The sequence below is a fragment of the Mus caroli genome, unplaced genomic scaffold, assembly GCF_978045245.1.
Source record: "Mus caroli unplaced genomic scaffold, Mus_caroli_1 scaffold_3, whole genome shotgun sequence".
In the NCBI taxonomy this organism is placed as follows: Eukaryota; Metazoa; Chordata; class Mammalia; order Rodentia; family Muridae; genus Mus; species Mus caroli.
In genome coordinates this window covers 25,848,973-25,921,061 of record NW_028227258.1, presented here as the reverse complement: position 1 = coordinate 25,921,061, position 72,089 = coordinate 25,848,973, and the positions used below count along the sequence as shown (strand labels likewise).

General features: G+C 39.0%; 1 protein-coding gene across 2 annotated transcripts; it reads left to right on the top strand.

Annotated features, from left to right (window-relative positions):
- Positions 1 to 42,571: 42,571 nt before the first annotated feature.
- On the top strand, positions 42,572 to 64,976 carry Cxxc4 (CXXC finger protein 4). Of its 2 annotated transcripts, XM_021158837.3 has the most exons (2): positions 42,572 to 43,630; positions 60,933 to 64,976. In XM_021158837.3, exons 1-2 carry the CDS (start codon positions 42,572 to 42,574, stop codon positions 60,975 to 60,977), a joined length of 1,104 nt encoding a protein of 367 aa, XP_021014496.1. In that variant the 3' UTR covers positions 60,978 to 64,976. The 2 variants fall into 2 exon arrangements, with proteins under 2 accessions (XP_021014496.1, XP_085691633.1); XM_085835507.1 differs by lacking the exon at positions 60,933 to 64,976 and having other exon boundaries at positions 42,572 to 47,421.
- The last annotated feature ends 7,113 nt before the right edge of the window (positions 64,977 to 72,089 follow it).

Sequence of the window (72,089 nt, the reverse complement as noted above, 5' to 3'; positions counted from 1 at the left end):
ATTTGTTGCAATGTGCTGTGTTCTACTATTTTAGGAATTTGAAAGTTAAAAAAAAAAGTTTGCTATGTATAGAAACATGCTCTAAATTTTATATTGCTATAAAATATTTAAGAGAAAAAATATGCTGGGATTTATATTTTAGATACATATAAGGATTATCAGACTGAGAATATATTTAAATGATAGCAAGCCTTCTCAGTTTTAAGTGACAATTCACTGGATATTAGTATTAGTACATTATCAAGGTAATTCTGCATTTGAGTAGAGGCAATACTGGATACCTAATGAAATAAAGCAGGTTTCCCTTTCCTTTTCAGAGAACACTGCTTCCTTTATTTTTTTATTTTTTTTTTAATTTGTCAGTGTACATTACTCACAGTAGTTCTTGTTATTTTCCTCCATGTGCATGTATTAATTAATGCTCAAGGAGTGAAAATGAGCTCTGACTTTTGCTAGAAAGTTTGTATTTGAAATGAATCTTATGCAGAAATAGGGAGCTGGTGAGATTTATCTAACCCCAGGATACAGGGGTTAAGGTAAGCAGAATGTTTCTCAGTGCATATTGGGCTCAAAGCCTGCCTTACCTTGGCTCCCAGGAACTGCTTGTCTGTTCTCAGCCTCTTAATTACATAAATTATATCAAAATTTCAACATAATGGGTGCTGCAAATCATATCTGGCATCGAAAACTCAATTAGTGGTTAAATTTGGGAGAGTCACTGAGTTGCTCTGAGACGTGTATCTTATGCATAAAATACACAATAACCTAGCATCGCCCCACACTTGGGATGAGGCTCAAATTAAATGGTGTGCATGAATGTGCTTATAAATCATTGTTATGTACAAATATATCATAACTTGGAATCATAAAGTGGGCACATTTATAAGTCTTGAAACAAAATTGAATAATGTATCTTAGTACTTTTGCCAAAGTCTTTCTAAATTTATGTTGCTTCATGAGTCTGAAGACTGCTTACCAGAATCTACACATTTACTGTTATGTGAGGGTCAGCCAGTTTTACATCGAGAAAATGCAGTTTTATGACTTTGGAAGATGATGTCAAAGCCTGTGTTCTCTATACTGCTGGCCCTTGATGAATTTGCTCTAGCAAAGTTAATTTTGGACAGTCAGTCCTAGTCATAGGCCAATAAAGTTGTTAGTTCATAGGCGAAGAAGAAAGAAATGAAATCTATAAAAACTAAAATATAACTTCATAGTTTTGCTTCATAATAGAAAATTTCAAAAACATAGGCTAAAGTGTGGAGGTCTCATAAGACAAAGAGGTGACCTAGGAATTCTAGGCCAAACCATGTGTTTGTGAAGAAAACAGGAATATATTCCTCAGCATGCAAGGTCTCAGGAGACCTGCTATTTTATCTTTAACAGGTTAGGAGGCTGAAAGCTAGCTAAATGGTAGAGCCCTTGCCTGGCATATACAAAGACCTGGGAAACGATGATGATAATTAGGCCAATCCATGTAAATGTATTAAAATTGAAATTCTGACTTTGCATTTAAAGTAAAAACTTAAACATGAAAGCAAGTAATAGAAAAGGCAGACTAATCACAGACTAGCACAAATTCAGATAATAGGATTCAATACAAAAAAACAAATATATATTCACTAATGGCACTGGGTACAGTAAATTATATTTATGATACATATATAGAGAGGCATTTTGTACATCAAAACCCAACAGGGTTATCCTTTCATTTCTATTTGATACATGAAACATGGAATGTCAGGGGAGGTATCAGTCTGATGAGAGTCAGGGTTAACCACTAGGTGGAATGAACATGATTTTTAATTTGGAATTGCTTTCAAGGCAATGTCTAATTTCTGGTTTTAGACAATGCTATGTTTTGCTTTTATAATAAAATTAAAGAAGGAGACAAAAGAGAGCCATTGACGAACTTTGCATGCAAATCACAGGCAGAGCAGGCCTGCACGAGAGAGGAGGAATAAGCACCCAGAGATGGAGGAGCAGAGATGGAGGAGCAGACATGGAGGAGCAGAGATGGAGGAGCAGACATGGAGGAGCAGACATGGAGGAGCAGACATGGAGGAGCAGACATGGAGGAGCAGACATGGAGGAGCAGACATGGAGGAGCAGACATGGGGGAGCAGACATGGAGGAGCAGAGATGGAGGAGCAGACATGGAGGAGCAGACATGGAGGAGCAGACATGGAGGAGCAGACACGGAGGAGCAGAGATGGAGGAGCAGACATGGAGGAGCAGACATGGAGGAGCAGACATGGAGGAGCAGACACGGAGGAGCAGACATGGAGGAGCAGACATGGAGGAGCAGACACGGAGGAGCAGAGATGGAGGAGCAGACATGGAGGAGCAGAGATGGAGGAGCAGACATGGAGGAGCAGACATGGAGGAGCAGACACGGAGGAGCAGACATGGAGGAGCAGACACGGAGGAGCAGACATGGAGGAGCAGACACGGAGGAGCAGACATGGAGGAGCAGACACGGAGGAGCAGACATGGAGGAGCAGACACGGAGGAGCAGAGATGGAGGAGCAGGCTGAAGGAGGAAGCTGCCTAGGTGCATGGTGATGTCACCAGGGGAAGCTGGAAGAAGGATGAGGCGTACCCATCTCAGTTCCAGACATGGTCCAGAGATGTCTGCTTAGCAGTGGCTTCTGGGGTTGAGTGAAGGGTGAGGCTTCCCCATCTCAGTTCTAGATATGGTCCAGAGGTGTCTGCCTAACAGTGGACTCCTGGGGTTGAATGAATGATGACATCAATATATTCTTTTGAGAAATTTGGATTTAAAGAGATGTTGGTTTCTGTGTAAAATAATGGATATTTTAAGGTATATGTTTTTTTATATTGTTGCTGTCTATCTTGTTTTTACCCTTGTCCTTTGTTTTAAAATCTAAATCTCATAATGTTACCACAGTGGTAAAGTAAGGGCTTGGTCCAATAATTCATCCTCTGAACTTAGATTTTTGTTTGTTTGTTTGTATGTTTGTTTTTTGGAGAGTCTAGCATAGCTGAGAACATACAGTCCATTCAAGCCTGTCCACTGTTGCTGGAATGGGCTGGTCAGTTCACCTGGTTTTAGATTTCAACCCTTATTTAGTCCTTTTCTTTTTCAGTACATTACATGCACAGTTTGTCCTTTAACATTTCCTGTTGTGAATTCATTAAGGCAGAGCTAAATTCTAAAGGCCCCAGAGAGCAAGACTGTCTCGATCTTTTGCAGGTCCTTTATTTTTCTACACAGAATTCAACCACAATTTATGATTCAACTTGATCAAGACTTTTCAAAGCATTCGGTTTAATTTTTACATAAATATTCTTTTTTGGTTTGTTTCTCCACACATAGTTTGTAGTAGATTTATTTAAATTTAAAATGACAACCATTGAAATGGAATAAACGATTTCGAAGACAACCCCAGCTGACTTCTAGTAAATCTACAACTCAAAGGGTCACAGTATAGGAGCAGTTGAACAGCTGAGAACAAACTCTATAGAGTTTTACAGAGAAGCAAACTGTTGACTGAACAGAGGCAAGTATGGAGAGTCTACTGCAAGATTCACATTTTCACTAAAGAGAATAACAAATAGACCAAAGTCCTATATCCAAAAACAGAACCAAGAACAAACACACAAAAAGTCAAACCTGAAACACATCTATACACCAAACTCCATACACCAGACCGTGATATACTTCTTCAAAGAGTCTGACAGCACAGTAGAATATATGCATACACCTGGGTAGAGAATATGACACTTCTTGAAGTTTAAGAAGATAAAACAAGACAAAATAGGAAGAGCCTTAGAATGTCACTAATCAGAGATTAAACTATCATTTATGATAAAGATGTATTTCACAAGAACTAGAAATTAGAGAGTGTTTTCTTTGGCTAACAAACAGTTGAGGAGACACAATTTCAGTAAAATTTAAAGATATTGGTTGAGAGTTTGCTTCCTTGGTGGTCCCTCCTCCCAATTTCATTCAATTCTCCTTTGAAAAGTTTCAGGAAGCTAAACTATGCAATAGAAATCAAGTGGTATCGTTTTCTTTCTTTCTTTTTTATTTATTTTATTTTTTTATTTTATTTTATTTGGTTTTTTTCGAGACAGAGTTTCTCTATGTAGCCCTGGCTGTCCTGGCACTCACTTTGTAGACCAGGCTGTCCTCCAACTCAGAAATCTGCCTGCCTCTGCCTCCCAAGTGCTGGGATTAAAGGCATGTGCCACCACCACCTGGCTAAGTGGTATCATTTTAAACAGCAGCTGAAGTCAAGACCAGTTTCTTAAAATTGGCCAATAGTTCCATGATTCCTGTGTAAGTCCTAATGGCTAGTTACTGTCACATGCACACAAAGTAGGTCTTTTATCTAAAACTACAAAATCAGTTCCTTGAATCATTTCAGAAGCCAGCAGAGGCCAAAATGAAGCCATCATCTATGGGATGGAGAGGATAGAGCCAGAAAAAGACGATTGGGTTGCTTTATACCAAAGGGAGAAATCTAGAGCAAGTAGCAGATTGCTGAGACAAGAGGAGATCAGGAGGAGACATGGGCCAGGGAGCAAGGGCCAGTTCCAGTTTCAGGAGCCTTTAGCATTGTCACTGTTTCTGCCTTCTGGCTTCCTTCTTCCTTCCCCATCGGTGGGGTTTGCTGTTATCCTATCTGAGATCTATTCACCCTCTTGGTCCTGGCCTCAGCTGCTCCCTAGGATAGATATTCTTTTTCCTAGTTGAAGTTTATCTTCTGGTTTGTTTTAATTTCAATGAGTCACACTGCTCTTGTATAGACCATTTTAGCATTCATGAACTTGACTGACTCTCGATCCCAGGCTAGAACTGGGGAACCCCAGCAATGGCCAGTTTCAAAGGGGCATCCACCCTCAATAGTGCCAGCATCCTTGAGTGCCACTCGCTACGGTCCTATGGAAAACTCTGAGTCCTGTTTCCTCTGCTCACTCCTATAAGTCCTTCTCTGCTAACTTTTCAATCCTCCCCCTGCCTCATGGGTGGTTCCTAGCATCCCTCCCTTTTCCTTTGGCCATTCTGCATATTTCCCTCTGTTGGTTACTCCTCAGGAGCACCAGAATTACCCCTTTGTGAACACACATGACCTCACTCCCTGCCACCCTCTGGCTTCATTGAATTTCATCGAGGAAAAAAAGAATACAAACAGGTTTGGAGAGATGACTCTGGTTAAGAGCACTGACTGCTCTTCCAGAGGTCCTGAGTTCAATTCCCAACAACCAAATGGTGGCTCACAGCCATCTGTAATGGGATTCGATACCCTCATCTAGTGTGTCTGAGGACAGCTACACTGTACTCACATATATAAAATAAATAAACAAGTCTTTAAAAAAAAAAGAATGCAAACATGAGTAAATCCAGGTTGACTTTATACTTAGATCCCTGCTGCAGAGTGTGACTCAAAAAAATGCACAATTATTGTAGCATGTAGATTAAAGCCATTATTTATTAAAGAAATTAATGGGAGTAGAAAGGGTACCCTAGTTCTTATGTCTCACACTATATAATAGCTTTTAATCAAAAATTGAAAACTGTAAAACAGCAGAACAGGATGAAGACTGGGGAGATAGCTCAGTTGATAAATTGCTTGCCACAGAAGGTGGAGGACCAGCATGGCCTTCTCCATCCCTAGCATAAATGTCACATAGACATTGTTGCTGTCCATAATCCCTGTGTTTAGGAAATAGAAACAGGAATCCTGTCTAGCAGGAATATCATATAGAACAGTTCTGGGTAAAATTGGTAGACTCTTCCTTAATGAATATTGGAGAGTGACCCAGTAATATTCTTGACTGATGTCAACTTCAGGCTTCAATATACATTATCACACATGTTCTCACTCATGTGCACCCACACACATGTGAACACACACACACACACACTATGCACATACATGTGGACAAAAGTCAGTAATATTTAAAAAAAACAAAAAAAATTGAAAAGCATATGTCCTATTCTGAGTCTCTGTGTTTTTCCAAAGTTAAAATTTTTAATTGAAAAGCAAATGAAAAATAGTTCCAAGGAAACCTAGAAGTATCAAATAAAAACTTTAAACTTCTAAATGTCCTGACTTTATAAATGCAATGTAAAAATAATCACACAGAAAGGATGATATATTAATTAAAAGTAAAATTTTAAGAAATTAATTCTCGTGACATATTGATAGACAAGTGCACAGAGAGAACACAGAGACACAAAAGCTTGTGCACTCAGAAAACTTGCTAAACTATATTAACTTAAGACATAGAAATGTACCCATTTTATCTATTTTAAAATTAGCAGAGTAAGCCAATAAAAATAATTTTAATGTCAAATGTAATTAAATCTAATAATTACATAAATCAGACACTAAGAATAGTTAATAAATCTAACTTAATTTTAGAATAAGAATAATTCAAAAATATGGGCTGCAATAAACTGGAAACATTTCCCCTTCAAAACAATTTTCTTTAGGGTTTTTAAAATTTGTTCTTATTCTTTGAACATTTCATAGATATATCTTAATATTTTTACCTTCACTCCATCCCATCAAGGCCCTCTGCTTTCTAGCTTCAAGGCCTGTTTGCTTTTGATAACCCTCAGAGTCTAAACAGTGTTATGGACACATGCATAGCTGTGGAGTTTTCCACTGAGGAGAGGCATTTGGCAGTGGGCACCCCAACAAAAAAAAAGCAACTCCCATATCAGCCATCAACTGTCAAGAACTTGGACACCTAGGATTGAGCCTTGAAGTGACTGCGGGAATTTTTAACTGCGTTGATCTTTCACAGGTGACCACACTTGCTGTAAGTGCCTGTAAAAAATTATACAAAAAGCTTCTCAAGTACTGTCCTTTGACTCAAAATTTTCACTTTGGACAATCACTTGTAGACCAAAAGAGAGTAACACGTTACAACTATATAGGTACCTTTGTGTATATAGTGACTTCAAAAGCTGTATCTTTTCTCAAAACAAAAATTAATGAAAGTCCAACTTTACAAAAGAATTTAAAAAAAGTTTAGTTTATCCACGGCATAGTAAATCATGTGTTCAATAGAAATATCACATTAAAATATTTAGCATTTATTTCTAAAGTTGCAGATAATAATAATAATAACAATAATAGTAATGACACGAAGGCTAGACTTTTCAAAGAACGTCTACAGATGAATTGCTGCTCATAGCAGAAGTTGTGGCACTTCATACTGAATTTTATTCTTTTTGGGGGGATAGTGTTGTTTCTTTTGTTTGTGTTTTGTTTTTTTCAAGACAGGCTTTCTCTGTGTAGCCCTGGCTGTCCTGGAACTCACTCTGTAGACCAGGCTGGCCTCGAACTCAGAGATCCACCTACCTCTGCCTCCCAAGTGCTGGGTCTAAAGGCGTGCGCCACCACCGCCCAGCCTGAATTTTACTCTTTCACTACTGAATATCTGTCTATGCAATTACCAACCACTAAAAGCAAAATCTCTGGAATAGATTTAGAACCTTCACATCCTCTTCCATAATTTGTGTCCATTGCCTGCATTCACTCTTCCTGGTCCCCTAATTCTTTCTAGTTCCCACTGTACCCACATTGCTTTTAAGCTGTTTTAATAACAGGAGAAATAGTATTAAATAGCCGTCATAAATTCTTCATGGGAAAGTTAATTCTATAAATAGAAAGTTTTCAAATCAGAAAAAAAAAATGTATAGAAAGCCTGAGGAATTACACAGTCGTTACCATGGAATGTGGCAGTGCATCCTAAGGTTGAGTTTTTTCAATGGTGTTCACCACGTGTTTTCTACCTTTCTCTAGTAAGCTTACATTACAGTTACAACCAAAAAGATGTTTTCTTTTCAACTCAAGAAAATAATATAAAAGCATAATTAGTAGAATGCTGGAAGCAAATCACAGTATGTTATTCATAGACAGAGTTCACACAGAGTTGAATCTATGTCTGTGTGTGTGTGTGTGTGTGTGTGTGTTCTCTTTCAGCTCGGGTCAATTAACTCAGGTGGCCCATATTTATTAAATATATTACTGACCCTTTTCCAAGATATCATTGTTCGTTCCTTCTAGTCACTCCATTTCCACTTCTAGACCCAATCTGACAATTTGCTTGCTTTCTCTGGCTACCTTCATCGTGAACGACACGGGATGTTTGAAGAAGCCTTCTGGCAGCCAGTTCGTTTTCTCTTCTCTCTAATCTGCTTCCTTCCTGAGTTAGCTCTCTCGCCCGCGGCTTATCAACTTCCTGTGTTGCATGATCCAGGTTTCTGTCTCTTTATGCTTCCATATCATGGAAGCAAAAGAGCCTATTTCGGAGAGGGAGACTGGCAAGTTGGGGCAGTGTGTCCCCACCTCTCTCCTGCTTGGTGCTCAGCGCTCTCCCTGGCTACCACTTCAGGCCTGTAATGATGTTTGTTTCTAGTCACTTTATGGCTGTGCTGCTGCAATTTTAGGGCCTTTTGAGCTGAATGGCAGGATAGCTTCCTCAGTCCTGGTGAGTAGAATTCCCTACCCACTCAATATTCTCCCTGGATACTTGCCTCTTCCTTCTCCTTCATCTCCCCGACTCGGACTGCTGCTTCCCTCTTATCTTTAGGGGATCTATTTGCCATTTGTTACCACCAGCCTGCCTGGACAATGTACTGCCTGCATTTCTCATCAGGCATCTCTCTTCTTAGGTACTCCCTCATCTCTGGGAATTGTTCCTTCACAGTAACATTTACATGGATCACAAAAACATTAGCATTTAATTACTGCTCAATTCCCCTGCTTTCCCTCAGACCAGAGGATGGCAGAAGGATTTGAGGAAGCGAGTATTTAGCTAGGCAGCATTTATTTCTACATTAACAGTGCATTTGTATGTGAGTATGAAATCAATCATAATTGAGTGTTTTAAGATGATGAGGAAAAAAGTGATGCTAATATCTCTTTTGTTGTTATATTTTAATCTCAGGCATGTGTTCATCTTTCTATGTTCTCTAGTAAGTTGTGTTAATCAAAAGCATGATCACTGTCTATCCCTGAGAAGAATATCATGTTTGTGTGAACATAAATGCCAGTGTCTAAAATTGTGAATTGGCGGGAAGTCAGCCCACCAGCAGTGTAAGTGAAGTAGCTTTCTTTGAAACTTTCCATTTGCTTTGCTCCTCCTGGAATCCTGCAAGTTTGTGTTCTATATGCATGTTCTTAGGGTATTTCTGATTAATGACAAAGCATCACTAAGTTCTACCACTTCGCTGAGCTTAGACAAGAGAAAGATTACAGATACATTGGTAATCTGACGACTTGGTCTCAGAATTCTGCGCATGTATCTTATAGCTCCTGTTTCACTAAGTTTACAGCTAAGCCAAACTTACATATATTTTTATGCCAGCTCAATCAATCTCAGAAATATAAAAAAAATTTCACTAGTGTATCTTTTTAAAACAAAAGCAACTGTAGATTCTATTGTCCAATGACAGCTTTTAATGGCTGATACATACTTTACTGAATTCAGCTGAATCTGTTATTATTCTTAACCGAACAATGTATTTTAAGCATCTAGAACATCTGGACAATAAGGACTCTTATATCGTCCACAATATGGGAACAAGATGGAGAGACATCAGGGACATGGCTAAGGGCCAGCTAGGCTGTGGAAACACAAGCCGAAACAAGAAAAATTAATGCAGCAGAAGGAGATGCAACATAGGCAGAAAGTAGTGACTGCCAGTGTCCTGTCATTTAATAGAAGAAGAAAAAATAAGGTCAGTGGCTGTAGAATAAAGTAATTATTGGGGCAAGTTCAATGTGCTCTTAGAATAGTTCATTTTGCACTGGATAAATGCATATGTGCCTGTATGTGCTTGTGTGCTTCATAATTATTAACCCTTATTCTTTAGGAAGCCAGATGTAGAATGCTACAGTGTCCAGTTCACTTTGTTTTTAGAATACAGTAGAAAGCTGAGCTTGTATGATTACTTAGGTTAGTTCATTTCCTCAAGCCCTTCGCTTCAGTTGCACTATTTAACCACATCAAGCACAGCTTCGTGGTCTGTATTTCACCCCATTTTCAAGCTCTTCAGTACGATCAGAGTCCATTCCCCAGTCCCCTTGGTAGCTTGTTACTTTGATTTTGTTTGTTGGTTGGTTTTGGCATTATTCTGCCTCTGAGACTAGGGTTTTTACTCTCCTGGTTGCTGGGAGCCAGTGGTAGATGTAACTGTGAGTCAAAAATGTTGCTAGTCTTGCACCAGGTCTCAAGTCTGCTTGGTGGATAAATAGCCACTCATTCATTAGTCTGGAGGAATTAAACCCAGCATCAACTGCCATAAATCATTGTACTGTGGTGTATGAAACCTTGTCAAATCCTTTTTGGAACAAGATGGAAATATTCTTATTTAGGATACGGTATCCAAGGTAACACTTGATACTTACAGGTGTTGGGTGAGAAGCTCTCTGTGAAATGCGGGCTCCTTCTTAGTCCCACTTACAGCATAGAACAAATCTTTCCAGATGGCACCACAGCGTTACTTTCCTATCACCACAGTTTCTAATAAGGCTTCATAAGCTAGACGAGATTCAGGGAATTTTCCTAATAAGAACTGTCTAGGGCTTTAACTCCTACTGAAATAACCACGGTGTGATAGCTTTGAGACAGCCTTTACCATTGATCTGAACCATGTTACCCTCCTCGGTAATTTCTCAGTAGCAAAATTACAGATACAGATATAGATTTCCATATTCCCGAAAGCAAAGAACTAACAGAAAGAAGGTGTTCTAGGTTAAGTATAGTTTGTGTTTACAAAACAACCACAGCAGTTGACAAAGCAGCCTAACCTACTGTCACTGTGCACCATGAAGCCAGATGAGCCATTCTTACCTGTTATTTATACAGTGAACTCCGCCTTTAGATGGAGATTGCTATTCAAACAGCAGAAGTATATTCATATGAGAGTAGTTAAAAAAGAAAAAAGAAAAAAAAAACAGAGCTCATTAGAGGGCCAAAGTCCAAGATGCTTGGTTTGTCAGCATTTGGAAAGGGAGACCAGGTTTTTAAGTCATTCCTCCCTCCCTGCAACCCTATGGTGTGCAGTTCCTTCAAACAGCCCCCCCCCCCTTACTCCTCTGCATTCAGACTTCCCTGGCTACCTCCGCCTGGTGCTGACAATCATCTTTGAAAGCCCCCTCCATCTACTTTTTCTCTCTGCTAAATCTCTGCCTGTCTTTCAAGTTCTATTTTATGAGTTTTGTTCCGGAGTACTCACTGTTTACCCAAAGAAAGAGCTAAGACCCACAGTGATCAGAAAAGGACAAGTGACAAAAGGAAGGGCATTGCTTAGCCTGGAAAAGGAAAGCTTTAGTAAATGAATGGAAAAGGGATGCTGAGAAATCAAGTGTAATAGGAATTCTGGGAGAGACGCAGAAAGGGGCAGGCAGAGGGTGAGAGGGAAGGAGATACCGTTCTTGGCATTGTCATATACACACAAGCTAGAATGACAAAAATACAAATTGCCTTATGTGGCTTTTTTTTTTCACTTTAAGGTTACATTTATATATTTGTTTATATATCAACCACTTGGATGTACATGTAACTTTTATTCATCAGGTATAATTTTCATCTCATTTTTTGTTGTTGTTTCTGAAAATGGCTGGCTAGTTCAACTCAGCTGTTCTGGCTCAAAGTCTTCTCCCAGTTGACTGATTCAAATGGGCTTCTTTCACCTTCTTACTGAATTGCTCTGTTTGGCAAAACTGCTTCGGAACTCCAGAAACTGAACTGCACTGACTGTGGGGAACTGAACTGAGCTCCACTCAACTGGGCTGATTTGCAGTCAATTTAACTCAATGGAACCCACTGTTCTCTCTCTCTCTGTGCTGCTCCTTTAAATCACCTCCCTTTCTGTCTCTTCTCCTGAGAGCTGGGCATATCTGACCCATTCTGTCAAATCCTTCTCTGATTCATCACTGGTCTGCCTCTCAATTAGACATCAATTTGGAACATAACTGCTTCCTTCTACAAACTAACTTCACCTTTATTATTGGGATTAAAGGTGTGTCCTAAGGGTGTGTCTGTATTCCAGCCAGAGGGACTATAGGTGTGTAATTACAGCTGGATCACACAAACCTAGAAGGTATTTGGATATGATCCCTTGTCAGGGCAATCAAGTTGCTGTATTAAAATTCCTCTACATTTGGATTTTCCAATGTGCTGAATTTTGAAATACTACAAACAATGTCAACTTGAAAAGAATCTGAGGGAAATCCTGTTTTAAAAGCTGTCAATAGGTGTTTCATCCAGATAACTTTCTCAAAGCTCATCCTTGCCTGAGGATTTTGTTTTTTTTTTTTTCTTACTTCATATTCAGATTAATTTTGGCAAACTAATTTAATTGTATTGGACTCATGAAGTTATTCATGTTGATCTGTAATTGAATAACCTTACAGCCGTAATTATGTGTAACTGAAGACTAATAAGACAAGAGAATCTGACAGATTAAAGCAGAAGGACTAGGTCTGACATGCTTTATGGGTAAGCCACAGATACAAGGCCCTAGACAGAGGAACAAGGTGACACCCCACTCACTCCAAAACATGTTCTATCAAAATGAGGCAATGTCTTATCATGTCCACAGTGATTAGAAAATCTGTTCCAGCACTGAGAGACTGCATTCAGCACCACACTGAGACCTCCAGAGTGCTGGGCACAGATTGTGCTGAGTACTTTGGAACTTCTCTGGAAACAAGCTTTCTTCACATTCACAGATATGCAGAGTTCAGTGCAAAATTCTTGCAATTAAAAAAAAAATTCTTGCTCCACTAGAGAGCACTAATGGCCAAACTCTGATTGCTGAGGTTTTGGTAGATAATGTTACTATTTGAAAATCTCTTTAGTACTACATCCTAACCATCTCAAAAGGCTTTGTCTGAAGAGACAAAAGTCCTCCTGTGACACATGATGATGAGTACAGCACCTATAAATGAAAAGGGCTTCTAAGCTTTAACCACAATGCTATCTGAACAATAACAACAACAAACAGAAGTAGATGGCCACATCATTACAGGACCTCCCCCACTTTTTTTTATTTTAAATTTCATCATAGCTCCAAAGGGCTTGGGTGAGGAGAACTGATAAGTATGATGGAGAGAGGGACATAGTTCTACCACTCTCTTGTGACTGTGTATCAGTCAGAATGGTGTTTTGGTTTCTCATTAACCAAATAGCAATCATGTGTTCCCCAAGGCTCACAGTCTACTCAAAACACTCAGCTAGACATTGGGTGCTAACAAAATTCCGAGAATGATGCCGGATTGATATGTCACTATGATTATGGAACCATGAATCTGCTCGGTGAGAACCATCCTGGTGAGCACTGAATACATAAACACTTCTACAACAAACAAAAACAGATCAACAACTGAAAAATTTGTTCAACTAAAATGAAAGAGGACTTTGTCTTGCCGTGGGAGGCATAGACTGCTGAGAAGTGTATATATATATATATATATATATATATTTGACTGCCAGCTCCATCTAAGTCAACACCAACAAACAGTGAAGAACTAAAACTTCCTGCAGATCAAATGTGTTGGATGTCACATGTTTGGGATTTGGTTGTACCATATACTGACTCACCGTCTCCTTGGCTGTATCTTCTCCCTCCTCCACAGCTCACACATACATGATAGTTGGCTCTACACTTCCTCCTCAAATCTGTTCTGTCTCCCATGTTTTCATTGAGATACATCAATCCATTGAACACACGGAGTACATTCAGTTAGAAAACTATGCATATCATTTTTTTCTCTCAACCAATTAGCTGAGTCTAGTGATTACGCTTTGTACCTCTCAGTCCTTCCCTTTGAGTTCTAGGTTGCCAATGAAATTTTATATCAGCCCTTACTTCTTCCACTTGGACTAGAAGTTATAGAGTATTTCTATTTCCAATCTCTCCTAAGAAAAAAGTATTTCTTTTCTCTTAAAAGTCTAAGCACCATGCCATTCTCTACTTAAGCATATCTATTGACTTTTTGTTGTCTTTAAACATGCTTAATATTTTTTAATATAGGGTCTTTTGGTAAATGCTAACACAGACATTTGCAACATATGGCTGCTTTTTAAAGGTAGATATGGTCAAACCTAATCTGTTATGCTGCAAAAGTATTTCTGTCTGCCTTGTTGATTATAGGAAAGAGACACTCCAAGGACAAGAGTAGACAAGTAGATGTTTAATTAACTGAGACTGGAGCACAGGCTTGGGGAACACAAAATCATGACTTTAAATTTCTTCTCTACCATGAACAGGATACAAGTGTCCAGCTAAGTAACTATGCATCTTAAAGACCAAGTTTAACCTATAAAATGGAGGTGACAGTTTCTGTGCCGTTAAGAAAATTGACCTTATGCTTTTAATACACAGGACTCACTGTAAAGACGGTATCATAGATGTTAATAGATGTCATTGAAATTTAGCTATACAAGAGAATGACTTCCTGTCAGAATCTATTTCAAGCAGGCCAAAGCACCACCTCTCTAGAGATAGAAAGAAAGTCGTGACCTGCCAATAGAAGGTCCTATGTATCCTTTATCTGACATTCTCTGGACATCTCTTTAAGTCAGTGATACTCAGCCTATGGAGATATATATATATATATATATATATATATATATATATATATATGTGTGTGTGTGTGTGTGCATATATATATATGTGTGTGTGTATATATATATACATATATATATATATATATATATATATGTATATATATATACATATTCCTTCCTTTAGAGGGATGCTGAATGTGGTTGTGTGACTTGCTTGGTTAAATACAATGTGAGTAGTATGCCAGCTCTAGACTTTGTCATTGCATGATGACTCTTCCACCTTCCACACTGGAAGCTTCATCACCAGAAGTTCTCACTGGGAAATTCATACGCTTCAAAATTGAAGCCCAAACAATAGAATAGAGCACAGAACCCCCTATAACCCTGTTGATGGGTAGAAGAAAAAAGCAGAAGAGCCTAGCCACCCTACCATCACGTGAGATAATAAATATATTTTAAGCAGTTGTTTTCAGGATTATTTATTATGTAGTATCTTTGTAGCCATAGCCAACTGGAATGACACCAAAATAAGATCATTTGGATTTTTCCCATTTGATTTTCCATGAAATGGAAAATTGATACTGATTGACAGATAGATTCATGAATTCACAGATCTGGAATTTTGATGAAATTTAAAGCTACTAAAGTCTAAGAGGTCAGTTAGATAAGAACTGCTGTGTACCCTACCAGAACCCAAAAGGTCTAGAGCCAAACTTTGGACGGATGAAGAGGAAGCAACATAGGAAACCAGCCTGGATACTAGTGACCAGGGTACCTCCATGCCAACAGATATGGAAGTTTCAGAAGTCTACAGTGAATGGACAGAAAATGATTATTATAAAACTTTGAAAAAAGTTATTAGACTCCAGATAGCCTATAGAATTGACAGTGGCATATTCTGTGGCCTGTGGTTAGCAACAGGATTGCAGCAAGATAAAAAGTAACCAAGTAGAGAAAAATAGTCAATGGAGTCAGCCAGGTCATTCTTGCAAGATGTTTGGGACAATCAAGGGTAATATGATCAATTTTCATCTGCTTCGAATGTCGGTGAATCTGCAGATGAATATGTTTTTAGGACATGGGGATAATGCTGCAAAGATTTGAGTAAACCAAGATGAGACGAGAAGTATACAGGGTCACGTGGATCAAATGAGGCACATGTGATTCAGAGAATCTAGTGCAATGTTTGTCAGGTTTTGGAAATAGCTACATTGGATCTTTGTAATTAGCAAGACAGAATATAGGAACAAGAGGAGATAGATTTATGAGTTTGATGCAGTGATGTTGGGAAGAGATTTTGACTACTTTCATTTCTTCGATGGAAAGTAGGGAAGCATAATTGTCAAGCAGAGGCTGAGTGGAGATGAAAGGATAGCTGTCGAAGGAGTCAAAATGAAGTGACAAAGTGGAAGAACTTCATCATATGAAATTGGAGTAAGAAAAGGAAACAGTGAGCTGCCCAGGACTGCTACCTGGTGTGGCTCTTCATACATTGACTAGGTATTTGAGATATGAACTTAGGCTTTGGTATATGACATGTGGTTATCTACTTGTTTTTTAAATGGGAGTCATGATTTTCATCTGAAATTTGCGAGTTTTTAATATACCTGAGTATTTGGTTCCCTTATTTCTAGAAATATTTTTCCCTATTGGAGACCATCTTGTACTTTAGTTCATAAGTTCTGGCATAGGGAATATTTCTCTCTCTCCCTCTTTTTTAAGGTCATGAAATCGATCTTTCTCTTCCTTTATTTTATTTTTCTATGTTTCCATTGTACTTCTAAAATTAAGTCTAGGAAAATACAGGACTTGGATTCTAAAGCTCATTTTTATCTAACAAATTTCACTGAGCCCTTGAGAGGTTAGAAGACTCAGTAAGGCAGTGGTATAGCTACAAAGGAAGAAGACCTGGCACACTTCCAGGAAACTTGTGACATCAACAGTTCCAGTCCTGTCATTTCTGAAAATATGTAATATTCCAAAGTTATGGAATCATGAACTTATAACATGTATTAACTTTTGCATAGATAAGAAGCAAACAGGGAGTCCTTTGTGCTATACATTATCTAGAGTATCAGAACATTGAAACAATTCCTTATGGTACCAGACAACATATTTGAGGCCAGCATGGACTATGTAATTAATTCATGGCCAGCATGAGCAGTGGCAAGATTCTGCTCCTAAATTAAAAGAAAGAAAGAAAGAAAGAAAGAAAGAAAGAAAGAAAGAAAGAAAGGTAGAAAGAAAGGAAGAAAGGAGAAAAAGAATGCTAAAGGGAGCTGTATTTAATAATTACAGAAATCAAAACAGGCACTTTCTAGAGCTATGAATTTCAAAATAAAATGAGAAATAATCAGATATTAGGAATATATCCTAAATAATTAATCACTTGGAAACAAAATATTTAGATGACCAAAAAATATGATACCTCAAACAAGAATCACATTCCTTCAAAGATGCATGTCACCAAAAAAGAAGTAACCTTTGAACTCCTGTCCCAGAAGTCCATGAAATAGTACTCATAAGGGATCCATTGCTGTCAAGTGCTTACACCATCAGCTTCCATCTTCAAGTCGTGATGAGTCTAAATCTCTGCAACACTCACAAAAGAATAAGAATATTTTTTCCAAACACCTGAAAACATTTTCAAATGGAAAAAAAAAAAAAAAGTTTCTGCCAGGGTAGTGAACATTGCTGTTCCTGGACATCCCCTGCACTGATGACCATGCACCTCTCAGATATCTGTGTCTGAATTTGATGACAGCCCATGCTATTGCAATAAATCATCATTTACTTATTTATTAAAATTCTCTGCAGAGAAATTTTTGATAAACATAGTCTGTTTGGGTGTTTGGCAATTTGCAGAGCAACTTGTGTATGAACATATGCTTATGTTTATAAGCAGAGATGTATCTCTGTCTTCCTAGAAACCTTTGGGCTCAGAGACTGTCTCTGAATTAGGGAAGTCTGGTTTGTATGTGTGCTCATGTGCGTGCATGTGCATGTGTGCTTGTGTGTGCATGTGCATTTGTGTGTGTATATGTGTGTGTGCTTGTGTATGTTTATGAAATCAAGATCCTTTAGCTGACGAGGAAATGGAAAATAGCTGACTCAGCTGGGCATTATTTACTTTATGACTTTGTATACTAAAGAACTATTTTGACCTTTCCCCTTGACATTGAATAGACAGCTTTGAAACATACAGAATTTATTTACACAGCCAAAGGTGGAGGTGGTAGAGCTGCAGCAACTGCTGTGTTTGCTAAAGGTTACTCATAATCAGTAATATGTAAAATAGGAGGTTGCCACTGGCTGATGATCTGTCTCCATCTACGCTGCTATATTTCTCAGAGTCTTGGTAGTAATCTGTATAAACTTATTCTTTATTGGGCTAGATTTCTAGGAATATTCAAAGTGTACATCTTTGATCACTGCCATCATTACACAAGGGACATCTGTTCATCCCTTTAATGATAAAAATGTCCCTGAGTATTTTAAATGCTCCATTGTGGGATAATACCATCCTAGGTCATGATCCATCAAATGAAAGTAAGGATATTTTTGAATGGTATGTTTAATATAAAATTGCTAAGTGAATACCCATCCAAATATTACTTGTTAGATTGCCTAATGTGTGTTACATCTTTTGCTCAGGACTGTTCTACAAAGTACTGAATCACTAAACCACAGCTGGCTTCCTCCTGCCTTCGTCTTCTGCTGCCTGGAAGACAGGGAGAAGATTTTCAGCAAACTTCTCTCAGAATTTTCCACCTCCTTCCTGTTTTCTGTCAGAGGTTTTCTGTTACTTCCAATCCATTCACTGTTCCCCAACTTACAGTCACTCTTCCAGGGGAAACAGATTCTACTTTACCTTGTATCTACTTTTACTTGAAGAGGAGATGAAGCATGATGGGGGGCAGATTTCTATAAATCTGGGTCAGCAGACTGGCAAGACAGGGTGGGAGAAGTAATCCAAGACGAAAGCTCCAAACCCAAGGTCCAATGCTGTCAAACAGAGTGCATGTAAAACAGAGGAGAAAAAAAATGAAGGATTGAAACTATGTAACAGATCTGAGTGTCACTTATGAGTCAAGCCAGCATCACCTGAAAACAATCAGCAACAAAACAAAACAACACCTTATGTTTCTACTACATTGTGAAGGAAGGCTCATGGGCTCCAACAGCTGAGAAACTTGATTTCTGGACAAAGGAAAGATGAGGAAAAATAGCACCAATTAACTCTACATCAAGACAAGAGCCCTGTTTTAGATATGAACTGATTCTTGGAAACTGTATGGCTATATTGTGTGAATATTTGCTTCTGTTTTGTTTTTTTCTACAGCTTAAAGTTTGATTTAAATCAGAGGTTTTTATCCCTGTCCACTTCTTCAGTTTAGGTGTAGAACTGTTTTCTGGTGACCAATGTAATGGGAATGTCTTAAGAAGGTAAATACCTTTCGTTAGGTATCATGAAGCCTGTGTATATTTCAACTCTACTTGCACAAAGAATGGTTAAGGTGAATTTCTCTCAAAATTAACAACTTTGGGAGGGGAATATGTCTCTCTCTCTCATTCACACACACACACACACACACACACACACCACCTGAAGGAAAGTCCAAACATATGAAAAGATACTAATAGTGATTTATGGACCATCTTCTCTGTGTAAAATCCTCTGCCAAAACAATGGGCTTACAAAATCTTTTCTTCTCACTCAATCCAAAGGCATAATTATTTTACAGACTAAGAAACTCAAGTCACACCGAGTTTCTTGTATATTAGCTATATGATCCTTTTTTATATTCTGAATTCTAATCTATTCTTTATTATTTCAAATTTTATAACTTAAAATGCTTTCCAGGACATGTGGACTAAACTTGTTGAAGAGTAAATTAACCTTATTATGCTTTATTCCAGATAAAGAAGAATACTGATAGCATAGTTTCTTACATTTCTCAAAATCAGGGAAAAATGACAGAAACAAAATATATAGAAGTTTAATTCTGTATGGACTAGGCACAAATTTCTCAAGGTATTGAACTGTGTTGGTAGTAGTGAAAAAGAGAGCATAAGAAGAAATAAATTAACTTGTGGGGATTTCAACAATAAAGTAAAGATTTCACTAATAAAACTGTAATGGGATCTTTGGAAGTATTTTGTTCTTAAATTGGTCTGTGATGGGAGTGTTAGTTTGTTTCAGAACCTTTGCTCTAAACTTTTGGAGGCTCTTAGAAGAAAGTTTGTCACCCAAACATGAGGACCTAAAGTCAAGGTCAGAATTCTCATGAAAACATCAGGTGTGCTGAAGCATGCTTGTGCTCCCAAGGCTGAAGGGGCAGACACAACCAGACCCCTGGGACCCACTGGCCCAGCCTTCCCTAGTAAGCAATTCTCAGGCCAATAAGAGACACTGCCTCAAAGAACTTGGTGGATGATGTCATCCAAGGAAGAATGACTCCATAGGTTGTTCTCTGACCACTCTGTGTTCAATCACATGTGCATTTGCACTGAAGCAAGAACATGAACGCATATATGAAAGCTGAAAGAAATACACTTAGAACCACTGGAGCGAACAAATTAGTTCAAGCAAACCTTAGAAAAATGGTCATTGAAAAGAATGTATCAGATCTATGCCCATAGCTTGGCACTATATAGTCAGTTAATATAGTAAGATGTAGAGATGAAAATAAAATATGAACTCTTACACAGTGTGGAGTCTTTTGGAAGCAAAATATGAGGTGGAGTTTATTTAGTCTTTGTGTACTTCTTAGAATATAGCTTGGAAAACAAGACTTGCAAGAATGTCAAATTCAGTGATAAAATGAGAATATACCCAAAAGATGTCCCACAATGCCACAGGGGCACATGTTTGACTATGTTCATAGTGGCCTTATTTGTGATAGCCAGAAGCTGGAAACAACCTAGTCAACCTGCAACAGAAAAATGGATACAGAAAATGTGGTTCATTTACACAATGGAATACTACTCGGCTATTAAGAATGAGGACATCTTGAGTTTTGCAGGCAAATGGATGGAACTAGAAAATATCATCCTGAGTGAGACCCAAAAGAACATGCACGGTATGTACTCACTAATAAGTGGATACTAGACACACAAAAAAAGTACAAAATACCCAAGATACAGTCCACAGAACTTCAAAAGATCAACAAGATGAAGTGCCTGAGTGAGGAATCCTCAGTCCCACTTGGGAGACAGAAGAAAGCCATCACAAGTAGGGAGGGAGGGAGAGACCTGGGAGAGAAAGTGAACAGGGGGGAGGTGGATGGAGAGGAAAGAGGAAACCTGATCTGATATTGGGTGAGGGAAAATGACTGAAGCCCTGAGGGCCAGCAGGAAGAATGGGAACAGGCAACCTGGAGAAATAGGACATTGGGGGACCTTCCAGAAAGCACCAGAGACCTGGGAGGTGAAAGACTCTCAGAACTCAACGGGCCTAAGATGAGACATTAGGGAGAGGTAACTTAGAGAGCCCACCTCCAGCAGGAAGACAGGACATCAAATGAGGGAGAGGGGAGCCATCCCACAGTCACAACTCTGACCCATAATTGTTCCTGCCTGAAAGAATTACAGGGATGGAAATAGAGAGGAGCCTGAGGAAAAGAAGGTCCAGAGCCAGGCCTAAAGTGGGATGCAGCTCAAGGGGAGGTCCCAAGGCCTGACACTATTACTGAGGCTATGGAGCACTCACAAAAAGGGATCTATCATGACTGCCCTCCTAAAGACCCAACAAGCAGCTAAAAGAGTCAGATGCAGTTATTTGCACCCAACCAATGGACAGAAGCAGTTGATCCCTGTTGTTGAATTAGGGAAGGCTGAAAGAAGTTGAGAAAAATGGTGACCCTGTAGGAGGACCAGCAGTCTCAATTAATCTGGACCCTCAAAATCTCTCAAACCCTGGACCACCAAACAGGCAGCATACACCAGCTGATATGAGGCCACCAACACACATACAGTAGAGGACTGCTGGGTCTGTGTTCATTCAGTGATGATGCACCTAACCCTCAAGAGACTGGAGGCCCCAGGGAGTTTAGAGGTCAGGTGGGGTGGGGTGGGGTGGGGGACATCCACGTGGAGACAGGGGGTAGGGAGGAGGTATAGGATGTAGAACAGTCAGGGTGAGAGGGGAAGGGAGCATAAAAAACTAAATTAATTAATTAAAAAAAAAGAATTTTAGCTGAAATGGTCATCATAGTGTTCTTACATTGGGCAAAAGAATAAAAAGTCATTTTATGTCAGTGGGTGCTTGGGTAATTGGGTAACCAGTGGGGAAATAGCTCCTGGCAAATAACAGAATCACTCACCCAGAGTTTATGGCAACTGCACTCCCAGCTTCTGAGTTGAGAAGACATCCGGGTGATGTGCCTGCCCGTGACAATAACTAAAACAAGTTATGTCCAATGCCAAAAGGGGTAAACGTGTATATACATAATTAAAGATATATAAAGAAAAACACAGAATCTCTAGGTCATGAGGTAAATGGTTAGTGCAGAAGTAGTGAAATAATATAGGGTAATCAACAGAAACACAAATTTAAAACTAGCAAACACAAGAAAAACTCACATCATGTTGAGGTGAGCTTTAAAATGTGCTGGTGCAATGCTAAGAATCATTTTAAACTGATCATGGATAGTATTCATCTGTGTTGTGACATTGTCTTCCTATTATTCTTCCCTTTTGAAGTAAAAGAATTGGATCATGTGGCATATAATTTAAGAAATTACAAAACTTTAAAAAGGAACAGCAGTTCTTGAGAAGAAGACCTATAGTTTCAAGGGTAGATTTGAGTCACCTGGAAGATGGTGTGGAAGGAAAGTAGTTTTAGAGGCACCATAGTGTTATGAAACCAGTTGTAATTTCCAAAGTATGAAGTCTTGGTATGCATCATGAATTTATTTAAATATTTCTTTAGTGTTTTTAATAAATTGGGGTCTGCCCTAGGATTTGAAGCGGGGTACATCGAGAAAGGAAGAAAACAAAATTTCTACTCCCAAGATTCTCCTGTTATACAAGTAAGAAAGAACAATAAAGCCTCAGAATGAGAAATGAGTTACTACTGTGTTAAGTGAACATTGGTGAAGGCTTGTTCCCAGGAAGCAAGGTTTCATACTATAATTTCCTTCCTTCCTTCCTTCCTTCCTTCTTTCTTTCTTTCTTTCTTTCTTTCTTTCTTTCTTTCTTTCTTTCTTTCTCTCTTTCTCTCTTTTTATCTTTCTTTCTTTCTCTCTTTTTCTTTCTTTCTTTCTTTCTTTCTTTCTTTCTTTCTTTCTTTTCTCTCTCTCTCTCTCTCTCTCTCTCTCTCTCTCTCTCTCTCTTTCTAATTTTATTACTTATTTTTATTTCATGTGTATTGCTGTCTTGCCTGCATGCATGTCTGGGTAAGAGTATTGGATCCCCTGGAACTGAAGTTACAGACCACTGTGAGATGCCACTTGGGTGTGGGGAATTAAACCCAGGTCCTCTGGAAGAGCAGCCGGCGCACTTTACCCCTGACCCATCTCAGGCTGAGTAGTGGAATTTTCATTTATGATTATTTTGAAGGATTCTGGGAAGAACAACAAAGGAAGACCATATAAGTATTAGCACAGACATGAACTCTTGACACCCGGTTTAAATACTAAGAGATGCTCACGGAACCCTATAGAAAGTACTCTCCCCATTGGAGACATAACCCATTTGACCACAGAATTTATACCCTAAATTCCTTCAACCTTAATTCATGGCAGAACAGTTTAGTACTAACCGAAGACTGCCAAAATATACTTTGACAGTCCTTTAATTGTCATTTAAAGGGAATATAAAAGTTTTTTTGCAGTAATTTTTGAAAAAGTATAAAATAACACTTAGTCAAATAAGTTACTACATTTGTTTGACATGAACTATTGCTAACTGATCCTAGCAAAACACATATATGTCAGATTTTCTTTCTTTGTTGAGTTTTCTGTAAATTATAAACCTAGGATAGTTCTGGATTTTTTTAAGGAGCTGACTAAGGAATTAAGTGAAAATACAACGTGGATAAATGATCTTGAATCTACAATGCCTTTCAGGGTGGCAATAGTCTTTGCCTATTCTGCTTTGGTCTCAGGGTCAGCAGTTCTAATATCTACCACCATAATAAGTGGCCAGGGAAGAAACATTGCTTGTGCCTTTGTCGGGATAAGGCAGGGCTAGGAGCCTAGAGTCCAGAGATCTATGACAGGGCATTTCACAAGATAAATTGTATTTACTTCAGTTGTGCATTCTTTTATCAAACAAGCCCATAAACTCATTGGATTTTTATAAAATTCCACTGCTGGAATTTGACAGGTATACTCTACTCAAAACAGGATGGCAATAATGATGTTTAGCACTCTAAGTTATGTGAACTTGGATTCTGCACATAACAAATCTTTTGAAACTTTTTTTTCACTCTTATGTATAACTACACTAGCCAATGTCAAGGTCTGGTTGAAAGAGACTATGGAATCATTGCTTTGTCTTTGAGGTGTTTTTGCTTTTATTCTTCTTGGGGAAAAGACTTTCTTCAGTCAGCCATCCCCAGGTGCAAAAACAGATTTAAGCATGGGATGTGGGTAAGGGATGGGAACTTCTTTATCTGAGTAACCTCTCTCAGCTTCCACCTTCCTTCCTTTTTGCTTCATTCACTGTAACTAGTTCAGATACACACACATCTTGCTCTTACATATGTTCAATTCTGTTCTCTACCTCTACAGCTCTCCATAGGCATCTGCCTGCCTGACATTCTCATGGTACTACTTATTATAATAATTGTACCAACTGGAGTTTGACAGTTCAACATTGCCACCTTCTCTCCATTAATTAGGGCCCCTCTGAGTCCCACTGCTATCAACGAGGCTGGTTATTATCGGGGCCGCTAAAACATTCATTTTCCCTTTGGTACATGGAATTTTCCCTCAGAGATCATAGTGGTCTTTTGGGTTCTCTGACTCAGTCAATGCCCACTTATGCGAGACTTTGATGTCTTACAACGGTAGCTTTGAAACAGTTCTAACACTTCCACCTCACAGAGGAGAGCCCCGCAATTTTTCCAGGCATCTAGAAGATCCTTACTCTAGCACCTTACTTATCTTACCTTCCAGACACTTTGCACTAATTTCAAACCTTATAACCAGGGCGGGGGCACTATCCTATGGATAAACAATTAATCAACATTCTCACATTTGAGTACCATGTACTCTGTCCTGGATCCTCATGACATAAATTGACTAGTTTTCCTTTAGGTACAACTCCTTTCCTAATTTAGTATATTACTATATGGTGACTTAACTCTGGTTACTGGCTTAGTGTCAGGCAGAAACAGAAGACATGACTGGGGATAGCCCAGGATAGGAATGGTTGCTTATCCTACAGAAAGCATATTTAATCTCACAAAGAAAAGACCAGAAACAAATGTAGACTAGTCTTCAAGTTAAGAAGGAGAATCTTTAGGATTTGAGAAAATCTGAAGGTTTGAAGTTCAGGGATACTTCAACTTAGATATTTATGTCATAGGTCTTTGGACTGTCACTTCCTCCCATTCTAGAGCTTGAGAGTCTTTTAGTATTGGGAATCCCAGGTTTCCTGCACTCAGCTCCTATTTAAGCAAAACATTACTTCAGCCTTTCTGTGCACTGGCCAAAGAAGACCCTCTTTGTATTAGTGATTGGTCATACTTGGGTTTCCCTCACCATTCCCTAATATGGCTCCCAGAAATTGTCACCCTATTCAAAACTCCTTAAAATGACCATTACCACAACTTCTCAAACTCTTGAAGTGGTGCGCCTGCCACTGAATCAGTTTTAATATCTACTCTCCATTTTATGTCACTGAACACTTTAATAATTTCATTGCAAATACCAAGGGACTGGTGGTATTCCTTCTGTACCTTCTGAAGAGGTTTTTATTACCATCATCTAGCACCATAGACTCTGCTTTCTATGATAACTCCAGTACAAAGACCACAGGTCACACAGTTCATGAGACTTTAGGCTATTGGGCAGTAACTCCTCTGAGGACCAATTGAGCAGTATGAGAAGAGAGCTAAATGCTTTTTCAAAAGAATGAATTGTGGCGAAGTCACAACAGGAGATGACTTGGTGGATCTTGTAGTGCATGCTACAGTTTGTTTGCGCTCATAGTAATTCGAAGTTGAAAGATTGGGAGATAAGCCATTCATCCTCTTCAATGGACCATTGTGTGTAGGAAGCCCAGCAGAAGGAGAAATAATCTTGAAAATTGCCTCTCAGTGCAGGGCAAGGGCTAAGAAGAGCTTAGCCAAGTTGAGATCTTCTTGGAGGAGTAAATGGTTTCTTCATGGGAATGTGAGAGAAAACATGAGGCACTGTAGCAAATTTTACTAGGACTGTTAATACATTCTATGGAGAAAAATAGATCAATTATGTGTGGAAAATCACAGTGACTGGAATTAGATGGGACAAGGAAGGGTCAATTCAGTGTTGTTAGGTTATCAAAGCAGAATATAAACAAATAATTTTCTTAATATTATTTTAGAAAAAAACATAAGATTTTTCAGATTAGTTTTATATATATAATAAAAGATTGTATAAATCAGGATTCTGTGAAGAAAATAGAACCAAAAAGAGAAACATAATATGGGAGATTGGCTGACATGATTTTGGAGACAGAGAAGTCCTATAATATAGTATGTTCAAGCTGAAAGCTCACAAAACCTGGGCCAAAGTATAAGTCACAGCCTGAGTCCAAAGTGCCAAGACTGCAGTGACAAATGATAGCAAGTGCTAATGGATGTTCCAGACTATCTTAGTTAGGGTTATACTGCTGAAAAGACACCATGACCAAGGCAACTCTTATAAGGACAACATTTAATTGGGGCTGACTTACAGGTTCAGAGGTCCCATCCATTATCATTAAGGCAGGAACATGGCTACATCCATGGAAGGCATGGTGCAGGAGGATACGAGAGTTCTATATCTTCATCTGAAGGCTGCTAGCATGATAATGACTTCCAGGCACCTAGGATAAGAGTCTCATAGCCCACACCTAGTGACACACCTACTACAACAGGGCCACACCTTCTAATAGTGCCACTCCCTGGCCCAAGCATATACAAACCACCACACAGACCAAGGTGAAAGAAGTATATTTCCCTTCTTCTATACTTTCCTTTTCTTCATGTTGCATGATGTCCACCAGCATTGACAGGAAAGATCTTCACACATTCAAATGTTGAGATTTCCCAAGAACACCCTTGCAGTTACACCAATTTCATGATATTTTGCCAGGTGGATACCCCTTTGTTCAGTTGAGTAGACACAGAAAATGAACCATCATAGACATAAAGGGGAATGGAGAATGACTACGAGATTTCTGATTCAAAAAATGATGCAATTGAATCCATTAGTTAAGCATTCAGTTTGGGGGTGTGTTGAGGGAGAAAGGTGCCCAACTTTAGATAATTTATGCAGAAACTTAATAAGTTAGATATAGAAGTCCAGAATGGAGAAGTGCTTTCTGGAGTCCATAGCATATGAATGAAATGAAGATACTAGATTGGATAAAATGAGAAAAGGGATGACTAGAGACAAGTAAGAAGAAGCCTACCTGAGTCTAACCCTGAACCAGTTTATCACTAAGAAAAGAATCCCAAGAGTGGTTTTTTAAAAAGCAATGGTAAGAAAATGTCAGATGCCACGTATGGGCAAGAGAAGGAGCAGACTGAATTATATTTGAATCTAGCAAAGGGTAGGCATTGGAAATCTTTTACCTGGGACTAGCTGAACCTGGCTCAATACTCAAAGCTGAAAAGAAAACATCGCTTTGCATATTTCTTTGGGAAACATTTACTGCCAAATGAGTGCATGGAGCCATAGTTGGAGGGAACAAGTGGGGTTCGCCATAAAGACAAAGCACATGTGTTTGTGTGGTGATGGTAACTAAATAATTTGTGTTGGGAAGTGGGCCTTTCTATAGTGAAGTTCTTAATAAAATTTAAAGCAGACTCGGCATACTGAAAATCTCGTGGGTTTGAACATTAACTAGGAACAGCCAGTGTTCCTTCTCATAAAAGGAAAAAAAAAAAGAATGTTGACCACAGATAATAAATGGAGAGTATAATGTGATAGAGGAGGCTTGTGCAGTTTTTCTTCCTGTGGTTTTTATGAACTAACTCAGTGAGCTAGAACCTGGAATAAAGATAAGGGAGGTGATTTTATAGGGTTGATGAGGGGAAACTTAAAACAGAGAGGGTGGGGGTGTGGTAATGCTGTATCATTAAAAAAGCCTACCTGAATAACTGTAACAGAAATTCAAGTGAGATGGAGATTCATATAGTATTTTTTTTTTCAGTCTTAGATACAGGAGTGAAGGAGACCATCGAGCTCTGTGCAATCAGGGTAAAGGATTTTTCTCTAATTCAGTTAGGCAGGAGATAGTCAAGGCATAAAAAGTCAAGTGTATAAAAATAGGTCATTCAAATTTATTAATAATGGAAATTTGAGAATGCTTGCAAGTGATTTTTTATAATGACGACACAAGGAAACAAAGGTTTGAAGTGATGGTGAGAAGGGGGTGGTCAATGACTTGTACATTCCGGGATGCAGATTATGGAGTAGCTGAGAACCAGAGATGCAGGGAAATGACCTAGAAAGGCAACCTAGCAATGATTAGTCTAGAGCGTGGCCACAGAACTTTGCAAGAATGGAAGATGATCATTGCAATAGAAGAATTACACACGCAAGAACTGAAAACCTCCAGAACCTGACAAAGGATGGTGGTAGAGCCAGCAAAGAGCTGAAGGTGGGTGTCTGAGGAGGTGAAGAGGAGCCCCGCATTCTCTAGATGACTGACGTGAAGTAAAGATGGTGGTAGTGCGTCATAATGACATCATACTAAAGCAAGGGAGGAAAAAGAGTACAGAGAATAGATAATTCTGAAGTGGTAATGAGGAACAAGGACACAAGTTTCCTGTTGACCTCTTAAGAGAGCAAGAGGGCATGTAATGTCCAAGAATGAAGAGCATCTCAGCCAGTGCAAGAAGATGAAGGGGTCCTCCATAGACCCTGAGGAGGAAAGAATTGATTTTGATAATAATGGCTATCTACTCTCAGGAACTAGAGGCACATGGGAGATGGCTATTAGGTGGCATGTATATAGAGCCACATGAAAGCTAGAATGTGGAAATAAATGAGGTCCTGAGAGTCCAGAGTTTCTGGTTGTCACTTACAAGAATGGTGAAACAGTGTGGTCAGTGACTCATCAGTCGTCCTGGTCATTAGGGCAGGAGGTGAGTGTGGCAGTGAATACACAAGTCTTAGAATTCTGGCCTGTTCTTGTCATCTTGACTACTGGAGAACCAATGAGATGTTATTGATTACAGAACTCTAAATGGAACAACAATGACTTTGAAACCCTTCTTATGGGGGCAAAAATCTTCAATTCTTGGCTTCTAAATGGGTAAGTTGAAATATGAGGGAAGGGCCTTTAGTTTATAATCTTTTACATAAAATAGATAATTTCCTATAAAAATTACAAAACAATCATATTTGGGGTACTTAATGAAAAGACATAGATTATGGAGTCACACTCAGAATAATAGGGATTTACCAAAGTAGACTTGCTGAGAATTACACAAGGGTTGAGCCCATGGCAGCTTCTTTGAGAAAGTGGCATGACTGTCTCTGTGAACCACTTATCAATGCAGGAATATCTTTCTTTGGGGGAATTTTCTGACACCATGTCCCTTGCTAATGACTTTTCTGAATCAGCTTCCTTGTGTCAAGAGGCCCTTGTGTCCCTTAAACCAACTACAGACTGTGTTGCCTCTGTAGTCTCCTTTGTCTTTCAGAACTTCAGACATCCACTGCGTTGCCTCTTCAGACTGCTTTGTCTTTCAGAGAATCTAAAATGTCCTTAAGGAACAGGGTGTCCCTTCCCTCCAAGTCATCTTGTCCAAAATCAATCAGCAGGATCCTTCCAGAGCAAACCACACATGGCTGACAGCAGAGATCACGAACATTTTTAAACCCCCTTTCTTATGTAACTGTTTAAAAGTATGTATACAATGGAATTCTGTTCTTCTGGTACCTCACTCACTGTCACTCTCTTTGTTTCATAGAGGCTCTCACCCTGTGGCCATATCCAACACTGCAAATGTTGTGTCTGTTCAGCTTTTGATTTCAGTTTCCTTTGCAGGATATGTCTTTTTCCTTCCACTTGTGTTTTCCTTCTACTTCCTTCTACTTAAGGACGCTGCTCATGAGGTCATCGTCAGAAAGTTATGCCTGAATGTTTCCAGAGTGTTTTCTTGTCAGATTCGAATTATATAAAAACTTCCACCACTTCCCTTTACAAAAAAGAGAGGTAATTGTTGTTAGGAGTGTGTGTGTGTGTGTGTGTGTGTGTGTGTGTGTGTGTGTGTGTGTGCATGCTAATGTTACCGGGTATTCTCTTTTAAGCCATGAGCAACTCTCAGCACTTGACATTATTTCATCTATCTAGTAAATGCTCAAGAAATATTATTCGAAGAGACTGCACTAAAAAGTAATTCAGGCTGGAGAGGGAAAGCAAATGGCTATTAGCCGAGTGAAGAGACAACAGTCAATTAAAAATTTCACTGGCATAGAGTTTTTAACTTATGACATCTTTTCAGTATATGGTAAAATTTTATTGAATGAAAAAGATTAAAATAGAATAATTGCACTTACACTTAACACTCAATCTCAGGAGACATTCGGGTGTTATACGTGTGGTGAGATTTCTTACAATTCCAATCCCAATCCACTTTTGGAAAAACAACAGTAAAAACAGTGGTGATTTTCTCACAGTCATCCTCAAAAAATAAAAAAAAAAAATCTGAATAGACAAATGTTTTCCAAAGTACAATATTATCCAAAAGCCATTTTCCCCTTATTAAACTACTTAATTTTTTAAATGCTCATGTTAGTGAATTCTGTTCAGTTTTTAAAAATCAATCACTCTCATGCTGACTATTTTTAAGTGAATCTGACACTTTACAGGATCCCATAAATAAACAAAACGTGCACAGCTTTGTTTATGTCGGGAGCCTTCTGTTACGTGTTGCTTCTATTTATTTACTTTTAAATTATGCCAGATTTTTGCAAATTTGAGTCAGTCTGGGGATGAACGCAAACAGCTAAAGACTGGCTATTTACTTCGCTTATGATACTTTGCAATTACGTCAGGGCACGAGACTTGAGGGCTGGCAGAAGGCATTGTGGGAAAATGTTCAAAACGGACCAAAACATTGAACTAAATGTGCTATGCTACCCTGCTAAGATTTCGTGATTTCTCTTAACCTAATTTCCTTCAATTTTTTTCTATTCTTTTTGCTTTTTCTTCACATTCAGAGGACTTTAGCTCACTGCCCCTTATACTTCAGACACTCAGCTAGTTAGTCCACGATTTGCATTGCACAGTATAAAAGGTCTTGTGAAATAGGACTCAATAAAGGTTAATAGAGAAATCAAAACTTCCCAGAAAGCCAGGCATTTCAAAATTAGGCCCTATGTATAGGAATTAATAAGTGATATTATAATTTACTAATTTTCTCAAAGAAAGAACTGAATCCTACTAGTAACACAAAGTGACTTCCTCTTCTACAGACTTTGACATGATTCATGAGGCTCAGGCCTGGGGAACTCTTTCTAAGGTTGTGGAAATCAAGTTATAGTTGAGCTACAGAAGGCAGCAAACAATATTTGTCTAACCAACAGCAATGCATCTCCTAGAGCTTCCTTGGACCTTCATAGAAACATGGCTCCTCTCCTCCATGCTGCCTGGTTCTTTGGGAGAACCTCACCTTTAGTCCCATAAATGACACTTGTTTAGAAGACAATGTCAGTCTCACTGTCATTGAGAGTGGTTGGCTTATGTGTGCCCATGTGATCTTATTTTAACTCCGAGGAGTCAGCAATCGTGTATCTGGGCAGGTTTTTTCCACACTAACTATTCAGACACATAATAAAGCCTTTCTCTTTCCCTGAATACAGTTTATGTCTGAATATGATGCCTGAACCTAGTGCCAGTGGTGCCTGTGAGGGAAACATTCTGTTAGAGGAGCCAAGGTTATGGGGTGACTCAGTAAGACACAGGAAGAATCATATCTTCCACGACACTGGAAAGCCATGGCTATTCCTCGCCCGAATCCAGTTCTACTCTGAACTCATAATTTCACCCAGCTAGAGTAACTGTCTTGGCCATGGATTCAGAATCATTCTGATAGCTTTCTGTCTGAGGTTTAAGAACAAATTTACTAAAGGACTTTCACATGTAGACTTCTCCAAGGAGCATAGTGGAAAATAAGACATAAAGATACAGTTCTTGTTGGGCACTATCTAATTTTTGGACTCCTGAAACTTGGTATAAGAAAAGGTGGGTAAATTGTATCTTGGGTATTCTAAGTTTCTGGGTTAATATCCACTTATCAGTGAGTGCATATCACGTGACTTCTTTTGTGATTGGGTTACCTCACTCAGGATGATATCCTCCAGATACATCCATTTGCCCAAGAATTTCATAAATTCATTGTTTTTAATAGCTGAGGAAGACCAACATGTGGATACTTCATTCCTCCTTAGAATAGGAAACAAAATACCCATGGAGGAGTTAGAGAGACAAAGTTTGGAGCTAAGACAAAAGAAAGGATGGACCATCTAGAGACTGCCCTACCCTGGGATCCATCCCATAATCAGCCATCAAATGCAAACACTATTGCACATGCCAGCAAGATTTTGCTGAAAGGACCCTGATAAAGCTGTCTCTTGTGAGACTATGCCAGTGCCTGGCAAATACAGAAGTGGATCCTCACAGTCATCTATAGGATGGAAAACAGGGCCCCCAATGAAGGATCTAGAGAAAGTACCCAAGGAGCTGAAGGGTTCTGCAATCCTATAGGTGGAACAACATTATGAACTAACCAGTACCTGCAGAGCTCGTGTCTCTAGCTGCATATGTATCAGAAGATGATCTAGTCGGCCATCATTAGGAAAAGAAACCCCTTGGTCTTGCCAACTTTATATGCCCCATTACAGGGGAACACCAGGGCCAAGAAGTGGGAGTAGGTGGGTAGGGGAGCAGGGCAGGGGGAGGGAATAGGGGACTTTCGGGACAGTATTTGAAATGTAAATGAAGAAATTATCTAATGAAAAATTTAAAAAGAAAGAAAAGAAAAGGTGGGTAAATCAATCTTTGCTAACACAGGAGACCAGAGTTGTTTGCTTTTCTTTGTTTTTTTTTTTTTTTTTTTGGAGACAGGGTTTCTCTGTGTAGCCCTGGCTGTCCTGGAACTCACTCTGTAGACCAGGCTGGCCTCGAACTCAGAAATCCACCTGTCTCTGCCTCCCAAGTGCTGGGATTAAAGGCATGCGCCACCACTGCCCAGCTTTGCTTTTCATTAGTATAGGAGTTCTGTAAAGACAGAAACATTCCAAAAGGAAAGCCATCTTGTCATCATAAAACTCAAATAAGGCAAGATACAAACAGGCACAAATAGCTATACCTCAAGCAAAGACACCATTACAAAATTTTAGCAATGATAGAGAGACTAGGCTGTGACCAGTGGGTTCTCTTTCAAAGAATAATTACTCCAGTGAAAAATTACATTGCTATGACCATTCAATCTGTTTCTGTTTTACTTACTATTTTTCATATTTCAAATTACAAATAAACCCTACCTTAGCAGCAATAAATTAATACATTCAGCTTTTTTTTAATACATTGAGAATTTTATACCATTAACATTCTACTTGAAATTGGGATTCATGGTGGAGTGTGTCTTAGGCAAAATGGGCAAAGATTTACTAGTGTATAATTTTAATCCTACTCTGGATGTATTCTTGTAGGATGCAATTTCAAAGATGAGATGCTATTTTTTAATTCCAGTAAGTGTGTGGATGGTTGTTTTTACACTCATAAGTTACTAGCCAAGTCATTTCCAATGTTCACCAATGTCTTTGGAAATTAGACTCACAAGAACATGGCATTTTTAAAAATATTTTTATCACGTATTTTCCTCAATTATATTTCCAATGCTATCCCAAAAGTCCTCCCCCCACTTTCCTACCCACCCCTTCCCATTTTTTTTGGCCCTGGCGTTTCCCTGTACTGGGGCATATAAAGTTTGTGTGTCCAATGGGCCTCTCTTTCCAGTGATGGCCGACTAGGCCATCTTTCGATAAACATGCAGCTAGAATCAAGAGCTCTGGGGTACTGGTTAGTTCATAATGTTGTTCCACCTATAGGGTTGCAGATCCCTTTAGCTCCTTGGGTACTTTCTCTAGCTCCTCCATTGGGAGCCCTGTGATCCATCCACTAGCTGACTGTGAGCATCCACTTCTGGAACATGGCATTTTTAACAGAACAAAGGTCTGGATGTCAGCTTCCAATGCTCTACCTGGCTAGGCATTGCTGTGTGGTAAGCAGGCAGTACAAATGGACACAGACCTTGAGTTGCAGATTCTAGTGCTTTCTAAGGACAGATGTCAGATAGTAAAGTGTAAAGTATACAAAAATACTGGTAAACTTGAGGCTCCACCTCCAGAAGTGGCACCAACTCCACCACCAGAATGGAGTACACCAATCTCTCGATGTCTGAAAGAAAATTAATGTTTCACTCAGTTTGTCTAACTTCTTGGACCCAAATAAAAGATGTATTGGGGACTACATTCAAATTGTCAACTGGCAATTTGCAATTCTGCATAGAGGAATGTGACAGATAGGACTCTTGCCAGATAGGACCTCTTTGCCAGATAGGTCTCTTATTTCCAAGCCTGTCTGACTCAGGAATGTTTTCATCCAAGGTAGATTTCAAGAAGAAAAGGCCACAATGTGGAAGGGAAAGCTTTAAAAAGGGAGCAAATGCAATGTTCATTCGGAAGCAACAAAGAAAATCAGTGTAAAATTAACAACTCTGGAAGGTGGGAGGTTGTATTTTCAGGTAGTTTGCTTCTATAGTACTGTTCTACTAAATAGCTTTAACACTTTGCTAACATTAATTAAACCTCACAAACCCTGTGAGATAGGTAATTACTATAATTAAAGTGATATTTCAGACTGGTAAAATGAGACTTAAAATACCCCAAGGTCAGAGTAAAACTGTAAGGCCTAGTTTCACAGCTCAGTTATACATTCTTATGTCAGATGACTATCCTAGAAAGGGCTTTGCCTGTTTTATGTCTTGTTCTCTCTGCAGGCTTAGATTAAGATATAATGACAAGTAAACTGAGACATTCGACTGCAAGTTGTTTAAGGAAGGTTGAAGATGAGATGAAAGAACATCTAATAGGATGGCCTATATTCCATAATACTATATATACCATGGCAAATTCAGTGCACATAAACGACTCTCCATACTCCACAACAACATATAAGGGGCTGCCATTACGTTAGAAAGAGAACTGGGCAGAGGGACAGAAGGAAGTCTTCTTGTTGCTATAACTACAGAATAGCAAAGGTCAGCACAGGGAGGGGGCGGGGATCCTGTCTGTATTGAATTTTAACAATTCAGTGATATTATCTAGAATTCTTCCTCTCAAGGAAGGAAAATGGAAGTGTGCTTTTTTTTTTTAATGGTTAATTGAAAATAAACACTGGGAACCTTTGTTTTTAGAAAAGCACAGAGAATTGTTTTATTAGAAGTAAAGTTTTAATACTAAACTATATACAAACTTGGATATCTGCAAATACTTTTATGAAAAATTATTGGACTTAAATATATCGAGGCCAGGGTAAGAGGTTTACCCACGTGAACCAATTATTTCCATTAACCTCAACTGCCACTGTTTTCTGTCTTGACTCTGGTCATCCACACTATAGAAGAATCTACCTGGTCACTAGAAAAGCATGGCGGGAGAATGAAGACAGCTGAACAGGTAGCTTATAACTCAAGATGCCTGTGTTAGCAGCAAAATGTACCAGAATATGAAGTTTAATGTGGTGATGCTGCGGTTGCTGATGTTGATGCTGATGCCGATGCCTCCATAGTAATTGAAGTGAAAGACAATGACAGGTGTATAGACTTTTAATTTTTAAGATCTAGTATAATCACATCACAACTGTGGATTCATAGCAGCAAGTAAATCTTGAAGGGTTTTCTTAGCATGAACCATTAAGGAATGCGAAATGTTATATGAGCACTAGAGGCATAGGTCTCTAGGATAAGTAGCAGTATTTGGATCATAGTTGTTAATTTTTCTGTCTGATAATAGCAAGTTAAACTATGCTGCATCTGAGGAAGTGGGCTTGCATAGAATTCTTAGAGGGATTAACAGAAGCTGGCCTCACCTAAAGTTTATCTCTAAGCCATTTAATTCAGGTTTATGACATTTCCTGTAACTGTATTTCTGCTTTCTTTGTTGTTGAGTAAATCTTTATTTGAACAACCTAGCTCTGTCTAACCTGTCTTTAGATAGTTAAGGAATCAACCGTTCCTAGATGCCAAACTTCCCATTAAATCATGAAGAAACTGCGTCTTATGGTGGTAATCTCAAAGGGCAATAATTGGTAAAATAGCCCCCAGGAGGGAAAGGAATCTCGAGGTGAGATTCAGAGCTTTGTAGTCTGCACTGTTACCCAACAGGTTATTCTTCAAGTGTTACTGTGGGTGGAGGGTTCCAGACGTTCCTCATACATTTTTTTTCTCTTCTCTGTAATAGAGTTACAATCAGTAGGTGACCACCAGGGATCTTTGCAGCTATCTGTGGCAAGTTCCCAGTTCTCAGCAAGTGTGTGGTAGCTTGGATACTGTGTTCCACTTGAAGACCAATCAATCTTGCTTCCTCGGTGCCCTTCAGCCAGCTGAACACTGGAGAAATACTTGATCCTGAAGTCCCAGGTTAGAAGGAAATGGGATCCATGAACCCCTCAGAGCTGGAACCCCTCTGACCTGGAATGACCATCCTTCGGATGGACAATGCATTTCTATCATTTCCTACTGTGGAAATATTGGGATAATGACTGTGATATTGATCACAGAAGCATGCGAAAGATACAAACAGCTTGCAACTCTTTGGCAGCTGTGGCAAGCATCTTGAAGAGCAATCCTTAAGTTTTGGTATTTCACGGAATCATGGATCTTGATGAGAACTAACTTGAAAATTAACAGTTGGCAAACGATTTTCAAAACTTCTGGCATTTTATCTTGGGGAAAACAATATTGGGCACAGACTAGCGAAAGAGATGTTGGACATTCAAGTATCTAAGAGTATATAAAAAATAATGAGGCTGGAAATGGAAAAGAAAAGAAAATGTGCCTTATTGCATTTGGGGAAGCCTACAGTTAATTCTCTAGTGGAAAGAAGATGGATGCCATATTTAAAACCTGAGGAGGATTGTTTACAATTTGCCCTGCGTGCTCAGTTGGTGTCACATTAGCCAAGGATCCACAATCATAATTAAATCTAAGATTCTAATATCTAGAGAGCATCTACCAATCAATTAATTATTGATCATAAAACTCAGACTGAAGTTATAATCATACAGCACTGAAGAGACACTGGATTTTGTAAAATCTGCTAAACTGGTGAAATTGACTAAAATTCCTTGACTTTTTTGGAATTCCTTTTTCCTTTTTTTTTTTTTTTTTTGAAAGTATGAGAATAAAATAAGATACTGCAAGTTACTGCACACAGTGCCTGGTATAGATAGGTCACCAATAGTAGTTATCAATAGTAGCTTTAAACATTAAACCAATGCTTTAAATATTTGTAAACTTAGAAGCCAGGTGTGATGGCACACACATAATCTTAGTATTCATCAGGTACAGTTAAGTTCAAGGCTATTGTAAAATATACAGCAAAACCCTGTCTCAACAAAACAAACAAACAGTATTTATACATCCATATTCTTGAAAAGATGTTTAGGAATCTTTGTGCAATACATTTACACATTAAAAAAATGATTGTAGTCTGCTGATAGATTTCATGCGGTGCTCAGTTCAAAATGAAAAGGAAAAGAATACAAATATTGGGTGGAAAATTTCTTTCCTTGAATATGCAAGGCACTCCCAGGAATGTAGAAACGACTCATTAGTTATCCAATTATTTTTTCTGGAAAGACATAACTATTTTTAAACAAACAGCCTATGTCTACAAAAAAAGTCAAACAAAACTGCAACTATGTATACCACGGTTACCTCTGGAAAGACCACCTTGAGTGTGCACACCAGCATTCTTACCAGAGTATGCACTATCCACAACCTACACACGAGCAAATCTTGACAATGTCAATGTAAATCTTTTGAAAATTAAAATATAAAATAGTTTAAGTTGCCTTTTAGCACTCTGTTCTCACAAAACAAATAACTCACCTTTTTCTTCCCTCTCTGAAACCACACTACTATATTACTCCACAAGATGGTTTTTGTTTCTACGGGTAACTTTATTCTACTTTCAAACAAGCATAGTCTGATTTTGTTTGCTTTTAGAAGACTCATTCAGAGTCAGATATTGCAGTACAGATCTAGAACCCCAGCACCGGGGAGTCTGAGTCAGAATGACTGCCAAGGAGGGAACCAGGCTAGCCTGAGCTGTATAGCAAATGCCAGAAATTCCTGGGCTACAGTGTGAGATCCCTTCTCAAAAATCCCATCCAAGTGAGTAGGGGGAAAAGGAGAAAGAATCACATTTAAAGGGACTTAAACATTTTCGCCCTATTTCATGCCTGTTTCTGCCAGTGTGCAGTTCAATAGGTCGACAGGATGTGTTTAGTGTATCTCGGTTTCTTTGAGGCAGGCAGGAAGGGGTTAATTCATAGTTGGATTTTATAAGTTTTATTTATATGCGATGTGTGTTACTTATCTTTCAGTTTGAAGTATTTTCCCCAGGTGATGGGAAGTAGAATGCCCATCACATTAAAATTAGTTAAAAGAGATCATTTAGATACGAAAGGAAAGTTTGGAATTAAAATTAGGGAGGTGGGATAGATATTTGACTCCTTGGAATTACCGGATGAAAGAGTAAAGGGGGAGGGCGAAGCCTTGTAGGGCAGGAAGACCCGGACACAGTGGGAATGGAAGGCGGTGTGGGAGAAGAGAGAAAGGCAGCCACAGACTGAGACCGGCCAAGCATCACATCAAATTTTTTACATTCCGGCATAATAACATTTCAAGGATTCGAACCACCAGAACACCAGTCCCTTTCCCCCTTACTTTAAAAGGGTAAAGATTCTCTTTTAAAGAGTCTCTCCAGGCCCCGCCAGGAAGATCCTTTAAAAGCACGCGACCAGGACGTGAAACTGCGAGCCTTCCTGCACCACACAGGACCTCCCCTCTGTGTCTGGCACAGCTCTTCCTTGCTCAGCCAGGGAACCCAGACAAGTTTATTTACACACCCCCCCGCCCAGCGTGCACAAACACACCCGCAGAGAGCGAGGGCGCGAGGGGCGGGAACGCCCTCTCTTCCATCCCTTCCAAACAATTATCTGCCAGAAGAAAAAAAAAGCAAATCCTTCGCCGCGCCGGAGGCTGGCGGGGCGGCGGGCGAGTCGGGAAACGTGGCCGCGCCGGCGAGCTGGGGATTTGTGAAAAGGAGCGCTGGCCCGCGTGCGCCTCTTGTTCCCCGTGTAATTTGCAGCCAATCATCGGGAGGTGTCCGCGCCCTGCGTCCTGCTCACCTCGGCCCGCCCCCGCCCCCGGCTCCGCACCGCCTCCCTCGCCTTTCTCCGCGCTCCCCTCCCCCAGCCACCGCACACACGCACACACACAAACAGAGCGAGGGGGGGGGGGTGAGAAAGAGAGAGAGAGAGAGAGCGAGAGAGAGAGAGACTCCCCGGCTCCCTCCCTCCCTCCCTCGCACACAGCGACTGGAGACGGACCGGGAGCAACGCGCCGGGAAGAGCAGAGACCACCGACAACAGCCCCGCGCTCTCCCACACACGCTCACACTCGGCGCTTTCCTCTCCACCCCCACCTCCTCCTCCTTCCACCCCCTCCACTAACACCATCTCCTCCTCCTCTCTGCAACAAGAAAAAAAAAAGCCATTTACAGGTATTTTTTTTTCATCCGCATATTTATTTACCCCACCCCCCCCCATTCCCAACAGTTTGTTTACAAGTATTAAAGTTGTAATTGGGAGCTGCCAAGACACATCTGGATTTGTGTTTCTTTGTGTTAGGGGGTGATGTGCAACTAATTAAAGGCAGACTGGCAGCGTCTGCAAATTCTAAGGCTCCCCAAATAAAAAGAGACTGGTAAGTGATTGTTCTTTCTCTTCCTCTGGCTTCCCCGCTTCTCTTTCTCTCTTAAATGTTTGCTGTCCTGTGGGATTGTAAAAGTAGATTAATGCTGGTCTCCAGCAATAAAAACCGTGACTGTATTAATTAATTAATCTGCACCGGCCCCTCCTCCTGAATGTTAAATATGACCTTTGATCTCCATGTCTCTGGTAGATCAGACATACAGTATTAGGCATGTACAGTCACATTGTTCAGAGGCAAAGCAGGATCATGAAGTATGGATGTTTATTTTAGCTTTGGTGTTAGAACTATAGTTATTGGTGTGTGCTTTATTTTGTTGCTAAATAAAAGCCAAACAATAGCTGTGGCTTAGGTACCTTTTTTTCATGCTCCAGGGATGCATTGATTAAACAATAATGACCTGGATGCTGGGCACAATCCTTTTCTACAGTTTCTGGTGGCATTGAACCTAGAGGAGGGAATGGGGGAGGTAGTAGCAATTGGAGAAGCAAGGACAGCTTGTTTGGAAACACCATGCTAAGACTCTGAAAGGGGGATATTAAATCCCTTCTTTATTTGGAACAAGGTCAAAAGACTAAAATGTTAGTGTCCCCTCCCCTCAGTGGGATGATGCCCATTGCATGGTTGGCGGAACTAGTTTCTAGTGACTAGCAGTTATGATGATCTTGCATCTTCAATGTTATTCACAGAAACGGAAGCTGTATGTGTATTCTTACTGTGTCTTTTCCCCCAAACCCTAGCAAGTGTCAGGAATATTTAGCCAGGAGGATTTGGGGGGCACCTTTGTATTGTCATCAGGCCTCAGAAGGGAGCAGTTTTCCCTAATGTGAAACCACAGAGGTGGTTCCTGGGTGATTAGGGGCTTGCTGTGATTGAAGGATGCCTGCTAGCTTCTAATCCAGCTGGAGGGAGGTTCCTTATCTTGCTTTACTTTGCCTAATAGGGATTTGTTTACATAACCCCCCCCCCCTTTTAGGGTGCCTCATCAGTAGACCTTGAAGTTTTCAAATTTGGAGTTTGGACATAGTGGTTCATTAATCTAATTATAAGCATAATTACTATAATTGATATGCATTTGAAACTCTGAAATTGTGAGACAGAGATTGCTAGGCCCTCAGTTTTAATTCCACACCAATCTCTAGGCTTCAGAAGAAGCCAGAGAAAGGTACTCTGGCAAAGGAAAAAAAAAAAGGGGGAAACAAAGAAACTGGTTTTTTAAGGTGAATATACATTTTATATTTTTGCTTTAATTCTTAGAAGACTATGATATACCTCTCACCCTTAATAAACAAGCAGAATCCCTCTTCCTAATGCTTAATGATGGCCTGTAAGCAGAGAGAGAAATGCAAATACCCAGTTAGCATTAAACTTTCCTCTTAAAATATAGCAAAGGGGGGAAAAAACATCTTAATGGTTCTTTGGATAAACAACACCTGAAGGAATCTCCCTTCTCTTTATGCAAAAATCAGTGTTGGTGAATGATTTTTTTTTTTTAAAAAAAAAAACTCCCTTGCTTTCCTCCTTTCTTGGGAAGATACAGCAATCTCCATTAGAAATGATTGGGAGTATTCTTATAGGAGCAGCAGACACTTAGTTCTGAGCCTGTGACATTCATTGCTTGTATTTGAGATCTATCTATACATTTCTTTCTTTCTTTCTTTCTTTCTTTCTTTCTTTCTTTCTTTCTTTCTTTCTTTCTTTCTTTCTACCTACCTACCTACCTATATTCAATCTTTCTTTCTCTCCTCCCTTTTTAAAGCACCACCTTGTTGCCCCTGCCACCAAATGGCTTGTACAATTGAGACCTGTCCTTGGTCCATTGAATTAAGACCCTAACAGAGCCAGCTGTGCTGGGATTCAAACTAATGACAGCGGACACAGAAGGACACTGTGGCAGCTGGTAGTTCTTTTTTTCCACCTCCCTCCTGCCTCTTTGGTTCAGATTGTATGTGGGCAGTCTTGTAGCTCTCAGTTGTATTGTGTTTGCTTACAGTTTATGCTCGGATGTATTGTAGACTTTCTCAGTACTTCATTTGCTAATTTCCGGTTCGTTTTCCTCATAGGGCCATTGCTGTTTCTACTTTACAGCATTTGCATGCCCAGGCAGCACTTGTTCACACATTTCATAATGTTTAAATGCCCTCTGCTTATAGGTAGTATCGCCCTCCCACCCCTGATTTGCATGTCTTTAGCACTCCAATTGCCCTTTTCCCTCGGCATTTGTCACCCCTGTCTTTCCTCTTTCCCTGGGTACTCTAGCTATTAATACATTTTTTCTCAGGAGGGTTACAAGAATAGGGGGGAGGGGGAGGAGCTGTGCGGTGTGCTGTCGGGAGGGAGGGAGGGAGGGAGCAGGGCTTGGGAGTGTTGGGGGGGGCGAAGGGGGTCACGTCTTGATGATTGTTATGCAAACGACCCGACTGGAGAACGTGGGAGCTTTCTGTGGTGTCTGCGGTGGGGTAGCGAGGGCGGCTGTTTATTTATTTTTAATTTTTTTTTCTCGTGCAGCTCGTTGGAATGACTTTCTTTATTTTAGTTGTAACAGTTGGAGGATAATGCAAAGGAAGACGCTGCCTGGGAAGTCACCGTCTGTGGACATGCGCCCCAGAGAGGACTAGAGCAGCCCTCGTCTTGCTCTCCCCACCCGGATCCCACTTTCCTGCACGGCCCGGCCCGTACCCCGACCCCACCATCACCCGCTTCCCTCCCCCCCACCTTTCCCCCTTTCCCACCCAGGTGTCGGACCAGGCGGTCCCCACTTCCACCCTGCACCCCTTCTTCCCCCCCTGCACCATGAACACCAATGTCTGCGTGGAGCCCGGGCCGAGCCCGGAGGCCCCGGGCTTGCCCAAGGAAAGCCACCTGCCCGAGGGGGCCCTGAACAGCCTTGTGGATTACAACTCGGAGATGGAGCGTTACCGCTCCTTTGCCACCTCCTTCTACAAGACCAACGGGGGCGCCTTCCCGCAGGCAGCCAAGATCGCGCGCATCACCACCCCCATCTTCCCCAGCAGCGCTGCCGCCGCCGCGGCCGCCGCGCGCATCGGCATGTCCCCGTGGAACTGCGACAACGCGGCCACCGCCGCCGCCACCGCGATGCTCTGGGGCAGCGGGGGCGGCGGCGGAGGCGGTGGGGGCGGGGGTGGGGGCGGCGGGGCCGGCAGGAAATCCTCCTCGGCCGCCGCCTCCTCCTCCGCCTCCTCCTCGGCGATCCTCCCCGCCGCCGGCGGTGGCGGTGGCGGCGGCGGCGGTGGCAGCGGCGGAGGTGGCGGCGGCGGCGGCGGCGGCGGCAGGACCAGCATGCACCACCGGAACGACTCCCAGCGGCTGGGGAAGGCTGGCTGTCCGCCAGAGCCGTCGTTGCAAATGGCAAATACTAATTTCCTCTCCACCTTATCCCCCGAACACTGCAGACCTTTGGCGGGGGAATGCATGAACAAGCTCAAATGCGGCGCTGCTGAAGCAGAGATAATGAATCTCCCCGAGCGGGTGGGGACTTTTTCCGCTATCCCGGCTTTAGGGGGCATCTCATTACCTCCAGGGGTCATCGTCATGACAGCCCTTCACTCCCCCGCAGCAGCCTCAGCAGCCGTCACAGACAGTGCGTTTCAAATTGCCAATCTGGCAGACTGCCCGCAGAATCATTCCTCCTCCTCCTCGTCCTCCTCGGGGGGAGCTGGCGGAGCCAACCCGGCCAAGAAGAAGAGGAAAAGGTGTGGGGTCTGCGTGCCCTGCAAGAGGCTCATCAACTGTGGCGTCTGCAGCAGTTGCAGGAACCGCAAAACGGGACACCAGATCTGCAAATTTAGAAAATGTGAAGAGCTAAAGAAAAAACCTGGCACTTCGCTAGAGGTCAGAGGAGATGATTTCTTGTTTCCCAGTCTTGCCCCCTCCCTCCTCACTCCCCTGCCCTCTCCCCCACAGGGTTTCTTGTCTGGATTCAAGACGCAGCACCCCCTTTTCTGAAGCTTCTTGCAGGTTGAAACATACTGACAGAGGTGGTTTGCAGAGGGCATGGCCTCTATACCACCCTCCCAGCTGCGCTTCGTGGAACCGCCCTTCGGCTAGAGAGTGCCCCTCCTTTTTCTGTCTCTGGAAAAAAAATGCAATTGGTCTAAGAATCCGAAGTTTTGCATCTGAGCATGCTTAATATTTTCCCTTGCTGTTTTAAACTGTTCCATCAAGAAAACCCCAAAACAAAAAGCTCTGTCCAAAATATTGAACATATTTATCATTCATATATACGTATATATGGGCTTACTATATAGGCCCAGACATAACACTACATACGTGGAACACAACTTACAGTATATGCATACATATTTGTATATAACATCTTTGTGTGTGTGTGTGTGTTTGTGTGTGTGTGTGTGTGTGTGTTCAAATGCCTGGGTTCAGAGAGGGTTTTTATCCTCTTCTAGAATAATTTTCTCCTGAGCCTAATGGAATGTTTTTGTTTCCTGTTTTATTTTTTGCCTTCCTGATCATTTTTGAGCCAGCAGAGAGTATAGAAAGCTGATTGCCACCAGCCATTTTTGAGATGTGACTTTGAGTAAAATGATAATTATTTACTAGTGTGGTTAATGGAGAGCTTATTTTTAAAATAATTAATGTAGTTCCAGGAAAACTCCATTGTTTTTGTTGTTGTTTTAGATTTTATATTTCTCTTAGGTTCAGTATCTGACAATGTAACCATTTTGTGGTTGCAAAATTACTCTAAACATAGGAAGGTTTTGGTTGGTGCCATATATGGTAAATGATAGTTTACTTTTCTTATAGGTCTTTAAAACAGACATTATTCACTGAAGTAATGGTAACATTAGGCTTTTAGTTGCACCTCAAATTAAGATTGATGTATGTGATGAACATTTTATATGATAGCCTAGTCAAAACACAGGAGGAAAAATGCAAAATTACAGGTATATTGTTTTGGTAACATTTACAAAGGAAATATGGAGAGGCAATCACAGTCTGTGATGAAATCTAGAGAGGAAGGCTAGCTGGTTAGCTGCCTGTGCAACTGTGAGACAGGGCAATGGGTTTCGTGTTAGAGAAGGTGCTGTGGACCCGACTGTATGTTGAGTGACTGTCACAATCCGTCCTGAAGAATACTTAGTTGCACATTCTTTTAAATATCGGAAACATGACCTAGGGATGTCTTCTTTGAATCACTGAGAATTGTAGATTTAAAGAATAAACACAGAAGTTAAAGATTTTGCTGCTGTTTTGACTACAAAGAAGATGGATCATCTTGGTACAAACCAAGGCCAAGAGGTTGGGGTTTCCAAAGTTAGAAGCATATAGACTACAATTCCATCACAACATTGCATTCCTCCTTCTGAAGAAACCAGGTCTGCTTGGGAACCTTAATTGTATCCCAGGGTTCTTCATTGTTTTTCCTGTGGGCAACTCTGGTCACACAAAAATAACAGCAGCTACAGTGCAGGTTTATGTATTCTCTCAGATGGCAAACACATTAACTTTTGAACTCTCTGTTGGGGTTTAATTTACCATAACTTCTTTCTGTCTGGAAGACCATGGGAAATTAAAGTTTAGCTTATGATGTGGATGTTTCTAATGAATGGCTAGTGAATAGTATGGTAGTATGGCTTCTATTTTGTCCTAGAGAGTAGTCTGTAGAGTTACAGTTTTGGCATTGTATATAGTATAACATTGGCATTGTTATACCACAGCTTTAGCTGTAGCTACTGGCACCACCTGTACACCATTGTAGGGAATGTAGTAGAGAGGAGAACTCAATAATTCTCTTCTATTTAGTCAGTAACCACTCCAGAGGAGTTTGCTATGAGTTCTGATAGGCTGTCAGCCATGTTTCTAGGCTGGTGAGTTCGTTTAAACTGGTTTCATATATTTCTTCTCTGTGTCCCTTTTAATGGTTTCCCACAAACTTTTCAAATTTTTTTGTTCATAATTCCAAGCCTTTTACAGTCATTTTTGTCTCTGAAAATGAGCATTCCCAGAGCGTTGTGGCCCCACAGAAGGCGGAGAATGGGGGAGAGAATGCACGTTGCCCACTGCAGGCATTTTCCAAAGTGAGGGTTCCTTCTACCTACCAGGGCACAGTTACAGTTCAGGGCCATGATACCTCATGAAATACTACTGGGAAAAACAGAAGAAAAAAAACAGTTTTCTAAATTGTCCGAATGTCTGTCCAGGTCCTGAATAAAGTAATTGTGGTGTGATGATCTCAAACCCACATGGAACCCCATGCAGCACTTGTCTTAAACTTGTCTTAAACTTGTCTTAAACTATCTTAAACCATTGAGCCAAAGCTGAAAGGTTGCCCTGCTGATCTGCTTTCCCATCGCGAATTTGGTCCATTCCTATCTCAGGAGATGTTTTTGAGACTGGGTGGACTCTTGTCTGAGGTCCACAAATTGGATTTCAGCCATAAACTGAGTAGCTAAGACTTGTGGCTTTAACTTTTAGACACATAAGTAGTTTATATTTGCATACTACTAACAACTTGTCCTCTTATTCAGCACTCCAAACCTATGTATGTGCCTGCCTTCCCTTTGACCTGTTCTTATCTCAGAACCGAGACCAGAGGCGTAGTCAGATTGCTTTTAGGCTGTGTAAACCAAGATTAAGAAAGATGCACAGGATGTGCTGGGATTTGTGCATATATTCTCTTGAGCCCCCCTTCCTAGCCTTCCTTTAAATGTGACCTTCCCCTGCTTAGTCTCATTTTAAGAGCAACTTATGTTTATAAAAACCACTCCTTGTTAACATTCAGTATGGCAATACCCATGGAACAGTGTGTGCTCTCTGTTCTGTGTATTTGCATATGTCACTGCTCCTTCATCAATCACTACATTAACAAATAGCCACTAATTGTTAAAAGCAGTTGATACAAATGCATTGTGCTCCCATGGGACAGAACTTACTTTTAAGAATGTATGTCCTTAATTAACATTTACTTCCTAGATATAGTTAAAATATGACCATGTGGGAGATTATTATCATATTAGGTTAATACTTGTGTCTCTTGTAGAGCTAATTCTTCAGATTGTATATACATAAACATTATTTTTTTTCCTGATACAAAGATTTAACTTTTTAAAATATCATGACCTAATGTAACTCAAGGGAAAAAGACCCATGGGTAAGCCTGGCCTCTTAGTCCCTGAACATTGTTCAGGTGACATGATTGATCTCTGTGGGACAGCATTAGAGACCACACAGATCTGGTTTCCCTCCCATTAGTTGATTTATGGGATTGCATTAGGGAAGCTCTGCCTCTGGGAGGTTTCCCTGCCCCTATGCCTGCTCTCTTCCCTGCCACAACTTTATAGGGAAGAGATGAGAAAACTGGAGAGAAAAAAAAAGTTAAAAGGGTGCATATGTTTTTCTTTCTCTTTTCTCTCACTTAAAAAATAGGAAATGTGTTGATGTACCAGCCCCCAGTAATGTTTCTAGAAGCTAGCTTGGGATTCTAAAGGATTTGATTAAAAAAAAATTCTGATATTATCAAGTGAAACTAGATAACTTGATTCAGAAAAGTGTTTTAGAAATGGAGAGAGATACTGCATATAAATTTAAAGTTCTAAGGGCCCCCAACCAATAGCAATTGTGAAATTCTAAATAAAGTATTGTGTCTGTAATTTGTGCAAAATGATGGCTGCCTGCTAAGAAAATGAATTTGTAGCCCACATCTAAAGTAGATGTGTCACTATCCAGTTCATAGCTGTAGAAAATTAGTAAATGACTGAACACTTCATAAGGTTTTTGAAGTTTAGTGGGTTGTTAAAAAAGAATATATGCATAGATAAATATAATAAATCTTTCATATTTTAAGTTGAAACCTTTTCACTTTGTCATTTCATGTTGTAATTTCAAAATGAGTTTTCAGTTTAACAATTTAAACTTGCTAGTAGGAAAAATTTTAAATTTATTTATTTATTCACTTTACAACCCAATATCGACTCCCCTCTGGGTGTCACCTCTTCACTTCCTGCTTGTCAAGTCCCTGGGAAACTAGGTGTGTTCTCTCCCTTTATAGGAGGGAAAAGTTTTTCAATAAACTCCAAATAAACTGAAACTTTTTTGTTATATTAAAATACAACAAGGTCATAATTCAGGGGGAAGACCCAGAGTCTATAAATGATAAAGAAAAGAGCTCAGAAATGTTCAGTTTTGGTCAGAGATATAAGGCAGTTTCATCATGAAGCTACTGAACTACCCAATCAGCTGCTCTGCCCACCACTAGATTCAGTCCAAAGGAGTTAATGTTGGTTTAATGCACACCAGAACTCAAGTTGTACATAATAAATCCATACGACTCCATCTGTTAGTTAAAAATATAATTGCTTATGAAAGTAAGATTTTTTTTTTTTTTTGCTTCTTAAATGGAACTGATAGTCTCATCCATCTACACAGCATGGAAAAATCTAAGTAGTAATTTATGTGGCAATTAGAAGTCATGAAATAAAATTTAAAAATAATCTATAGACTATACCATATATAGGATATTTCTTTGAAACTTAGACATCATCAAACAAGCCAAGCCAAAGACAAGACAAAATTCAGAAAGACAATGAGGAAAAAATTAAATAGCATTGAGCTTTGGGCTTCAACTGAATGGGATAAAGGTATTTGGAGAAGAAGGGAGTGTTTATTTAGCAGTGAAGGTTGTAGAAGTTTCTTGCCTTGAAAGTTTTAATGATTTCATGACTGTTTTGCCCTTCTGTGCATCATCTATTTTTCTTTTGGATGGAATGTCAGGGTTCCGCAGAGTCAGACTTAGAGATCGATGCAGAACCATTTGGCAAAGTGATCTGTAAGACTGGATTTAAAAGGTCTACAGAGAAGATAAAGAGGTCCACCATATTTTCTCCAAGTACATTTTCCACCATATTGGAAACTGTAGTTAGTAACTGCTATGAGCCCTGAAACCCTGTTGGGATATCCATTTTGGATATGAAGTTAGACATTTACTTATTTTAATATTTCCTAGGACTGGGCTCGAATGTGTTTTTAAGAAGTCGCAGGTCCTCTTAAAGGTCTATTACTCAATCAGAATTGACCAGGCTATCTGAATATATAGTTCACCTTTACCCGAAAACAATTCACTTAGATTTTGCATTGAAAAACTTTAATAATATAGTGTCCTATTCAGTGCATTCCACATAAGCCAGGTGTGTTTCAATTTCTTACATTATACAAAATACTAAAAAAAAAAAAAAATCCTGATTAAGCCATCCAGTGGTTTCTAGGTAAAGCAATAGGTTGAAGTTAGGATGTATTTAAATATTAAATTTTCTCCTATTAATAAGTTAATTTATGAAAGCAGAAGTGAGCTCAGAACACTTTGTACAGGGTGGTGATCGGAAGTGTGTTTTCCAGACACTTGGAAAGATAAGAGGTGGTTTGGATGGAAGAAGCAGAACGGTTTTTGTAAAACCTGGTTTTTGTAAGAACTTGTTTTAAGGAATCTATTTTGTATAGGCTGTAAGTGCTGTGGGCCTTTTGTGTGTATAATTTTTGTTCCTTCAGCTCCACCTCAGTGTTTGTGCCTACCTTATACTTAGTATTTGGCATTGCTCTGGTATCCTTGCGAGTTCCATGGTACCTGAGCAGGGATGTGGGAGTGATTTTATCCAAGTCATCTCTTGTTCTACCCTTTGCAGAGACACCTGACCAGAAACTGAATTATTCTTCTGGGTAACTGAAAACCGTCCCTTCATCCAGCAGTGTGTTTTCTGTTTTCTATTGAGTTATGCTGTATCATACTTCACATGTGACAGATATTTAATAACGTCAAGTACTTAGCTCTGCGGGGGTTGGAGAGATCCTAGCAGGCTTGTTAGCTCTAAGTTAAAGCAATATAAAGAATTTTTCCCCCTTTGTGAAATTTACAGCCCGTGTCTTAGTCTCCTTCAGGAGCTTGAGAATACATAACTAGGTAGAAGCTCAAGCTTGCCGACTCTCCTCTCCATTTTCCTTCGTATTTATCACAACTGTTTTAATGCAGTTTCTTACTAATAGCAAAACGGTTACTTTTCCATGTAAGTCATATTCATTCTGTATTTATTTTATGTAAAATCAAATATAAATTATATTCAGGAAATATAATACTAGTTTCCTGGCTTGCCTTTTTTTTTTCCTTCCTTCCTTCCTTCCTTCCTTCCTTCCTTCCTTCCTTCCTTCCTTCCTTCCTTCCTTCCTTCCCTTCTCTCCTTCTTTCTTCCTTTCTTCTTTATTTTGTAATTAAAAAGGCGCATCAGGGCCATGCTGTCACATAGAGAATCTATGAAAAAGCGTCTCCTGCCTCAGGCAATGCTTAAGACACTAGACAACTTCATTGAGAGAGCTATTCTCTATGTGACTTAGTTCAAGAGACTCAATATGAGGAAAGAATTAAATACTTTCTATAAATACCAGCCAGAGAAAACATTTAGCTTTGAAAAACTGAAATGTATATAATAATAAACATTACTTAGGTAGAAGATTCAGGTATCCGTTTAGTATAGATGTGAGACAGGTAAAAATGATTTTGAGGAAAAACTGAGAGGCCCTTAAAGAAGTGGAATTCTAACCACAGCAGTATTTTATCTTTTTGAGTTAAAAAATATTAGGATGCTAAACACTATATAGAAGGGCATTGGTCAAGATGGGATGTGGATCCCTTCATCCTTCCAGAAGTTTGAAAGTTTGCAGAGGGGAAAACAGGACAAAAGGAAAGAACAGATGTTCAAGATCTGACTTAACACATTCCGCTTGAGAGTGGGAGCTGCGGCCCTCAGTTTAGTGCTGAGTGAGTTCTCAACTGGGATATCTGTGTCCCAGCTGAGGTTATCTTGATGTGTGCCCTCGAAACACTTGGTAGCACAATTCCAGGGTACAGCTAAAACACTTCCAGGATTAGGAGAAAACACGATCCCATTTGAGTCTTATCTACATTTAATTTATATCTTAGCGAGCAATCTAAAAAGTTGCCAAAAGTGTTGAAGCGGGGGGAAAACTCTGCTGAAAGTGCTATTCCTTGCTCAGCATAGCAGACCATAACTGGATGATTGATAGAAGCATCCGAGGGATAGAGATCAAGTCGGAGGAGGAGAGACCGTGGCAGGTGCCTGTAGAGCAGGAAGAGTGATGGGCAGTTCTGTGGATTTCAGCAAATCTGGCAAATTCTGAAAAAGATGTATTTTCTCTAAAACTTCCTAAAGCATGTAGAAGGTGATGAAATAACGTTCTTTAAAGGAAGAAAACCACTGAAATGTAATTCTGTGGAAATGGTAGTGATTAGCTTTGGTACGTCAGAGGTCAAAAAAATTTTTGTGCTGGGAGATGAGTATGCTGTGGAAATGTTTCTGTAGGCTAAGTGATGATTTTAATGGAGTTGAAATAAGGGAAAGAAGGAGATATAGATCATGAAAGGTGAGCTGCAACACTTTTATTAAATCTCAAGTCTGAATTTTACTTTTTGTTCACAGAAAACAAAATAGAGAGTACTGCCTTGTCTCCATATCCAAAGAAATTTGCTGCAAGGCTGCATTGTGTAGTGTTGTGTTGGGGATCATTTTGAGTGTGGTGTCTCTCTGGGTTTCCCTCCTGAGTGTCCTTTCACATAATTATGGGTTTGAGAGACGTGGGGTTCAGTTGAGATGGATGCTGAGTTTTTTCAGGCTGCAGGAGAGGTTGTTAAACTAATACAGGGCTTGTATATCAGAGGAACATGATATCAGTTTGTTGACTCCTCCAGAGAAAGTGGAATAAAGTAGAACAGAGCAGAAAATATATGGATGTACCACAGGCAAGTGGTACTCCTCAGTGACGGTTTCCGCTGCATTAGGCGGGTGGGAAAAATGTGAAGGTGTTGGCTACTTTCAAATAAAATTTGGAAAATGTTAGCAATAGCAATTACACAACTGAGCATGTCTTTAATGAGAAAGGAAATTATATTTGAACGTTTTTTTAGTAAGATGAGTAAAATGTACACGTTCTATAAACAGCATGTCTTGATTCCAAGACAGGCTTCTGCCTATGTTGTGCATTCGCAGAGCTGTTAAGAGTGTGGTAAAGCACTTGGTAAACTAGACTCAGCTAAGCACATTTAGGCAGGAGCTGCTACCTTCTAATGCTTGCATGTAACTTCAGTAGATACATGGATGTGTGTACAGACAGCTACAATGTGTCCAGGTTTAAGGAAGCCCTTTTCCTTCTTTCCAACTGCTGTCTGCCAGTACCTTTATGACTCCCTAACTCAAGCTCTTAGTCCTTTATCCAAGGTTCTTAGTTACTTCTTCTTATGTTCAATTGCCATCTAAGAAGTGAAATAAGTATAAATTGGAGACTTGAACGTTTAGACAACTCAAGAAGCAACTGCACACTTGTGGACCTGGGTCAGCCCAGTTTTGTTCTCCATACTGGATAAGGGGCACAGAGATACGGTGACTGCCGTGCTACTGTGGGTGGTCCTTCATGTCATATTAAGAATTTTTGCTGTATTTTGAGGTATATGTTATAGGCTTTGTATAAGGGAAGGGGAATATTGGAAACATAGGGTGTACAGAGCAGGGGAAGCGCACAGGCAGGCTACAGGATGCTGCAGATTGGGAAAGCATTGGGCTCTAGGTCACTCTTGAGTCTGCTCAAATCAGAAATGAATAGCAATTGTTAATGTATTACAGTCTGTGAGATGTAAGGTGTCTCAGATGGATCTGGGATCAGGTCCATTAGAACCAGTCAGACTTCTTTTCCTTCACTCACCACAATGGCAAAATTAGTTCCAGAGAGATTAGCTGGGCTTAGCTTTTCCTTGCCTTTGCTGAATTCTTTCCAACCTGCTCCCTCTCTCTTCTCCTTTCCTTTGTTTTCCTCTTTCAATTTTCTCTTTAAGGATAAATTTCAACTATTCAGTTAGACACACAGTAAGGCCAAGGTGAGAAGATAAAGCCTCAAAATTACCTAAGGATAGTGTTTAGGTAAACTTGGTTCCTTATTAACAACCAAGCACTCAAAGATGTGAGCATAACTTTAAGGCAGTTGGAAGAAAAGATTCTGGAAAAATACTGAATTGAGCACATGGAAAAGATTCCAGAACAAAGGTGAATGTATTATTGCTTACTATGGATTATAAACACATCTCCTGGCAAAAACAATAGAATTGTTCATTTATTTTAAGAGACCATGTTTGCACAAATATGTAGAAAACCCATGAACTTTTCTTGAGGGTGAATTGGAACCTATAGACTGGAGTGATGTGGGATGTGGTGATCCTCTGGTGTCAAGGGAGTGGAATCCTTGATATGTGTATCCTCTAAGTGTAAGTGAACCCAAATATACTCTCAGTGATTGAGGGCACATTTAAAAAAATAAATTAAATTAATTGTTGCTTTCAGATTTTTTAATTGTATAATTTCTAAGGTAGACAAAGAGGTCAATGAAAAATTGTGAACATTCCTTGTACTGGCAACTCTAAGTAGAAAGCAGAGAGAGAGAGAGAGAGAGAGAGAGAGAGAGAGAGAGATGGGGCAAAGAGAAAGGAGAGACTATTGGGAGGTACAGCTTCAAGGCCTTGTGCTGTTCCTTGGAGCAGGGTTCTAGCCAAGTGAAGTGTGTTGCTGATGGTATCTAATTGGTGGAGCTACTTAGAAGAATGTTCTCTGAATTTCTCTGGTCAATTTAGGAGCATAAAACCCTTAGGGGGTTCTAGGCTGGGTCTCTCTCAGTGGCTGAGTGTTACCAGAGGAGATGCTGAACAACTTGCAAGTCCGTGACCTGGATTAAAACATTACACGACGCACACCTTTATGTAATATCAAAAAAATATTTCTCCAGTCTCCATGTCTATAGGAATGAGAGCAACCACAAGACCGGCTATGGATCATAATTGTAACTGCTGGGGTAAATTTTAATAAAATTAAAGTCTATTTAAATCTAGCTCTGATAAGTACTATAAATAATTTATAATTTTCTCATGGTTGTGAAAATACCTCTTCTTGTTTTCAGCAAAAGAGTGGTGTACTTGATAGAAATTCAGGATTATAGCAAAATTCTATTGCAAGTTTCAAAATTATTAAACAACTTCATCATTTTTAGTAGCTATTTTCTCCTAAAGGCAATATTGTGGACAGGAATTAGCAGGTCAGCATCAGGGAGAGAGGGAGAGACAAAGAGAGAGAGAGAGAGAGAGAGAGAGAGAGAGAGAGAGAGAGAGAGAGAGAGAGAGAGAGCAGAAATATATTCAGATCCTAAAGCCGGATATATTTCTATATACCTATACTCTAATGCAAGCTTGCAGAAATATAAATAACACTGGTACATTTAAATAATTAACAGTGTAGCTTATATTTCATTAACATAAATTTTACATATTTATTTTTATGAGCCATAGCTTTATGTAGCCCAGGTTGTCTAACAGTAGCTTGAGATCACCTTGCTCCTCTTGGCTACACAAAGTGCCGAGATCACACCACCATGGCCAGTTAATTTTACAGTTTTAATCTCAATGTTACTCTTATACCCCTGTTTACATGTAAGATTAAAATTATCATATGGAATCATTTTTGTAAAATACTCTTGAAAACTGTGAGTCACTGAAAAAATTACCTATTTCTCTATAGTGTGATGCTACTGTATCAGAGTGACTTTTTTTCTGTCCAAGAACATTTTAATCACTAAAATAGTCATATATGTCACAATAAGCTTACTCATCTGTTGGGCAGTAGTGGTTTCAAGTATTCTTTTTAACCACATGTAAATTATATGTAGCATGTATCAAGGTTCATGTTTAAAGAAGTTGTTTGCAATAGATATTAGGGACAGAAAGTACATGTCCTTTAGGATCATGGTGTCTACGCTGTCTTCCCTCTGACTCCATCTCTTCCCAAGTACACGTCTCAGCCTTGTTTCCCTAACTGGCTCAACCCTTACATGCACTTAATTCCCTTGTAGTGTGGTTTTCAAGTGTGTCCTTCTGTTTACAGTTAGCTAGGTTTGTCTCCTATGTCTTACCATCTTGGTGGTGGTGGTGATGGTGGTGTGGTAGAAAGAGTAACAGGAGCCACCGCCTACAAAGAGCAGAGCCTGAAAATGCACTGGCTAGCCCTTCACCACCGACCAGAGGAATCCGAGTGTCAGTTTATAATGTCAGTTTAGAAGCCAGGAAGGGGGAATGCACCTTCCAGTCACTGGTTCTGTATTTAGTATGTGTCCTCCTTTAGATATTACCAGTCACTGGTAACACTATACTTATTTTTACTTACATCTAAATATCGACCAAAATAAGGCTTCCTTATGTCAAATAGTTAAGTGCTAAAGGAATAATTTACGGGAGAAACACATCTGATATGTTATGCTTTATATATATATAAATATATATATATATATATATATATATATATATATACCTCAGGTATATTGACAAGCCTGAGGAAGAAAGAGAGGTGTAATTTAAAACTAGAGAGCTGGGGGAAGTGACAAAAGTCTATAATCCCAGCACTCTGCAAACTGAGGAATTTTTAGGCCAGACTGGGACACAATGAGATCCTACTTAAAAATACTAAACAAACAAACAAACAAACAAAAAAAAAGAAAGAAAAAAGAAAATGTTAGAAAGTAAAATCATACTCCTATTCACATATCTAATAGGAGTTAGTTTTTACTCTAAGGTTATTTTTTATTTATTAACAGAACATTCCAAGGCATCACATTAATCAATGGTCATAAATTCATGGTTTTCTCATACCTGATTATGTTCTATCTATACTCTTTAGTGGCCTAGTAGTAGACTATGCTTTTAACAGTATAACATTTAAAGACGAAGTTAAAAAAAAAAAAAAAAAGAGGAAAATCTGCTTCCCTTTGCTGGATATCACTTTAGACCATAATTAACTAAAGATTTTATTTATGTATAAACTTATGTTAAGGTATATGTGCATGGTATTTTCCATGCAACATCCATGGTATTGTGCCTGTCACACATCTCCAAGTAGATTTTGAAATTCACTAGGAAGAAACAACACATTTAATGACACCTTATATTATTTTATAAATCACACCAGAAAAAAAGGAAGTCTTCCATTATCAGGAACCGTTTTGATTTTGTTTACTCAAAAGAAGAAAACCCTAAAGTTGAGAGGTTTTCTTAAAACTACAAAAAGCCAGTCAGATGCTAACGGACAACAGTGAGGGTCTTTTACCTTTTGACTTATTCACTTATGTCATTTTCATTGCAGGTTCTCAGAGATTCATTAACGTCTTTAAACTGTAGCACTAATATGTAGGTTTAAATGTAGCAAGAATTTCAAAACTCAAGGCTTAAGGCGTCCCTGAGTCTAATTTGGTGGCTTTCCCAGGAAGGTGACATCCCAGAAAGTCTCCAAGCAGCTTTCATTGGCTCTGTGCACCCTGAAATTGCATGGACTTTGGCTGAAAAACATTTTTCCCCCATCACAGTGTGAAAATCAGAAACTGATTTGATGATGTGGGTTCCACTCACTGTCAGTAATTACATGGAACTTTATTTTTTAATCAGTGTGAGAATACTGCTATTCTCAAATTCTAACTCTTTAAAACCATTGTGTTAGATTCCACCTGTTTCACAGTAGAAATTTTGAAGGCCCCAGGTGAATGATGGAATTCTTTGTTTTAGAAAGCAATGCAAACAAATATTAGCAAAGTATTTTATCATTCTCAGTGGAAAATCTTAGTGCCACCTTCTTTATCTCTATTTAGAAATTCATGCATTCCATTCATTTTTGGCATTCCAGTGTAGTGTGGTTTCTAAGTGTGTCCTTCTGTTGACAGCTACATCTTCCCATCTTGGTGATGGTACTGAGGGTGGTGCCAGAGGAACGGGTAGGAAGGCTTTGTAGTCTTTGAAACCTCAGGTGTAACTTCATGAAAATGTTTTACTGTGGCGAGCGCTGCCACATTCCCTTCTCTCTGCCGTATCTATTGAGCTAAATGACCACACACCACACCCGCATTTGTCCAGTTTTAGATCCTCCACCTCCCGCTTCCAGGAGGTGAATTTTGCTTAAGCCCCACATGCTTCTAACACTAATGTGCAGATGCACATTTGGCCCAAAGACACCAACGTAGCAACCCTCACTTGATGGGTGCCCAACATGAGAAACCATTTTGGAATCTTTTTGGAGCTGAGCTTGGGGCTTCTGCCTTACTTGAGGCTGTTTTGTTTCTTGTTCCTTATTGAGTTAGCAAAACTTGATACTGTAATATTTACTGTTAACTTTTTGGGTAAATGTAAAATGCCATTCTGTCCTTGAAGAACGATCTTGCTTTGGGATAAACACATACCATTATTTCAAGGCTGAAGGTCATTTTCTATCTGAAGAATTTTTTTTTAATTTATTTTTTATTTTTATTTTTTTTTTGCAGCAGGCTTGATAGCAATGTCAGGAAGAGGGACAGTGGGGTGGGGTTGGGACCTGCAGCTTTCTCCACAGGTCTCATGGGAGCCAGGCTGCCTTAAACAACATGATCACTTCAATGTTCTTCATGACCTCACATCCCATTTTCTTCCAAGGGAATCTGGTCTTCCTGTCACTCAGGATCAGTATCCCCTGTAAGCACCACTGAGATCCAGGAAGTCACAGTAATCTTATCAGGAGTGTGATTCCCCAGCTGGGACTTTGAATTTATCTAACTTGGAGGTATCTGCTGAGGGCATCTAATCCCCTGTGTGGATGTGCTGAGCCTCCAAACAATTTACAGTGGTCCTCTTACAAAGATGACCTCCTTAGCTGACAAAGGCAGAAGATGTGTGTCCAAGTTTGTACAGACTAATCAGAAATCCGTGATTTAACCCAGTACTTCTATAAAGCAGTTGTTTCTAGCTTCTTGGCTGCAGGTAACTCAGCCTCACCCTCAAGTAAATTTCTGGGGAGCCTAAATGAAAATTGGGTAGTACCTAAGTTTTGTGTAGCCTCTAGGACTCTAGGGCTCTAAAGAATTTTTGCTCTCCTTTTAATCCTTCAATGAAATTGAGAGGGAAATTGTAAGTTTCTGGTAAATATTTGATAATTTGTACTAATTATTGCACGGTGGCTTTCCTAGTTATTCTTATGTGGTTTAGGTAATTTCTTTCCTTTTTTTCCAATTTTTTTATTAGATATTTTCTTCATTTACATTTCAAATGCTATCCCAAAAGTCCCCTATACCCTCCCCCCCCCCCCCCCGCCCTGCTCCCCTACCCACCCACTCCCACTTCTTGACCCTGGCATTCCCCTGTACTGGGGCATATAAAGTTTGCAAGACCAAGGGGCCTCTTTTCCCAATGATGGCTGACTAGGCCATCTTCTGCTACATATGCAGCTAGAGACACGAGTTCCAGGGGTACTGGTTAGTTCATGTTGTTGTTCCACCTATAAGGTTGCAGACCCGTTTAGCTCCTTGGGTACTTTCTCTAGCTCCTCCATTTGGGGCCCTTTTTGTTTGTTTATTTTTTAAGTTTTATGACCTCAAAGATCTTTTTTTTTTAATTAGATATTTTCTTTATTTACATTTCAAATGTTACCCACTTTCTTATTTTCCTCTCTGAAAATCTCCTATTCCCTCACCCGTTGCAGTGCTCCCTAACCTGCTCACTCCCGTTTCCTAGCCCTGGCATCCCCTATACTGGGGCATAGAACCTTCACAAGACCAAGGGCCTCTCCTCCCATTGATGACTGTCTAGGCCATATCTTAATGCAAAGAAAAGCCATTTTAAAAACTTCTCTGCTTACCTTCTCTACTCCCCTGCCTGGGAATACTTTCTGACCTCAGCACAGCGTCCAGTTACATCACAACAGAGCTTCCCTGGGTGCTATTTTGTGTCAGGGACCATCACTAGAGAAACCTTAGCCTTGCTTCCCTCATGGCTCCTTTGTGATGGATTCTTAGTGTTAGCAAACACTGAGAAAGAACCATCTTTTCCTTCTCACAGTGGCCTTTGAGTCTAGGAAGCATGTAAAAGCCTTTGCTTTCACAAAATACTGCAAATAACATGGAAGAGCAGACCGGGGATCAGGAAGAACAAAGTTAGAAAATAGCTTCAAAGGCGTATCTAAGCCATAAGGAGTTCATCATTTAAGAAACGTACGCTGCATTTTTTCTGTTTACCTCCATAAACATATCTGTGTATCAAGATCCATGACTGCATAAGTATATATTTATAAACTTGCTTCCAGTTGGCATCTGAGAGTAAGTTGGCATCTTTGTCATACATATACACACAAATGTGCATATGTATGAGTATATATGCACATGTTTATTTTTTGTATGTGAATCTGAGTGTAGATATATAATTGCATGGATAGACTTGGATCTAATGTATCTTGTTAAAAATGACTACATTTATATAAATAAACTGACTTATATAGAATTTATTCTTAGTTGGCATCAGAAAGCAAGGTGGCATCTGGTAGAACATTTCAGTTTTCATTTCCTAGTTTTGCATGTGTGTGCCTGTGCTCACAGAATGCATGTGTGTGTGCATGCACGTGTGTATGCACACACACATGCATGTGCGTATGTGTGTATGTTCATGTGTGTGCATGTGTGTCACGTGAGTGCCTGTAAATATGAATAATAGAATGGGTGTGTTCCTTATTGCTTTATATAATTCTCTCAGTAATGACTAACTAAATGTAACTAGAATTATATTTATTACAGTTGGTATTCAAAAATTAAATTTAGAAAGTGGTTAAGGACTTTTCCACAAACAAAACCAAATGATGGAGGCTCAGTATGCACAGTGAGCTAGAAAGAACAAAACTGATTAACTCATCAGTAAGAGGAATCAAAACCGAGCAAAATAGGTGCTTATTTTACTGAGAATGGTAGACCTTTTTGTGCTTTGCGAAGGTACAATTTACTTTTTTATGTATGCATGCAAATTTGTACTATATAACTTATAGTAAATTAATTTGTCTTAATAGTTAAAGTTCATGGTTCTCTTTAATATTGTTAGTGCCAATAGTGCAAATGAAATCTACCTTCCAAAACAGTTACTTTATTCTCTTAAATTTCTTTAACAACAAAGATGATATAGGCTTAAGGTCCAGGTCCAAGACTAAGAAAGGCACTTGAAATATAGTAAGTAACACACACACAGGGGCATGCGAATGACATTCTCAAGAGAGAGAAGTTGAAATTCTGACTTTAGATAACATAGTAGGTTAATACAGAATTTTATTGTCGATCAACATTAAGATGAAAGGAGAATGGCAACCAAATTACTTATGTACGAGAAAGTAAATCAAAGCCAACTTCAATCATTAGAGCACTTTGTAATATAATTTGTAGCATATTTTTCATGTGTATTCTAATAGGAAATTCAAATGGTATGAACATTTTCTTAAGAAATATATTAAAATAGAACATATATAATAAATCTTACTATATTTTAATATATATTTTAAGAGTGTGCATACACACACACAAACACACACGGTCACAAAGTAGCTGCCTGGTTGGCAACATTAATTTTGTGTATCAGCTTGCCCCCATAAAGAAATTCTTTACTCAGCTTTGACATTAACCCTACACAAATTGCATATGTATGTATATACTACAACTTTGTATATAAAACTTCAGGTTACTTTCAGGTGACATGCTTGTTCATGTAATGGACAGAATAATTCAGTCATAGTCACTTTGACTGTACAAAAGACTTATATGAATCACATTGAAGACGGCATGCATAGCTGGTTATGATCTTTTACAATTTAGAAGATAGGTAAATGACCATCATGAAAGATCTATTTCCTATGTCATAGTGTGGCTATGCCATCTATGTCTAGACACAAACATAATCAACATAAAGTGATATGGGTTTCCTAGGAGGTAGCCACAGAATTTACATACAGGTACCAGTTGCTCTTGCCATTAGTTAAGACTTTGAACATCTTTTAATTGCTACACACATCCCAGGATGTATTTCATGTATTTTAAGTACATAATGTGTTTCAGTCGTTAGGATCAATCAATTAGTATTAAACTGAATAATATAATTTTATATTTTAAGATTATGCATTTCTTCATTTATTATATGTTGCTGTATATGTCCTTGTGTTCTGTATGGTTGACTAAAACTATTGCTGAATTGGAAAGGAGAAATATCTAATTGTATATTGACATAGAAAGAAAGCTTAACCTGTTTTCTTGCTCTTTTTTTTTTTTATAGAGAACACCTGTTCCCAGCGCTGAAGCATTCCGATGGTTCTTTTAAAGCTGTAGTGTATCTTATTTTCAAGGCATTTGGGAATGAAGGGCAAACTAATGTCTTGTTTTAAGAAACCGCTTAGTCCACCATTGAAGAAATTATCCAGAAATTATTTTCATTTTATGTATAGGGATTTCTTCAAAAAAAAAATCAAAAAACAAAAAACAAGAGGAAAAGAAAACAACAACAGCAACAAAAAAAGACACATAAAAATAACAGAGAAGTTTGGGGAATTGGCCAGTTTATTTACTTTCAATACACTGATTCTTCCTTTGATGTATTTAGCTATACTAGTGAAGTTGTTGTCTATTTTGAAAGTGGCTGTAAAAAAAAAATAATAATAAGTTTGGGTAACCCCCGACTGTAAAATCATGTATCTTTGCAAAGTACATATCTATACTTCATTTTCAAATATATGTGTTTCAGTACTGTAAACTGTACAGATAGCAGCTTGTATTTTGTGTGTTTAGACACAAGGAGACAATCATGTCTGAGCATCTATGGAGATTAACAGTTTGTACACAACAATATGGTTCTGCAAGTTAAAAATCTGGAGCAATAAATTTTAGCTTTAAATATTTTTGGCCAGTTGTTTTTAGAAGCAGAAACAACACCGGTGGTTTTCATGCATCTTTGTGTAGAGACTTGTTGGCTGGTTTGTCAAGACTAAAAGATAATGCCGCATCCAGCAATGACCTTCAGTTGTGTTGGTATAAGAGGGAAAGCTACAATGAAGGTTTCAATTAATCTTTTGAGCACTATATTAGAGTAGTGGTTATGCACTTGCATTGCTTACAAACGAGCTGTACAGAGGGTATACCCCCCAGATATTTAGTGTAGTTGACTTGTTTGGGTTGCACTGTAAGGGGAGTACGCTAAATAGTTGGGAAATGCAGAATCAGTTCTATATTTTTTTTTAATTGAAAATGTGTTTTCTAGGCTAACGTTATCAGATCATAGAGAGAGAAATTCATGCCTGACACCACTTTTTTTTTCCCTAGGCATACACAGGTTGTTTAAGCTTTTTTATTCTTTGATTATTAGTTTGCTTTGGGGAAGGGTAAGAAAAACAAAAACCAGAGAGTATTCAAAATGTTTTAATTCTGTGTATGACACTGGATGGGTAGGTTTAAAACAATGCTCAAAGGCATTGAAGCCTACTTTAAGGCATGACTGGGCTTATTTTCAAGTTCAAAATAATCAAGCACATTGGTTAAAAGGGAGGCTTTTTTGTTTCTTTATCTTCCTATCCTTAGTCTCTCAGTTGGACCAGTATTCTTTCCCAGTCTCTCATGGAACACCCACTGCTTCCTTCCCCTTTCTTACCACTGGAAGCTTTCTTTTCATGAAGCAAGGCCACAGTGTGAGGAATTTCATAAAAACAAGACAGCCCATCCCCCACTCCCACCCCAGAATGCTTTATAGAACCAGGGCTGCCTCACCCTGTCCCAGTTGGTTTTCCTAGGACAGTCTTGCTTCTCAAACGATGCCCATCCCAATAAGACAACTAGCCTAAAAGAATCAGTTTCAGGAATAAAACATAGTTTAGGAAAGACACAAAGAATAACAAAGTTGCCGCGTTACTTACCTCTTTGTTCTTTATGACCACCAGACAGGTTAGCCAGCTGAATCAAAAGGAAAACCACAGGAGAGATCGATAAGTCAGCCAAGACTTTAGAGTCTAAAGGGCTTCAAAGGTTGGCAGGGGAATATTTTTAAATTTTCATTTTAGATTTGAATGGGAAGAGGGATGACATTTTTTTTTCCTCAAGGCAGGTCAAGTACTACGCCATCATTGGTCACCTGGATGAGAGCATAGTAGGTTTGTAGGATGCAAGTGTAAGGCACCAGTGGGACGAATGTGCCTGGCTAGCATACCAGTGCTTAGTCTGCAGTATGGTCAAGCAGTGTTTGTGAGGAGAATGCATTATGTATTACACCTGCCTATGCTTAAAGAGAGGGATGAAATCATCAAAAGGTAAAATGTGCTGTGTATTACTTTTGAGATAGCGTTCTCCTCCGTGTGGATTCCTTAGACTGTTTGTAGCTATAATTTCTGTTTCTGCTGTAGGACCAATGAGAGTTCTATGAGTTCTTTATTTCTTTATTGTCCCACTGTCTGTCTGTCTGTCTCTTTACAATTTTTACTTTATTATTTTATTTTATTCTTATTTTGGACAATTTGTTAGTGAACAATGAGCACGTGAAAATTTATTTTCACACTTGAATGGGACTCTTCCCTTGCTTATGTTAAGGAAAAAAAATGATTATAAATGAAACCAATTTCCTTTCAGACTGTATTAGGCACACAATAAGGACCTCATAGCAATGTATGGAAAGTCAAAAACTCAAGGTGGTATTGCATGTCTTGATGTATTTTTCTATTTGTTTGTTTGTTTGTTTGTTTGTTTTTTGTCTTTTGTTCTAAGACAATGAATTTGTGTATTGTAAATGTGTTGTTTCACATGGCTGTTCATTTATTTTTAAGTAGAGAAATCTGTTTGTTACCACGATGAACAGTGTGGCCTTTTTCTTTAATTTTTTTGCATTTTCATTATTAGCACTAATTGCTCTTATGCCACACACTTCTTATGTTTCCCCTTAAACTCAGTTTACAAAATGTAGGGTACAGATAGAGTTCTCACTGGTGATGGTGAAGAAATGACCCTTCTACATTACCTCTAGTTTTCTTTCTCAAGTTTATCTACATACCAACAACCTGTAGCCTTAGGGCAGTGAAGGGGTGCCTGTGCATTTTCTTTATTCCAAAAATGTAAATGAAACATAACTTTTAACAGCGGCTCACTGTGTGTCTCATTTTCCATACCAAGGAAATTTAGAATTTAGCAATCAGATTGTAGGTCGTATATATACAACTTAAAGCTGACATGCCAGACCAGATAGATGTTGCTCAAGCTGCTGGAGAAGTCCACGTACAGAAGAGTCCAGTCTTCACGGATGCCATTCCCTGGCAGCATTTGAGGGGAGTACAGGAGAACATGTGGGCCATTGGCACATAGTGTGTTTAGCAGGTGCTCCCTCTGGCTATTCCTTAGCACTCCAGAAGAATATTATAATGCAGACCTCTGTCTTTATTGACTTTCAGACTTAAGTGACTTTCTGTTGGACTCCTCTTCTCCTTATACAAACACAGAGGCACACTCACAAAGTAGTACTGACTCCATCCAGGTTACATGAATAGTAAATATCTTCCCCTAATGAATGGGTATGCAAAAACGTTTTGCTTAACCCCAAACCTTCCATTTCATACTAAGCAATCACAGGGAGTGAGAGACAACGGGCTTGTTATGAATTAATATTAAGTAATCATGAAAGGAATGGAATGTTGCATCCTTTGTCAGAAGCCCTGGTGTGGATGTTGTTCAATTAGTGCTAAAGCATAGAAAGACTAGCTGATTGTAATCAAAGAATTAAAATAGAGACACAGTTAAATGAAGGCACGAGTCAGGGTCAAATATGTTGAGCAGAAATCTGTAGTGGGTCTTTGATCATGGTGAGATTCACAGCGTTATCAAACAGTTGGTTCTCATGTAACAGCTAAATGTTTCAGATTTTGTTTTTTATTAAATTTGGCATTTCACACTGAGATCTGTATTCCTAGCGAGTAGAACACAGCTCCTGTGTTCAGAGGGATTCCGTTCCACAATTGACAAATAGATATTTCAGGACATGGGCCACCAAGTGTACTCCGTTCCCAGTGTCCTCCCGTTCTGAACTGTGCAGTTATCGGTTATATTTTCTAATAGATATTTGTGTAAAAGTGTATGTAAGCTTGTGCAGTTATTTTAAAAAGCAGTTTTGGAAAACAGTGTATTTATTAAAGAAAAAAATCACTTATGGGGCATGTACAAAACTGTAAAAAAAAAATTAAAAATCACTTCAATTTGCCCAGTAAAGTTGTTTTTGTGAGATTTCTGTGTTGTTAAATAAAGGACTTTAGTATTCAAAGTATCTCCATTTTTCCATGACAAGATTTTATTTGTGGGATTTCAATTAATAAACACAGTTCTGAAAAATCTAATATTGTTTATGATGTAAAGGTGTTTTATCTTTCACAAAATAATGCTATTATTTTTCTTTTTGTTCATCCATATTTATCACCGATATCTATTTCTCTGTCTCTCTATATATCTATCTCTCATCTATCCATCTATCATCTCTATCTATAATTTATATAAAGAAGACAAATATGATACTTAGGATATATTTCTTGAAAACTTTAAAAGACTTTCTAAGTTGAAGATGAGTAAATGAGCCTGTGCTTTGTCTCCTTCCGGTCTGTAGAAAACATTGAAGACTTCTTTGTCTCGTGAGTGAAAATCTTTAGAGATGATTCTTGAAGACATTGTACTTGAACAAATGCAACACATTCAACCGTGTCTCTGGCCACGCCCTTGGTTTTGACTTGATATATGCATTGTTAATTTTTCTTGTCATAAAATGCTGCAGTCCACCATGCTGCTCACTAGTTGTGTGCTGAGCTCCAATCTCACCTCTGCTCAATAAAAAGGGTTATTTTTATTAGGTGCCTTTGAAACTACACACTCCAAATATCCCAGCTAGAGTATTGTATTAAAACTTGAAATCCTTGGTATAGGAACACACAAAACTTGATACTATTCAAAGATTTCGCATTTATAGACTATAAAACCATATGAGAAGATGGTTTATAAGTGTATTGTACATTGATGGGTGCATTGTTAAGGTTTAACATTAAAACAGAAAATATTTGGAAATGACAACAGGATGAACTTTTATATAGGACAAGAAAGAGGGCTTCAATAATTCTAATTATGATAAACTTCCCAATATGCTATTGTTTCTCAGGTAAGTCACTATGCCTCTTTGTATGCTAAATATATTCAATTGGAATTTGGCAAATAGTTCTTTAATCTGGCAAGAATATGGATGTCTGGGATTCATTTGCAGTGATGAGATGATTCTTCAAGAGTTGAATAAATCAAAGGTTTGGAGAGAAAGGGACTGGCTTTTTAAAACATTTCTAACTTTGTAATATTGAGCCAGATAATTTGTATGTTTTCTACACAGAGAACGAGTTTCCCAAGTGTGTTAGTAAAAGTTTTTGTTTATGGTCCTATGTAGTAGAACTTGTTTTCCCACTCTACTTTTTATAATGTGTGTGTGTGAAGAAAAATATTCAGATAAAGCACAGTGTATAAACAATTTAATTTTCATTTGCTGTGTGAGTAGCATAGTTAAACAAAAAACTTATTTATTTGAGAATTGTGCTTCCAGTCTTTTCTTCTGATATCTTGGCTTGAGATCTCCTTTTGTGTCCTTCACAACTCAGATATTTTTTTATATTAGATTATTTATTTAGTCAGTTCTCAAGTTAATGTTTCTTACTTTGCATGTATTGTGAGGCATTAACCAAATTACATGTTCAGTCAAATCTTCCCTTCCAGGGTTGTGGTGAACATGATCGTGTCTTACAGGTGTTCCAGTTTGCAAATTGGAAGTACTTTACTATATCTTTCCAGGAATGCTGCTGCTCACAACTAGACTTAAGTCTACCTTAAGTACAAAGTCTTGTTAATACACAGTTGAATTGCGTGACTGCTTTATCGATTTCTGATAGGAGAATGTGGTGCCTGGTTTCATTCCCTATCTATCTTCTGATTGCAGCCATTCTGAAAAGTGATCCTGGGACTGAAGGAAAGCTTCACATTGGTGGGAGGTATTAAAAAGTAAATAAAATTAAATTATTCTAATTAACCTTTGATAACATCATAAAATATGCTCATCTGGAAATTTTTATCATATACTTTAAGAACTTTTCTTGCTTTTCGTTTAAATATTTCATTCACATAGAGAATGGATGTGTGTGTGTGTGTGTGTGTGTGTACCTGTGAGTATTTATAATTAAGTCTTTTTCTGTACCTATGTGCATTTATATTCACCAGTTTAGGTTGTGGCCCAGAATACTAAGTATTAGCATAGGCTATTAAAAATCTACAGTGAAAAATATATCTTTGTTACTGTGTGGTTGAATTGAATGCAGAGATGTAGCATCTTATAAGTGCTTAATGTGTTCTCTGAGAATCAGAGAAACTATGCAGCAACTTTTGGACTTTGTAAGCACTCTTTAATTGAGGTCCCGTTTTGATTTATTGTGTCTTAAGACCTGTATTAAAATTGTGCATACAGTTTGTTCCCCGGGTGCATTACTTCACATCATTTGAATATTTGATATATTTATATTCTATTAAAATATTTATATGTGTAAAGTTTAAGTGCACATCTAAATACTTAGAGATGTCTCAATTTGTAGCTTTAATAAATGAAAAGGTAACACCAGGCAGAAAGGGAAAACTCTGGACATGTCCTATGCTGAGAAGAAAAACCTGTCTTGTATATATAAAGACCATGAGACTAAGTGACTAGAACTTAGAGAGAAGGGAAACAGGTCATGAGATTGCAGGGTCCGATCACAAAGGACCCTGTTGATCACATCTGGGGATTTGCTGAAACGACTAACCATAAGTCACTGATAGTAAGAGGGGAATCCCAAGAACTATACATGACCTTTAAAGTGTAAATGGCCAAGGTGGTAGGAAGGGTCAGTGGCTTAAAATTATTGCCATGCACATGGAATCAGGATAGTGATAGTGAAAACTGTAGAACCAGGCTGGCTCAGTTTATCATGTAAATTAGTAAAGGCAAGAAGTCTGTAGACATGCAAAGAATTAAATGTGTCAAGAGGAGAAGACTTAGCAGTAATGTCCTGGATTTTTCCTGGAGAAGTCACCATTTGCTGACAGGAGGGAAAGTTATACTTTGGTTATAGACATACTAAGTTTGACATATGGGGGTTTCTTGACACGCTGAGTATGAGTGGTCTAGGACAGACAGCTAAGGGCAGGTCTGGGACTCCCCTACAATAACTGTATCTTTAATTTCATTCTAATCAGTTTTTAAATTGGGGACCTGTATTCCAGCTTGACACTGTGTACAGAAGGAGGGATGATTCATTCTTATCAGTCATCATCATATACATTGTCAATATTGTACATTGCCGTCTCCAAATCGTAGACTACGTATACCTTCTTTTTGTTCTCATTGGAAATAATGCAAACAAGCCTGCTTCTGATTGATGCTTTTGAAACTGCCTTGATTCTCTTACGTCTTCAGAAGACTGAGACTGCATTAAACTGATGTCACATCTGTGGTCATCATGCACATCAAGTAGCTTTAAGTTAGACTCCTCTAGTCGGTTCTAAGTGACTACCTGAAGTAGACCCGAAGATATCAATTTCTATTGGAGATAAAGTTTTATTTTGTTTATGGCATGGGCTCTATACGTCTTACTTTATAAATGTTAAGGCAGGGACTGTTTGGAAATGTTACTCCAGTCATGCTACCACAAGGTTCCTTGCCCAGTTGTTCTTCATAGCTTGACACATGCCTGACAACTATCTCATATGATTACTTTAAAAACAAAAGTAACACACGACTTGCAGGCAGGTCTAATTTAGTAGACCACGTACTAATTTTTTCAGAGACTTATGAGGAAATAGCTTTCCATAGGACAACCTGGAGTTTGAAAGGGAATTTCCCTAGACATGAAGTAAGCAGAACACACTAGGGGGATGCTTACAGAAAAATGGTAATTCATAAGAATTGTACATGGCAAGTGAAAAAAAATGAATAACATACTCTAAAATTGATATATGTATCTCTCCATAGCCTTGTCTCCTACTTTGCCAATCTCTGTAATTCAGCTCTGGAATCCACAGATATGATAGCTAAATTCTATATAACTATCCTTCTTAACTTGCTAAAGATTAAATAGTACCTGTTAGAGCAGAACAGTTCAGAATAATTCCATAGTTATGGCACAAAGGAGGTGGAAAGTGCATCACGGATAAGAGGTTAAACAAAGACGGGGGAGTTATGTCAAAGGTGGAAAGGTTGAAGAAAGACTAAATCAAGAGGCAGACATTTCCTGCTCTCTATATCCCTCCAGTGACCCCCACATGTTCACACTGTGTCCTAGAACATCCCTGGGATTTTCTGTCTTTAGGAATTCCTGAATATGATCATTTTCATTCCTCTTCATTCTGGCAGCGATGCAGCAATTAATTTTGTCTCGGTGGATCTTAGTGGCCCACTAGAATCATATGCCTATCCTTTAAACAGCTCTGACGGAGGCTAAAGAAGGCTGTGCTTAATCAGTGTGTGTGAGCAAGGTGGTGGTGTGCATTTTCATCATCTTGGGGACGGATGAAGAGTTATTCAGAGAAAATTAGGAGAGGATGATAAGAAAAGTGGGACTGGATAAGAAGCAAAGGAAACTAGCGAAGAATATGAACAAAAGGGAAAATAACAGAAGGAAGGCCTAACAGTAAAGAACAAAAAAAGGAAAGGATGCTAAGACCTTGGAGACAAGGAAGGAGAGCTGCCAATGAGCACCCCCAGGAAGGTTTTATTGAAGGGTTAATGGATAAGATAGCATCAGCAGGAGGAAGCAGAGAAACTGAGATCTTAGTTGGAATCCTAATAGAGTCATTAATTTCTGTATAATTGATAACTCGATTTGGTTAACTCAGAAGATTCATTTTTATTAATTAGTCATGTATATGCATAAACACACACAACAGGCAGACACGTGCAATGCCTTTTACCCGTGACAAGGGCTGTGTGAACCGTTTTGGAGATGAAGATTATTACTCGCAATCAATTTGATAAGCTTTCCAGCAATATTCTACCCATTCTAGTCAGCCCATTTCCTCACAGAAGTCGGTGCTAATGCTGATTATATAGGATGCAAACAACGGATTTATATGGGAAATGAGCTGTTTTCAGAAAAGTAACAGAAGAACACCAAAGTCACAAAATACAAATCGGGCCTGTGCCACTAACTCTAACATGGTTTTTATAGAGTTTTGCTTTTCATTATATTTGCTGTTCCATTATTAAACCACTGTGTTAGATGAAGCCGATGGTTTTCTGGTTTCAGCATCCTTACATCTTGAACTTAATTCTTATTCCAGAAATATAATCCTGCTTAAGAGAAAATCCTTATTCTAGAAACAAAATTGGCCCCTTTTTGACTTTATACCATCATTTGATAACAATAGAAGCATACTTCTCAATAGGGAGTGTGTCATGCTAAGCTTGCTGGGAGAGAAAGTTGGAAACATTGACAAAGCTGAAAGTATCACCTAGCCCCATGCAGTGTGGATGCAAAGCTCCAGAATGCTATCACTGTCAACTTTGCAGTTAAAAAAATAAAATGTCCAGACAGATGGCCGCATTCTTGAACCTCTCAGCATACATCTCACGAAAACTAACAACCCGCAAACTCAGAAAGATGAGATGTGAGTCCCAACTTACGAAGATGAAACGGAGCTCAGCGTGAGCTGTCACTGGAAAGATGGACAGCATCCAAACCCTGATTAGTGATGTCAACAGATATAATTAATACAGGAGACAATCAAGTCGAACCTCCAGAAATGAAGCACATGGTGCAGATGGAGTATGCCTGCTCTGGCCATCTTGGTCAGTTTGATACGTCTGAGGAAGGAAGGACTCATGGCCATGAAGAAAGAAATCACATGATCTGACACTAGCAGGGATAAATTCAAATCCAGTATATAAGAGGTCCTTTGGGATAACCGTTACATACTTGATATGAATGAGTGGACAAGGTTGACTTACATGTAAAATGGAAGACTGTTAGTAAGCATTTGAAAGACAGTACTAGCTTAAAAGGCATATTTCAGGAATTCTTTAGAAAATAAGATGCCAATCTATTTGCCAAGTACCTTTTAATTAAAGTTTAGCCATCCTGGTAATGTATGGTTTGTTTGAATGGCAGCTGTCAATTAAGCGATAAAGACACATGAAAGCATTTGATTTCAATGGTGCTTTATAATATGAGCAGGTTCATGTTTGTTGAGGTTTTGCAGGCATGGCTGTGGTTTCTCTAAAATCTATGTCAGCCTTACTTCGCTGTCTTCTCCTGTTCTCCACAAGATTAGCCTAAATAGATGTGCTCATTAGGTGACACACTATGATCCTCAACCAATCACGGCTATTGCTCTTATTGGTAACAAGATCCATTCCAGGAATAACATTCTGTAATACCATTTTGACTACTCAGCACCAAGAGAGGTTCTTATTTTCCAGTGATTTCTTACAGAGAGTGGGACAAAAAAAAATTACCCTGGTTTGGCTCAGCAAGGCAGTTGTACTTGTCCCTGAATCACTGACTCAAGGTAATCCGACAGTTGAAAGAGGAGAGTGAGTGTCCAGAGGCAAGTGGGAACTCATTAAGGCAGTTAGAGGTGCAGGCACAGAACAGACAGAATGAAATGAAATCTCACAAGGTCTCAGCACAATGCAAAGGAAGAAGAGCACAGTTACCAAGGCCTGGGATATTCTCAGATAAATAAAGCAGTATCCTCAAGTATCAGAACCTATGTTCAATCTGTAGCCACACATATAAATGTTTAATTAAAAAAATGCAACTAAAAGTATTTATTTGCCTTATAAAGACATGTTTTATCCTGTACTTCTAGACTTACAGAACCCTTTTCTTATTCTTTAATATAGAAGAAAAACTATAAAAGTATATGTGATTTTTGTCTTTTTTATCTAAAATAGACAGAGGGATTAAAATTCATGTTTAAAATAAAATTCCTAAACAAACAATGCTAAGAAATAACTATTATTAAAATTTTGAATTAAGTTTCTGTTTAAACTTCAGTACTAAGAAACAATTTGAGTGACTAAGATAGGAAGAGGTTCATTAAGGATATTGATGTGAAAACCGTGATGCAGAGACGCTGCTGTGAAATCTCCTTATTTCACTTTTTATCTATTTATTTTTATTTATTGTTCTGGCTGACCTATAAACACATTTGTAGAGAATGTTGTCATTTGTATATTACAGTAATCATAAATCTAAATGTAACATCTTAGATAAATCCTTAGACTTATTACTATGTATCTGTGTTTATGAATTCTTAAAGTATTTGACATTTTGATAAATTAGTGAGTTGTAATTATGCAGATATATGAATGCCCAGTTTTAAAAAGGAAATGGTATTCATTCTAAAGTCAGCGCTCTCA

Coding starts and splice junctions, on each gene's coding strand:
- Cxxc4 (XM_085835507.1), top strand. CDS start 42,572: ATGAACACCAATGTCTGCGTGGAGCCCGGGCCGAGCCCGGAGGCCCCG.